General features: G+C 37.8%; 1 protein-coding gene across 1 annotated transcript; it reads right to left on the bottom strand.

The window, feature by feature from the left end:
- Positions 1 to 14,549: 14,549 nt before the first annotated feature.
- PGRMC2 (progesterone receptor membrane component 2) lies at positions 14,550 to 41,920 on the bottom strand. Its single transcript, XM_031943762.1, has 3 exons — positions 41,434 to 41,920; positions 17,449 to 17,604; positions 14,550 to 15,879 (listed from the first exon to the last, which is right to left on the bottom strand). Exons 1-3 carry the CDS (start codon positions 41,903 to 41,905, stop codon positions 15,782 to 15,784), a joined length of 726 nt encoding a protein of 241 aa, XP_031799622.1. The 5' UTR covers positions 41,906 to 41,920; the 3' UTR covers positions 14,550 to 15,781.
- Positions 41,921 to 72,089: the final 30,169 nt, after the last annotated feature.

Below are 72,089 nucleotides of genomic sequence, written 5' to 3'. Positions count from 1 at the left end.
GTTTTCTTTAATCCTGTGAGAAGCTAACAGTGTGAATTGGATGTATAAATCCCAAATCTGAAATGCAAAGGCAAAAGGAATTATGGCTGTAAACATGAATTTTTTTTCTCTTTTTTAAATTGATTCTTTAGTGATTTCAATTGTGGCATTTGGTACTTGAACATTTTCTGGATGTCCATAGCATTTTTCTTGGACCTCAAAGTTGTAGATTTTGGCAGTGATATTTCTAGGACTTTTCCTTTTGGGATTTCTTTTAGGTGGTGATCAATCGAATTCTTTCTATTTTTATTTGTTCTTGTTCTAAAAGATCTGGATAATTTTCACGATTTCTTGAAATAAAGTATATAGGCTTAAAAAGAAAGCAATCCATGATTTTCAGGGATTCCAATGATCTTTATTATCTCTCCTTGATCTATTTTCCAGGCCAGTAGTATTTGCTAGTAGATACTGTTAAATTTTCTTCTGATTTTATTGTATTAATTTTTGCTGTTTTGTGGAATCACTGATTTCTGTTTGATTTAGTCTCATTTTCAGGGAGTTTATAATTTGCATAAGGTTTACAGTTTTGAGTTCTAAGCTATTTATTCTCCTTGTAATTAATTCTTTCTGCCAGAGCTCTTACTTTACTTTTATCTCATGCTTCATTTCTCCTGAGGATTCATATAATCCTTGTAGAAAACCCATTTTTTTCTCTTTGAGTCTCTATTTGTTATGGAGTTAGACTCTCCTAGCTTGTATTTTTTTCATAATTTCTGAGTCTATTATAATTCTTTAAAAGGCTTTGTATCTAATTGAGCTTACTCATCTCATCATTAATTCTTGAATTGGGTTTTTGGGCCAAGTCCAGGCTCTGTCCCCAGCTGCACTTTTCATTGGTGCCATACATGCCCTGGTCATCTGGGTTTCCTGTGCTGACCTTTCTTTACCTTCTTGGGTTAGTTTGAGGATCTTTGAGGTTTGGAGTGCTGAATCTTCAGGGCTCTCTATGGCATCTCTGGACTGATTGCTAGGATGCTACTCACAGTTGCTTCCAGTGTGCCCTCATTTATTTATTTATTCTCTAGAAGCTGGGAAAATTTACTTTTTTATCCTGCAAGGATTTTGCCTTTTGATTTCTTGAAATATATCTCTGAAAAAACTTTTTTAAAGCCAGTATTGTTTAAATGGAGCTACTTGACTTCACCTTAAAACCCAAATGGCTTTTGGCTTTCATGGAATGGCCAACAACAGTCCCAGCTCAAGCCTCTCTGGCTCAATAGTTAGGTTTTAATGGTTTAGAATGAGTGTAAATAGCAATTGTTCCATTCTGGCCAGAAACTCAGAGGGTCTTTTCCACACAGATTGATATAATGATAAATTCAGCCATTTTTTGGTTTCGATTATTCCCTAGCACTTAGGCACTGAATGGACATAACCTCGGACAAAGTGAGACCTGGGAAAGATCTTAATTTAGGAAGGGCAAAGTCACCCAATGTTATCTGGGACTGAGTCAGATTTTTGTTTTGCCATTGGACTTTGATGACTCTGGAGGAGGCTGATGACTGAGCAGCTCTACACACAGATCCAATTTACTTGCAAGTCAAGACATCACCCTTATGAGGTTATTGATCCTGTTCTAGAACAAAGGATCATCAACAACAGTATCTGTTCTGTAGGCTTCCACCCACCCTGGAATGTTCGCGTCCCACTCTTGCTATCTCTAGCTACAAAACTTTAGGCTTTGTAGGATGCAAGTGAATTTGTCCCTTCTCTCTGGTCTTATGTGAAGGTTTCTACTTTCTTTGCTCTGATTCTCATGCAACATTTACCTTAAATTATTGAGTTATTCCTCAATAATGGGAGTCGTACTTTACTTCCAAATTTTTGCTACTACAACAGGCATCTGATAAGTACCTCTTTGACATCTTTGAAGTTTAAATTGTTGGTTTTCCTGCATACTTCCCCAGTGGTTGTCCAGAATGGTTGGATCACTTTATAGCTCTATTAACAGTATGTTGATCCCTTTTCCCTGTTATTGATGGGACTCTGACTTTTTTTGTACAGTTTTGGGTAAACAAAACCACTTTCTATCCTTTTTCAGCTTTCTTGATTGTTATTGGATCTGGTTCTATTTCTAGAGTAGATTGGTAGGAATTGGTATGTCTCCCTCAGTTCAGGCAATCACCTTGACTTTAAGTCTGTAAACATGGCTTCTCAATCACTTTACCAATTATCTGTCTCTTTTTTGGCATAAGGTGCAAGGGACCAATATCTGATGTAGATTCAAATTCACTTAACCATTGATTCCCATGTAATTACTTGTTGTTGAGTTGTGTCCCTTATGCCTAACTCTTCGTGATCCCATTCTTTTTTTTTTTTTTTTTAATTTTTATTTTTTAAGCAAAGCTATAGCAGTGGTTTGCCATTTCCATCTTTAGCTCATTTTACAGGTGAGGAAACTGAAGCAAAGTTAGGGGACTTGCCCAGGGTCATACAACTAATAAGTTGTCTAAGGCTGGATTTGACCTTGGATCCTCCTGATCCCAGGGAGGATTCTACTGTCTACTAATCCATCTTCTAAAATTACTATTCTTTAGTAAATAAAGATGAGAATTCTCTCAATGTTAATACATGTTTTCAATGATGTAGCTAAAGCCATACACTTCTTTTCATTTTTCTTCATTTTGGAGTCAAAATAACTTGACCGCTTATTTCAGTACACTTGAGAATTTTGCATTTAATTACTAAAATATACTTTTTCACCTGAATTTCAGATGGAACTTTGTGCCACAAATAATAGGGGGTAAAGGGAATAGGGAAAGTTTGTGATTAGGAATTGGTGATGTTTTCTCTCTATCACATGACCAGTAATGAAATAGCAATTTAGAGGTTATGAATGAAAAGTTCTTTTAGACTTGATCCAGACCAGGTGTACTCATGTTGATAAGAGTGTTACATTCAGGGCTCAAGTGTCTATCAGAAATGGCTAAAGTAATTTAAGCACCTAGAGATTATATCTTATCAAGCGGAGAAGTCATTCAGGAAAGGATTTACTATGTAAATAAGACAATAAAACCAACCTTTTCTAGCTTAATCTCAAATAGACTTTTTAAACATAAATCAGCCAGTAGTTATTGGTTCAAGGGCCACTTAAGAATATGTGGCTATTAACACTATGTGTGTATCAGTGAAATGGTTTCTTAATTGTAGTCAGTAGTATTTTAACATTTCAAGAGGCTGTTCAACATTTTGGTGTAAGCATTTCAGGAAAATACAATTCTTAGCACATTGCATGTTTGCAAAAGAAGGACTCTTTGTCGTGAAACTACTAATTTTATTTAAAGTGGAGGAAGACAAAACAGCTGTTAAGATTTCTTTTTTCTTTCTTTCTTCCTTTCTCTTTCCTTCCTTCCTTCCTTTCTTTGTTTCTTTCTTCCTTCTTTCCTTTCTTTGTTCCTTCCTTCTCTCTCTCTCTTTCTATTCCATGATTAGTTTTAGAAGAATAACATGGTAAAGAGAAGGCAAGCTTTGGAATCAGGATGGACAAAGATGTGTGACCATGGACAGATTGCTTAGGCTCTCAGTGCCCCAGATTATCATCAACTCCTTAGAATTGCAGATCATTGCAGAACATTTCCATGACAAACACCCCCAAAATAATTTTCTGGGTCACCTGAAAGTATGGATAAATAAGGAGGTCCAAACAGCCGCACTGGTAGCCAGAAGATTTTTTAAAAGATCCAGAAGATGACCTCTAGTTGTTGTCCTGGAGACCCCCATGGAAGACTCAAGGAAAGGCATCAAGAATCCCATAAAATGAGAAAATGTGTTTGAGCCAAGATCTTCATGGTTGGAGGAGGTGTCCACACCAAGGAGTTGAGTGTTGAAAGAATTCCAACTAGAGGTAGTGCAGACCAAAGGAGCACCATCACTGAACCACAGACATTGATCAACTAAAGCAAACCTCAAGTTATCTCAAGCTCTTAGTTTTTCTGTTAAAATACTGTTGATAGAACTATAAAACTCAAGAAGATCAAATAGGCATTTATTAAGCACCTACTATGTTCCAGGTCCTGTGTTAAGTGCTATAGTAGCAAAAAGGAAGGAAAGTATGTCCCCCTCTCCAATTATTGGGGAAAAACTCAGCATTTTCAGGGTATGTGGATATATTGGAATAGTATACAATATAAGGAAACAAATATGAGGAAGCCAGAGAAGTATGGAAAGACTTGTATGACTTTATGCAGAGAAAAGAAACCAGAACAAGAAGAAACCGTATATATGTGACCATAATAAATGGGGTTCTCAAAGAATCCAAGTCCAGTTCCACAAAGTTGGCTATATATGCCTTAGGCTAACCACACTCAGTATCCTAGATTTAAATCTAGAAGGGTCCTTAGAGGTGTTCAAATTTTGTCCTTTACAGATGAAAAAACTGAAGCCTCTCTTTTTTAAAGTAAAAATTTGATCTTTTGTATTTTTAAATGTTGCTTAAATTTCTCATTGTACCTTTTTTTTCTATCAAAAACAAAAAAATTTACTTTTCTCAATGAATGGGAGGGCAAGGGAAGAGGATATGGAATTTTAAAAAAAAGTCTGTACTTTAAAAAACCCCACAACTATGATTCACCTAATGATCAGTTATAAGAACGCAAAGTCACATGCGCCACCAGTCGCAAACACTCCATTAGACAGTTTTGCCCATTATTCCGAGGGTTTGAGTGGATTCTGACGGAAGGAGCCCGACTCGCTCTGTGAGAGGGATGGATGGTGGCTCCCTTTCTTTGCGGGGCGTTAGTCCATAAGATAAACAGAGACACGGAGGGGAGCATGGGGCCATTCACTGGAGGGCTCTGGGAGCACTTCCGGGCGTGACCAGCCCGCCTAACCTCCCCGGCTAAAACGGCCCCCGCAGCTCCCACCCCGCGGGGCTGTCTTGCCCAGACTCCCGTAGCCTCGAGGGCCTTTCAGCGTTTGGTTTGGGAGAGAGAATTAAACTCTATGTTGATGTGTTCTCCCAGGGAGGAGAATCTAAATGGCATCTTTCTCAATACCACCCGGCGCTCCAGGCTTGCCGGAAAAAAGCAGTGTTTTTAAAGGGCCAAAGACCTTTTCCTAAATCTCTAATCAAACAAATAAGGAGCCAGCATTTTTTTTAGTTTATCAGACACACGGACAGCTCCCGGTTTCACTGACAGTGCTCATTCTAGGAGGTTCCAGAAAAGGAACGAATAATCCTGGTCAGAACCCAGACTCGGCCCCCTCCTCCCCCACCCCCTCGGCAGCACCTCGGGCTTCTCATTCTAGAAGGCTCCAGAAAAGGAACGAATAATCCTGGTCAGAACGGGGACTCGGCCTCCTCCCCCCCCCCCCCCCCCCCCGTCCTTCTCGGCAGCACCTCGGGCTTCTCATTCTAGAAGGCTCCAGAAAAGGAACGAATAATCCTGGTCAGAACCGGGACTCGGCCTCCTCCCCCCTCCCCCCGTCCTTCTCGGCAGCACCTCGGGCTTCTCATTCTAGAAGGCTCCAGAAAAGGAACGAATAATCCTGGTCAGAACCCGGACTCGGCCCTCTCCACGGCAGCTTGAACTCCGCCGGGAAGCGAGACTCTTTGGCGCCCAAACACCGCCTGTTACCTTTTCTTTTTTTCCTGCCAAGTTAAATCTTGCTGCGGGCGGGGAATCCTTGGCGCATGCGCGGGGACTCGCCGACGGACAAGGTGACCTAACCGTTTACTGCTTCGAGGCTGGGGATTAGAGTGATCTGGAAGGGCGCTTGCCTGAGCCCCCGGGGCGTGTCACCGATAGACCCATCCAGTTCTATCAGTTATTTCAAGGCCCAGCCCTCCCTCCCCTCCCCAACCCTACTGGTCTCCAAAGGGGCCCGGCCTCGGATTAATCAGGGTCTGGGCCGCGGGAACTTTAATAAGTGTGGAAAATGGTGGCCCTTGGCCTTGGTGTTGGACTGGGCCACTAGGAGCCGTCGTGTCTCATCAGGATGATAGAAATCACACGGGATGCTTGGGAATTTATAAAGTGACCCGAGGACACGGTCTCATGTGATCTTCAGCCTTATGAGGCAAGAAGTGAAAATATCACCGAAGCCGTCTAAAAATAAGTGAAATTAAAAACAACAACAACAGTAAAAGAACAGCGCGCACTTATAGGGGCCTAGCTGGTGCGGCGGGGAGAGCGCTGGACCCGGAGTGGGGAAGACCCATTTCATGAGTTTGAATATAATCTGACACTTAATTAATGTTGACCCTTCATTCCGCCTCAGTTTCCACATTTCTGGAAGGAGTTGAAGAAAATGGCCACCCCCTCCAGTATCTTTGCCAAGAAGCGTTCCGCGGGGCCTTTAAGGACCAGGTGCCCCTTCTCCAGCCCACAGACCTTCCCCGTCTCCTTGCCCCTCCCCCGGACTTGCATCTCCTGTGTGTGGGTTTTCTGTCCCCCGTGCCCGGGCGCGTTCCCCCTGCGAGGTTCAGCTCCCGCCTCGTTTTGGCTTTGCTGAGCCTTCCCTCACCGAGTTCTCGCGTCCCCTCCCCTCAGCGCTTGGTGTATTGTCCATCACACCATTCGTTGTCCGGGCGCGTGCACGAATCACATGGAGATGTGTCTCCGGGCCCCTAAGTGTATGATTCACGAGAGGCTCTTGTGCAGGAGGAGACTCGGGTTAATAACATGTACATGTGTGCTATGTATATAACATAGTCACAGAAAGCTTCCTGTAGAGATGAGGCTCTTTTCTCACAGAACACTGATCGTGTTCCCCTTCCTGTGTTAATCCTTTCTGGCCGCAAAGCAGTAAATGGGATTCTGCGCTTGTGGGGAAGAGGAGAGAACCCCCTCCCCGCAGGCTGGTCCCGAGCTCTCTGAGGCCGGGGCTTGGAGAGGGGACACAGCGCCAGCAGCATTAAACGTCACCCGATGGGCTCTCCAGCTTCGCCCTTTGTGAAGCCCGGGTCAGGACGCCCCTTCCCCTCCCCCAGGTTCTCGGGCCTCCAGTGCACTGCTGCCTTCGCTGCCAGACTGACCCTTTAGGACTCTGTGCAGGCAGAGTGTGGAAGGCTGGCTCGGGGCCCACCCGCAGAGGGGAAGGCCTGTCCCTGGCACCGTTGGCTGGCTGAGTCCAGAGTCCACCCCTTGCACAGGTGGCTACAGCTCACACAAAGGGCAAAGGTAGCCCAGGCTTTTATGGCTGGGACTTATGAGCTGCCTGCCTCTCCTGAGCGGTCCCAAGGTCAGCCGTTAATCACGAGGCGGGACTGATGCTCCCGAAGGCCGAGTTCAGTGCCTCCTTTGTGGGGATCATGTGGTTCGGGCACGCTCTAGTGAGAAGTTCCCGAAGGTCTGAAACAGGCCCTAACACACCTGGCGGAATACTGCTCCTAATGGATTCTGACTCTTACTGCCCAATTGCTTTTTTTTACACTGCCGTCATTTCTAATGACCCCAGCATCCCAAAGGGCCTTTTTTCTTGCAGTGGCCTGGAAATGGGGTAGGTGGGCCACAGCACATCTAAGGATCTGCTGGACAGTGATGGCTAACATGCTAAGAGACCTCCAACAGGCTTTCACTGGTATGTCGGGAGGCTAACTTAAGAAGGAAAGGTTATCTTTGCTCCAGTGGATGTACATACAGCCCTTTCCAGGTTGCACTTGTGGGGGTCGGCCAGGATGAGGGTTATGGGAACGGACATCACGAGCTCTTGGAAGTCAGTACCTCCACAGTGACTTCTACACCGGCTACTGTGGACAGGACTAAATGGAAAACTTTGGAATCACCAGAGGCCCATACATACTTAACATCAGATAATACCAAATCCAAGGAGGGGCAAAAGGTACTTGTGATTTTTGACACTGCTAGTACTTCCTAATGATATTCCAAAATATAATGAAGGTAGAATATTTCACTAAGCCAACTTACTGTGTGGCCAGTAAGATGACAACTGGTATAGGCAGGGCAAACTTTTTGGATTTAAATTTAAAATTTTGGCAACATCAGCAGAATCCAGATAATTTAAAGTCCATTCTGAAACAAGCTATTAAACTTTGTACTCTAAAAGAGAACAGCAGCTCATTGGACTCCAGATTTTGGAGAACCCAGATTCCTCTTAGTATACTGAAGATATACTGACGATTGACTCATCTCCAAAACCATGTATCTTCTTTTTTTTTTTTTTTAATTAAAGCTTTTTATTTACAAAATATGCATGGATAATTTTTCAATACTGACCCTTGCAAGATGATTATACCCCCTCACTCAGGGCTATTAAGTTTCTTTATTTAAAGGCCCACAAAACAAAGTTTTTGTTTTTACTATAGTCCGACCCTCCAACAATCTGAGGGACAGTGAACTGGCCCCCTATTTAAAAAGTTTGAGAACCCCTGAAGATAGTAGGTAGTCCAATACATGTTAAATGTGTTAAAATATAAGCAAAATCATTTATCTTTCAAAATGGGAGGAGAGACAAAGAGACAATTAGTTAGGGAATCATGCTTTGGCTTGTAGGCAGCAGCATGGGCCACAATACAGATAGTAGGGATGAGCAGATAAGGACTTTGAACTTCAAGATCACATCCCTCAATTACCAAGACTGGGCCATCTCACTCCTCAGACCCACATCAGAGGAATTAGCACCTTGCTAAGAACCATGCAGCCTCTTCTCTCCTCTCATTCAGAATGTCTTGGATTTCACCCCATGAGGACACACTTCCAAGTTGTCCTTATTCCCTTATTCTATTTCCCCTTTTTCTTGCCATGTGAGGCTGCAGACTCTATGCAACTCTGCTCACTTAAGTATATAATTCATGTGCAGTTCTCATTGGTTTGTTTCAACAACAAAGTTTTGTGCTTTTAGTTTTCCTGATCTTTTGGGGTTTCTGACCCTTTGAGGAATACCATACACTACAGAGAAATGATCATGCTCCATCTCTTAAGCAGGCATCCTTTGCCTGGGGTGCCTGGTTTGGCCAACTCCTTCCCAGGGAGGGTTTGGGACTCCGAGGGGTAATACTGCTGGAAAGTGCCTTGAGATTTAGAAGACAATAACAACGAAGCTTTCTGCATTACTATGAGGAGTATGAACTTACCTGGAAAGAAACAGATCTGTTAGCTGACTCAGTGGCAGTCCCTGACAGTAAGGGAAAGTCCCTACTCCGACTTCTGCAGAAAGGGCAGCTTCTTAGGAGAGCCCTCCGAAGACAGAATTTGGTGCCTTTTTTTCCTTCCCTGTTGGTTACTCTGTGACAGGCTGTGCTTTCAATGGGTGCTAGGACCTCTTAACCACCTTATTACAGACGACTATAAGAATCAGTTACTGTGCTGGATGTTCCAGGTCCTTCTCCTCTTCAAAGCCTCATTATGATTAAACTTTGAGACTTGTTGTAAACTGCCTCTAATCTCCCTTGTATCATAGCCCAGTGCATTCAGGGCAGGGAAATGGTCATTCTGAGGCAGAGAGAGGACGTCTGGAATTTATCTTCATTCTTTTAGGAGGTTATACTGTCTCCTCCAGTTCTATCTTGTATCCCAGCATGACCCACTGCTGATGATTAATGTCCCCAAGACCATTTAAGAGGAAGAAAGTTCCCTAGATAATGGTTAAAATCTTGTCACTAAGGGGTGGAATGTTAGGAACAACATCTATCACATGTCCAGTCAGGAGCTCTGGCAGTCGGTTTTATTGTGCAGCTAGAAACTGACCTGGCATGGCAAAGAATAGGAAGTTTCCTGCTAGACAAACCAGTTATCCCTTAAATAGGCATGGAACCGACCTTCAGACTTAATTGATCCGTGGGTCTCAGATGTAAGTATTTGACATAATTTCACAGTTGAATGAGGCATGAAACACCCAGGGCATGAGTAGTCGGGTCATCTCAGGCATGTTGGACTGCCTCACGGTCACATGGCTGCTAAAGGATGGGGCTATAATCTGAACTCTTAGTCCAGTGGTTTATCCTTTATAATTGCCTTTGAAAACACAGAAACCTGGACAACCAAGCCAAGATAGCAGAGAATTGAGCTCTTCACGACTCCTCCTTTAAACAGATTTAGAAAATGCACCAGACCAAGTCTGTGTGGGAAATCTTAAGATTTGGCAAGTTATTCTTTCTACTCAGAGTAGCCTAGTAGGTAAGAGAAGGAAATAAGTTATCTGCTATGGACCAATCACTGTGCTAAGGGCCACTGGATGCTGACAATCCTGCAAGGCAGGCGCTATGCTCTCTATTTTACAGTACTTCACAAGGAGCAAGTTCAGAAGTAAAAAGCAACTGCATGGCTCTGACCCCAGGAATAGAGCGGGGTCTCTTTTCCAGCCTCTAGTCCAGTATAAAGCCTGCAGTTAAATAACCAGGTTAGGAATCCCAGACCAAAGGGAAGCCTAGAGTTGTCACTCTGAACTAGTAGAGGTTTTCTAGTTGGCTAATAATGGCTGGATCCAGCAGCAGCCTACTAAAATTGAAACAAGGAGCAAATCCATAGATGCATTGCTTATACCCAAATGTAAGTCAGGAACTTGCAGTATTCAGGCAGAAAGGAAAAATTTGGCTTTAGATCAGACAACTTTGGGAACAGTGAGAGATTGCAGGTCCTCAGTTTGAGTTGTCCTTGATATCCTGGAATCATGCAATAATATATCCCGAGGAAGCAGCAATAGGATCAACTCAGACATTCTTTCCAGAAGTATTTAGATCCCAGTACTAATATAAAGTCTGAAGTCAGGAAGTGGACTGAAATAAGCAAACAAACAAAAAAAAAAAAATTCCAAAATAAAAAGCTATCATGGTGGCCCTGTGGACACCAAGATATAAACTCAGGAAAGAATGATATCAAAACACCTACAAAGCCTTAAAAACATAGCTTGAATGTAAGTTCAACAAAAATTCCTGGACATCTAAATTTTTTTTTTTAAGTAAATGAAGAGACTGTTTGAGGGGGAAAAATGGAAAAGAAATGAGAGCTATGAAAAAAAGAATTGGAAAGGGAATTGATGCTGTGGCACAAGTAAAAAACCTTGTCTCTCCCCCCCCCCCCAAAAAAAAAAAAACATCTAGAAAACAAGTTCAACCAGAATTTGAATGAAGAGTTTAAAAAAAAATTAGAAAAAGAGAATGGCCCAAATAGAATGATTCCATGACAAATCAAGAACATGAAAACTAGAAAAAAAAAAAAAAAAAAAAAGGCAATACAAAAACAGAAGAAAATCTAGATGCCTCATAGTAAAAACAGCTGACTTGAAAAACATTGAGAGAATTTTGAGAATCATCAAACTATTTGCCTGAAAGCCAGGACCTTTAAAGAGTCCAGACATATTTCAAAAATCCATAAAGTCACCCATATTTCTTAGCAGAGGAAAAAGTAGAAATACAAAAAATCTACCAGCCATCTTTTAAAATAAAATTCAAAATGAAAATTCAGGAATATTAGAGTTAAAATCCAGAGTTTCCAGGCAAAGAAAAATACCACAAGGAGCCAGAAAAAATTCAAGTACCAAAGAGCCACAGTCAGAATCACACTATTTAGGAGCCTCTAACTATAAAGGAACGGAGGATTTGGAGTATGATATTCTAGAGACAAAGGATGCAAGTTTAAAACAAAGAATAACATATAGTAAAAATGAACAAAATACTATGGGGCAAATGGACCTTATGAAATAAAGGACTTCTAGGAAAACTTGATGAAAATACTAGAGGTACACACACTTTTAAATGTAAATAAAGGAGCCAAGAGAAACAAGAAAAAGTATAGGAAAAACAGCTGACAAACCTTACTCTTATATGTAGTCAAAAAGATGGAAAAACTCAGAGTTGATATAGGGACATCTCATTTAACAAGGAAATGGGAGGAGAAAAGAAAAAGAAGAGATGGAGGGAGGGGGAGGAAGGAGGAATAAGAGAAAGGACAGATTAAAGGGGGTTTTAGTTGAAAGCAAGTACAGAATGTACAAAAACATTTAGAACAGTTCTTTTGTGTGGTGGCAAAGAATGGAAGCGTATCCCATGAACCGGGGAATGGTTGATTAAGTTGTTATATACAATTCATGTCCTCAAAGAAATGATGGAGGAGATGGTTCCAGAGAACTCTTGAGATGATTTATATAAACCGAAGCAGAGTGAGGCTAAAAGAATCAGGATTTTTTTTTAATACAGTGACAGTACAGTAAAGACAAACAACTTTGAAAAGACTCACAACTTGGATCAATCATGGACATGATGCTAAGGAAAGAATATGTCACCCACATCCTTAAAGAGAGATGAAGAATTCAGAATATAAACTGATGTGGCTAATGCAGGAAGTTGTTTCTCTGACAATAAATTTTATAAGAGATGTTTTTTCTGTTTTTTCTTCCACTGCACAAGAAGGGAAGTCTGTGGGAGAGATAGAAGAGGTATATTTTTATTGAGAAAATATAACAAAAAAAAAAAGTTGCTTAACATAAATCAAACATTTACCTTTCACTTCATTTTTGTCTTTTGAGATCAGACCAAGCTTCTTAATAGCTGAAAATCCCATTTGAAAGCTAGAACTTTGTCAACCTTTTAACCTTAAAAATAATCATCAAATATAGGCTTTTTTTTTTTTTTGGGGGGGGGGGGAGGAGTACATCAAGCTTTAATACTATACAGAGCAGAAGGAAAACAAACTCACACTGAATCAAGCCTTAAGAAATCTTCCCTTGAATGTAGAAATCCCAACATTTATCAGAATACAATCTTGGCACCTTTGTGGCAGGTCACTGAAATTTAACCAAAGGTGGGCTTGTAGGGTCTTCTGGTACCAGTTCTAAGTTTTATTAACAATCTTCACAAAGACACTGTATAAAACACATTGGTCTTGTTCCAGTTCCACTATGGACAGATCCTAATCTCTGACAATAGCATTAATGCTATTTGGATATGAAGGAAACAAGCAATTGACAGGAAGGAAGTGTATATTAGAAACGAACTCTTGGCTTTAACCATGGGAAACCCAGTAGGAAACAGACACAACTAGGGTTGTAGATGTAACTTGACACTTTGTAGTAATACTGCAAGGTGGATCTAATTTGCAAAAATACAAAGAAAGATTGGGAAAGTAATTTACCAATTCACTTCATGAACTATTAATCCAGCATTCAAAGTCACAGTATGCTTAGAGGAAATATGAATCAATACCCAGAGTCGTCTAGGGTTATTTTCCTATAGCAAGAATTTCATGTCTTAGAAAGGATTAGAACCCTTCATGTTTCAGGGGAAAGAGAATCAGGATTTATTGGGGGGATGGCTAAAACTTAATTTGGCCAAGCAGCATTTTATCATGCCCAACAGACTATTATGACTTCTTTCTGAGGGATGGCCAGATGCAGAGGAGTCATGATTGGGTATCTCAAACACACTTTTAAATATAATCTACCAAATGACCATAAGGGTCAAGAAATTGTCCACAGATATGGTACAGTTCATTTTCACTGAGAAAATAAGCTCAAAGTCACTGAATGCCCAGATGTTGGACCGCACATAAGAACTCCTTCTCTGCTGCTACTCACATTTCCCAACTTTCCTAGGATGTTAGTAGTCCTCATCTTCCAAACTACCAAAGAGTATCCCAACCACAGCCATCCTTGCCCAAGACTACTGGAATCAAATGAACACTCTAAGACACTCAAGAAGGTGTTCCTGGAGAGCCATTTGTTCCCTTCAACATCCTAGTGATGATTTTTCTGAGCCACAACCCTTTCCATGACCACTATACAGCTGGTAGTACATTACCTTGTGGTTGACTACTTAAACAACAGACTTATAAGGAAACAAACTAATCCTTAATATAAAGCCCTAGAGAACTTACCAGAGCCAGTACGAGGAAAGACTAAGCAGTCTCCCTCCCAACCTCCTTGCTGGGTTCCATATTAGCCCAACTATATTTTGAATACAGACCTATGCATGTAGACAAGTATATGTAGAATACATCTACACATTTACATCAATACATCTTTGACCACAATATAGATAACAAAGAATTCACCAAAAGTGAATTTGGCCCCCCGACTTTTTATCTTTACTCCTGGTTTTAGTGTTTTCCTCTTTGAGCCTGCTTTGCAATATACCAAAAGTCTATAAAACAGAAAGAAGTCATCTTGTTAACTGGTGACTTTTTAAAAATGTTTGCTTTTCTGGGGCAGCTTGTCACCTAGATGAGAAACCAAGTGGTCATAATGAAGTCCAATGATTGACAGATGTTTTTTCAAATTGCATATGAGAGAATTTCATCAATAACTGGGGATTATTTCCTTTTTATTACATTTTCAATTTTTGCTGCCCGGAATGCTTTCACTCTTGTGTATTAACCATGACATCATCAAAGCATAGAAATAGGTAGGTATATTTTAATAATCCATTTCTTACCTGGATCATCTCGGATTTTTCTTGAGAATTCATGAAGTTCCAGTAGATGTGGTACCATCAGCTAATAATGCCAACTTTCCATGACTAAGATTTTTCCTTATTCTCATAGCAGATATCACAAAACCTGGCCAACAAAAGCCTAATTCAGACTTATACTTTGTATATAAAGTCCAACTCAAACTTATTTTGGTTTATTGTACATGCTTTATTAAAATGACATTTGTATTTACAACATCTGCAGAAGCAGCCCCTTCTGAGGCCCTCTCCATGCATGCGCACGTGCGCGCACACACACACACATATACACACACGCACACTTGCACTCTCACTGAGACAGACATACCTGCAGACATCCAGCCACACAACCCCCCTGCACACTCACATCATCAGGAGACGCAAGGGTTGGCCTCCCATGGTTAGGCAGCTGCTTGGGGGATAGGGAGGTTCCTTTTTGTTTTTTTGTTTTTTTTTTTAAAAAGAGATCATGGATGGTGTATTTGGCCATTGCAATGCTAATTAATTAAGTTCATGTACATTAACAGATATGGCAGTAACACTGAATATCCCTTTATACATTCTATGCACACAGAATGACATCAAGGTTTCCAGTCAACACAACATTCTCAACTTCTGTCTCAACGCTGCTTGTAGTGACTTCTGACATCACAAATGGGGTCCTCCTTATAACAATCCAAGTCTACCTAAATGAAATAAGGCACAATTCATATTGATTTGAAGAAAGGGGTAAAGACTGGCTTCGGGATTCTTGATGCTGGGAAATTAGTTTTGACATAAATCCACCTAGGAAAGGGATAACCTTGATCTCCCCTTTCTAATCTGCCAGGGTTTCTTAGGACTGAAGTGTTGTTCTCTTTTATTTGTTTATTTATTTATTTATTTTTGCCAGAGCTAGTAACACCTCTATGACAAAAGTTTGGAAATTCACATTTTAATGTTTCAGTAGGCCAACTACTCAAACGGATGGATGTACACAAAAGTTTTCCCTCAAGGCTGAAACAAAAATACAGCACATAAAAAAACATATCCATGCTGTTTTTCAGAGAGACCGGCACACTTCCAGAGTAGCAAATGCTACTGGGTGTCTGTGATTCACCAAAGAGGAACAGCTGTGTGATTTTGTTACACCTTCTAGAATCCCTGCCCCCTTCTCTTCAGTGACGCAGCCACACTGGATGCCACAGACGATTCCAACAAATGTTTGGCAGCACAAATGATGTCTAGCAGTCAAAGCTCCATAGCAAGACTACACATTTTCTTGTACAAAATCTGTTGAATGTTTTGTTTTGTTTTTTCTCGCAGCAGATGAACCAAACCCAAAGATGCAGGACATTCTGTGAAAGGGAATTAAAAGAGGTTGCAGTTCTGAAGGCCCCTGACTTTGGTTGTTTACAAAGTTCAATCCTGTTTATTATGATCCTTGGTATCTTCTTCATCTGTATATTCTGATGGTTCCTCCCCTGGTTTTAGGAGTCTGCCAACATAATCATATTTTTCTGGAAGAGATATGAAAAGACCATCATCAGCAGCCTAAGCCATCAGTTTGTTTTCAATGTCACTACAGAAGAAGGAAGTTATATGTCCCCTCCAGAGTAAGTAACTAACTTCCTTATCATTCACTGAGGTTGCTAATTATTTAAATGAACAACTTGCTACTCAAAACAAAATGTGAACGCTGATAAAGGCTTGGCAAGCTCCTTTTAGGAGGCAGCTTTATATTTTACTGAGTAGGAACATCTCATAATTCTTTAATTAATGCCTCTAATCTAGAAGAACTATTTAAATCATGTGAAAGATAAAGCTTTGGGTGACTCCATGGCTCATTGGAGGAGGCAGTCCGTCTCTCTCATGTGTGCCTCCACACAACTGAGCTACTTTATGGCTTTAGAAACTATCATTCCTCCTCACTACTAAGGTACTCTGAATTAACAGGTTTTGCTTTATATATACATTAGAGTATAATGGTTGGATATAAGACAGGGGGAGACTGTCTAAAGCAGTTAAGAAGCCTAACCAATAAGCTGTTCCAAAAGCCGTACCTACCCAATACATGCTAGAGAGCATATTTTTTTTTAATGAATTTCAATTATGATTAAATTATGTCAATATTTGTAATCAAGCAATTTAAATAACAAAGCAATTTCTTGGTTTTTAGATAAGGAAGTATATAACCAGATTCTTTCATATTCCCTGTATGATACCACTTCCATTTAGAAATCAGTTTAATACCTTTGAATACCCTAAATGGCAAAAATATTTTATCTGACTTCCTTACAAAATATTAAAAATAATATATAGAATCAGAATCATACTGAAAGAAAAAACACCTATGGTTTTTTTAAAAGTAAAATTTCCTAATGGAGAATTATTAAGAATAAGTATCTTGAGCTGGAAACTTGAGTGGATGTCCATCAATTGGAGAATGGTTGGGTAAATTGTGGTATATGAATGTTATGGAATATTATTGTTCTGTAAGAAATGACCAGCAAGATGAATACAGAGAAGCATGGAGAGAATTACATGAACTGATGCTAAGTGAAATGAGCAGAACCAAGAGATCATTATATACGTCAACAACGATACTGTATGAAGATATAATCTGATGGAAGTGGATTTCTTTAACAAAGAGACCTAATTCAGTTTCAATTGATCAATGATGGACAGAAGCAGCTACACCCAAAGAAAAAAACACTAGGAAACGAATGTAAACTGTTTGCATTTTTGTTTTTCTTCCCAGGTTATTTCTACCTTCTGAATCCAATTCTCCCTGTGCAACAAGAAAACTGTTTGGATCTGCACACATACATTGTATCTAGGATATACTAGGACATATTCAACATATATAGGACTGCTTGCCATCTAGGGGAGGGGGTGGAGGGTGGGAGGGAAAACTCGGAACAGAAGTGAGTGCAAGGGATAATGTTGTAAAAAAAAAATAATAATAAAACAACAACAACAACAACAACAACAACAACAAAAAAAACCACACACACAAAAAAAGAATAAGTATCTTGGGTATATATCCTGCATTCTTCTATGTTCTCATGCCCACCCACCACCAGTACCTTTAAACTGCATTTCCCATTCTCTAACACTTTCCATCTGTACAGCATTCAAGTCGGAGAGATCATCGTATTCATCTTTGAGTGCCTCTTTATCTAGGCAGAATGTTGCTAGTCCTCTGGAGGCATCTCTACCAGCAAATATTCCATATGGTCCCACTGAAAAGGAAAAAAAAAGATTTTTTTAAAAGTTTGTTTTATTAGGTTGATCTATATTTTAAAAGATTTAGCAAGAAAAGACACCAATATATATGACTTATGCTTTGCTGTATAGCCTTTACTTCCAAAAGCCTCTAATGGAGAAATATGAAATAATACTGTTTACTAATTGTTCTTGTTAAAGTCAGTAGGTTCAGAATAGTAAAATGACTGTCATTGAGCGATATAAAATCTTCTTGTAGGCCATATACTGATAAGTTTGTTTCATGACAGAAATTCCAGATTTGCTTGTCCATTTCCACAATATTTCATTGCACAATTACTAGCAATAAAAAAGGTGCTATCTTAAATAAAATACAGACAAGAACCTATTGTTTTTCCTCATCCAGAGCCAAACTCTCAATCTATTCTGCTTCTTGACTACTCAGTTTATTTCACATTCATACCATTCTCTTTAGGCACCATTTCCTTATATCCAAATCAGTTTTCAAAATTTGTTCCAGTAATCGTAAATTTGAAAAGGGACCTGATCATCTTATCTAACCCCTCTCTCCATTTATCTTTAACAAGTGGTCATCATATTACTGTTCTGTAAGAAATGACCAGCAGGATGATTTCAGAAAGGCCTGGAGAGACTTACACGAACTGATGCTGAAATGAGCAGGATCAGGAGATCATTATATACTTTAACAACAATACTATATGATGACCAGTTCTGATGGACCTGGCCATCCTCAGCAACGAGATCAACCAAATCATTTCCAATGGAGCAGTAATGAACTGAACCAGCTACGCCCAGAGAAAGAACTCTGGGAGATGACTAAAAACCATTACATTGAATTCCCAATCCCTATATATTTATGCCACCTGCATTTTTGATTTCCTTCACAAGCTAATTGTACAATATTTCAGAGTCTGATTCTTTTTGTACAGCAAAATAACGGTTTGGTCATGTATACTTATTGTGTATCTAATTTATATTTTAATGTATTTTAACACCTACTGGTCATCCTGCCATCTGGGGGAGGGAATGGGGGGTAAGAGGTGAAAAATTGGAACAAGAGGTTTGGCAATTGTTAATGCTGTAAAGTTACCCATGCATATAACCTGTAAATAAAAGGCTATTAAATAAAAATTAAAACAAAACAAAACAAAAAACAAGTGATCATCAAACTTCTTTCTGGAATGCTCCTGAGGGTTAGGGTTCACTGTTTCAGGAAGAAATCATATTCCTTTTTTAGACTAATATGTAGGTTATTAGAAAAAAAAAAAATTCTCACAAATAAGCTGAAGTTGGCCTCTTGGTAATTTTTGTCCTATTGATTCTAGTTCTTTTTCTCTTGTAACACACACACACACACACACACACACACACACACACACACACACACAATCACCTCCCCCTTTCCATATGACATGGTTTCAAATACTGAAAAATTCCAAGCTAAGTGCTCTTCTGATGATTAAATATTCCAAATTCCTTCAAACAATTCTGACATGACAGTTTTCAGTTTTTTCTTCATCTGAGTTGCTATCTTCTGGACTTATTTATCAACAATCTATCTAAAATATGATGAGCAGAATAGTCTGATCAACCCCAAATAAAGTGGCACTATCATTTTTGTTTTAGATTTATATTAAACATTTTAGCAGTCACATGATAGCACTAACCCCTAAGTATTAGGAAGTTGCCATATGTTAGTCACATCTCCCATGGTTTAACATGATTTTGACATGGTTAAATTTATTTAACCAACTGCTAAATTTTCAGTCATCACTATTCTTTTGGAATCTTGATTTGCTATTTATAATATCAAGAAAGCTTTGAATATTTTGTACATTGATGCACTAAACCCAAGCTATCTAAAGTTCCATATGTTCATCTGGTCTATAACATGATTTGACATGGATAGGAATGTACTTACTTAACAAAGCTCAAAATGGTCAGTCTATCACTATTTTTTGAATTCTTAGACTTTCTTCCTTATATATCAAGCTTTGAATATTCTATGTAATGTGAGCCTAATTAACAGACTAGCATCTATTGTCTACCATATATTTGTCTATAAATATCAGGAATTAGGACATATTCTTTAGAAAAGCAATGGATACTCCACTTTGATCTAAACTCTCATTATGGTCTTAGCTCTAGATCTAATAGACTAGTATTATATTACTGTATTTTTGGTCTTTTATCAATGGAGGAAACTTCTTCTAAGACACCATATACACATTAGATCAAGACTCTATTAATGTTTGTATAGACTTTAACGATTGTAGATTAATGCAACAATATTATTGCTCTTTAGCACGATAACTCTCCTAATAAGGTACACTAGATCGAAAATCTGCATTTAATGTTGAATAGTTCTAGGTTTACATTGGTAGCTATTAACTCACATATTTCTGCACTAGCACCATACCTCCCATAGGGTGGCACTAGAATCTTTTAATGTGAAAGTCTCTGAATATTGGTCTGTTTTAATTGCTCGCAACCTCTGCCAGGTGGATCTTCAGTAAGCTTGAATTGGGCTTACTCTCAAACTCTGTCGTTGGCCTCCAATCTACCCACCCTCTTCCTCTCCTTCTCTTGCTGGGACTTTCTTCTCACACCTTTCTGCTGGAATCTTTCACATATCTCCATCTTCTTTATCTCCTTCCCTGATTCTTCTTAGCCAAAACTCGCATCTGGGAACTCTCCTAGGATTCTGCACCCTTTTCATGTTCTGCCTGTATTCACATCTTTTCTCAAATTAGATGGCAAACCCCCTTGATGGAAGTAAACTATCATATTTTAAAAATAAATACTTTAAATTCTACCACAAGCAAATAAACTTACTTTGTAACTACATTTAAGCACGAGTTTTAATAAATATAAAACAATTCATTTTTAGTTCCCTGGAATCTTTTTTGTTTATTCCTATTCAATGGTTGTAATTAGTATGTACTCTGTTCCTTACTTTTTCTTTCTTCAAAAAGGTCTTTCCATATTTCTTTGTATTACTCATATGTGGATATCATTTGCATTTGAAGTACTTTATTATGTTGATGTGCTGGAATTTATTCAACCATTCACATACAATTAGGAATTTAGGTCACTTTTAGTTTTTTTGCAATGACAAAAGAAAAAAGGTTGAAAAATCACATATATAAAAACAACCCTAAGGTTATACTTTACACCCACTCAATTGAAAAAAGCACTGAAATGATGAATTTTGCAACCAATTTGGAAAATAATTTGTAACTATAATTAAAAAGCTAATAAATACACATCCTTTGATCAAGAAATGTCATTGTCACAGACCTCAAAGCAGCTGGTGAGTCAGCTTTGAAGCCTTGGCCCCACACCTACTAAACTGTATGACCCTGGGGAAGTCACTTAGCCTCCCTTCACCGTAATCCATTAGAGAAGAAAATGACAAATCACTCTAGTGTTTCTGCCAAAGAAAACCCCATAAGGGTAATAAAGAATCAGATATGATAGGACGTGAATAATACCCTAAAGAGGTTTAAAAAAGAGAGGTTGAGGTGTGGGGAATGAGGACCACACATCTAATTTTTTGTTGTAACAGAGAACTGGAAAGAGCCTAGGTACCCATCATTTGGGAAAGGGATCACCAAAATGTGGTATGTGGATATATAAAAAGACTATTATTGGGCTGTAATAAACTATAAATAATTTAGAAAAAAGCAGCTGCACTTGTATGAACTGAGTGGACTAGACTAACACAGAACATAATAATTAATGGTGAACATGTTATATCAATTTAAGTTTGCAAAACACAGTATAAATATATTTGATCTTCACAACAGCCTCGGGAGTTTGTTGCTGTTAATATTCCCATTTAACAGATGGTGTGATCATATCAGATGATAGTGGTTCAGTGGACTTGCCCAGGGTTACCCAGCTGGTAAATGTCTTGAGGCAGGATTTAAATTAATGCTTTCCTTACTTTAGGCCTGAAGCTCTGTGTATTTGGTTTGGATGCCAAAGGATGTGTTTATTTTTCTAATATTTGTTGTACACACTACCAGACCATTTTTCAAAAACACTAGTCGTTTGCACCTGTTAGCAATGGGAAAAATTTTTTCTACACTAAAACAAACTCCTTTCACCAAACATTTAAGGATTTTTAGGTGTGCTGGTATTCTGAAAACCAAACAGAAAATCAGCCATCTTGGTCCTCAAGGTGCTTATAATCAATACCCCTGCTAGAATTTGTTGGTATTATTACTATTATTAGCATAATAATACTATACATGTAAGAATGCTGCCTCAAAAATTTTAATTTTCATATGATTGTGAGTTTAAGCATTAAAAGTGATAAACATTTTCTTTTTGGAAATTATCTGTGCATATACTAGGAAATAGGTGATATTATAACTCTTTACACAGTTTATTATAAAACACAGATGTCAAGATTTTATATCAGTTATAATTTTCTCAGTCCAAATATTTTTTCAGTCATTTTTATTGAAGCCTGTTTTTTAATAAAATTAGGCACTCACCCAACTTATCTATAACTTTCTTTGTACACTGCTAGTCAATTTTCCCCAAGTACATTTATCTGAGAAATCGTGAAGCTTTCTCTAACTGTGCTTGTATCAAATTCAAGTCTTTTTATATCTATCTGGTTGGACAACCAGCATTTCAATGCTATTTCACCACCTATTCCTTCTGCCTAATATGAAATTACTTTAATCCCTGGCTCAGGACATATAATGAAGTCTGTGAGATCATATGTATGTTCATCAGCTTCATGGTGTTCTGTAGGGCTCTATGAGGATTACTGAATGGGAAGTACAAAAAAATTAGAAGAATGCTGAATTTGGAAATTTGGGCTTGGCTCTTACCACCTGGGTGAGAAACCACATCTCCCCTCCTGAGGGTCTCCTCATTTTTAAAAATGAGGAAGTCAAACTAAATTCCTATGTTATCTTCCAGCTTTAGATCTCAACTTATGAATCTAAAAAGCCTTTATATTTATTCCTCTGGCTGACAAGTGTTGAGAACACACCAGATATGCTTGTTTGTTAAAGCAGAAGATTGCTTACTTAAAAGATTCTCTCCCAAGGTCTCTTACATGCATAAAAGATTCCTCAAAAGACTAAACAACAGAGATAACTTTTGTCTGCTTTATATAAATCAAGGATGACATACAAAAGGGAGATGGATGCTCACAAAACACTTGTCTATTACTATCATGGAAAATGTCTATACCCGATTCCAAAAGAAAGGAAATTGCAACAGATGATTTCTTCAGATGCTTTTTAAATATCTTTACTCTGTAGATTCAATCTATATATAAACATTCAAATAATCAATCATTCCAATTATTCAGTCTTCCTTTATTTCAATCAATATGCAGTTATCCTTTCCATATCATGACTTTGCCCACAGTGATTTTGCTATATCACAGACTGGCACAAGAAATTAAATTGGAGTCTTTTGGAGCTTTGTAGAAGCCAGATGACCCATATTAAGTTTAGAAACTGCATATCATAAAAGATATATAGTATGTTACAATACCCCAATTTTACAACAAAATACTATAAACATCCCATTAAAAAAAAAAAAAAAGCTCTGACAGTTCTAACATTCACTATTTGTTAAGAACTTGAGCAATTCACTTCTCACCTTGCTAAATTTCAATTTTTTCTTTTTTAAAATGGGAAAAAGAATGCATACAATTCTTATACATAACAGGGATGCAAATAAAACTTTAAAATTATATACAAGATCAATAGTAGTATATTATATTTTACTAGCTAATAATTTAGTGCTTTGCATTCAATTATGAAGGCAATTCCACTATAATTTCCTTAAAGAATATCATCACAGAAATGTATAGTGGAAAAAGAAGATGAACTGGCCACATGGGTAAATGCAAGAGATAAACTTCTGGCCAGCCAGTGTGCTGTACTGGCAGCATTCTCATTGCCAGGAAAGTCCCTGGCAGATTGGGTAGATCTACTGCCACAAACTGTAGAGAGAAGCACAGACAAGGGTGAATCTGCATTATTAAAGAGAAAATTCATGTAAATGTATTCATAGTTCTCTGTGAATATCTGAGTATCTTTTCCAAGTTTTAAAATCAAAGCTATTTTCCTCATAAAAGAGTAATGAAAAAAATAATAATATGAACAATCTGTGTAATCTACAAAAAGTGTGACTTATGAATTTATTTTTTAAAAAAACTCAAGATAAAACCTAGGGATCTCCTTCAGGAGGTGATAAGTAGATTCTTTCAATTTGTATTTTATCCTCTTGTTCTAGAATATCAAGACAGTTTTTCTTTATAATTTCTAAAACCATGTATCCAGGATCTTGTTTGGACTATAGCTTTTAGTTAATCCAATAATTTTTAAATTATTGGATTATTATATTATAATGTAATATAATAATATATATTATTAAATTAAATCTCTTCTGGATTTAATTTCCATTGTTTTATTTTTTCATTTTTTGGTCTTGTTTTATTGTTTCTTGATTTCTCATAAAGTCATTAGCTTCCATTTACTCAATTCTAATTTAAGGAATATTTTCTTCAATGAATATTTGTATTTCCTGTTCCATTTGGCCAAATCTACATAAAAAATTTTTTTGTCAAGGCAAGTGGGGTTAAATGACTTGCCCAGGGTCTTGCAGCTAGTGAGACTGTATTTTAATTTACTTAAGTCCTCCTGACTCCAGGGCTGGGTGCCCCATCCACTGGGCTACCTAGCTGCTCCCAAATCTACTTTTTAAGGAGTTTTTTTTCTTTGGTGAATCTTTGTGCCTCTTTTTTCACTTGGCCAATTCTGCTTTTTAAAGCATTCTTCTCATTGGCTTTTCGTACCTCCTTTACGATTTACCATTTGTTCTACTCTATTTTTTAAGGTGCTATTTTCTTCATATTTGTGTTTCTTCTTCGAAGTTTGCTCCAGTCTCACCCAGGTAAGACAGACCTTTTTCTTGCTGATTTTTAAAGTTGACTTTGGCCATAAAATTATTTCATCCTGTACTTGTATGAGTTCTACTGCTCTAGAATTTGTTTTATGGCGTTATTTAAAGGTGTTCAGAGGGTTCTGGAGTAGAGTTCAGGCAAGTCATTTTTATCTTGACTCTACCTCCTGGAGTATGCTTTTTTCTTCTTATGTCTTTCTATTCTAGTTAGTACCCAGCAGATATTAAGTTCTTGATAAATGTTCACTGATTGATATCACTTTATGATTCACTCACTACTTATTTCCAGAAAAACATTAATTTTATCATTGTAGGTACCAAAACACCAAAATGGATCACAAACCGCCCCGCCCCTTCCCTCCCCCCATTCCTTGTTAAGTGGTCATCTTTGGTTATCAAAATAGTATTTAACTGCTGTGAAACTGATTGGTCTTCAAATTTGGATTTTTGTTTGTTTGGGGGGAGGTGGTGGCAGGAATCAATAGTATTTTATTTTTCCATATATCTATGCAAGTATAGTTTTCAACAATCACTTTTACAAAACCTTGTGTTCCAAATTTTTCTTCCTCTTTCCAAGACAACAAGCAGTCTGATATAGGTTAAACACGTGCAATTCAGTCTCCATAGTTCTCTTCCTGGATACAAAAGAGTCCTTTATATTCTGAGTCTATTGGCAATTGCCTTGAACCTCAATATTGAAAAGAGCCAAGTTCACCACAGTTGATCATCACATAATCTTATTGTTACTGTGTACAATGTTCTCTTGGGTTCTGTTCATTTCACTCAGCATCAGTTCATATTAGTTTTTGCAAGCTTTTCTGGTCTTCATATTTGTGAAGGCCATAAATCTAAGCCTTTCTTTCCAAGTTTGTTAGGACCTGCCAAAACTTTTATGTCTTACTGATAGCAAAGCCATCAAAAATTCTCCACAACAAGTAAGTCATCAGAGTAGATGTGTTACTGTCTATAAAGTGTGGGATTATGAATATTTGTCAGTGTCATTTCCCCCTATGTCCAAATCAGTTGGTTCTCTGAAAGGGTAGCAATAGCAACTAATCAGAGTGGGACCATTCCTCCGGGCAGGTGAGGTAACAGAATTTGAAGAAGTGCCTTACAAGCCACTGAAATTCAGCTTACAGGAATGACTAGTTGGATGGATAAAATCTATTTAAGAAATTATTTATAAAAAGCAGTTTAATATAAAGAGGTAAGGAAAAGACTAGAGATCCTAAAGGGTTCATTTTCCTTCTATTAAATCAGTCAGATTTTGATTATTTGTGGTATTGGGGGAAAAAAGCTATGGTAGATTACTACTTAAATTACTTTAATTAAATTACTAGTTAAATGGTTAAAGGGAGGTAAAAGTGATTTGGGGGGGGGCATTAACAATCCAATGGGATAGATTTTAAATATCTTAAGGATTCTGAACATTAATACTTGAAAAGGATTTTTGTTAATACAACCACAACCAGCTATCTAAAAAAGTTCATGTTAATTTACTATCTAAAATAATAAAATGTTAATATCTAAAAGCTCATTTGCTAACAGAAAAAAAATCATGTATTTCCCCACCTCAAAAAAAATCTTCCAAGGAGCTCATGATTCTAAACTTTTTTTTTTTTTCAGAGACAATTGGGGTTAAGTGACTTGCCCAGGGACACATAGCTAGGAAGTGTTAAGTGTCTGAGACCACATTTGAACTCAGGTCCTCCTGACTTCAGGGCTGGTGCTCTATCTACTACTGTGCCACCTAGCTGCCCTCTAAACTTTAATCTTAAATCTGTACTTAATCCACAAAAGCTATCTCAAAAATTAATCCCAAATGAACTCCCAAAAGGGTTCATTAAGTATAAAATAATGCAATTACTAAATCTAAATTATTAGAATTTATGCCAATAGATATTTAAATTAAGTTACCGAATATAAAATACATATAAATTTAAAGAGCTGCTAGCCTCCCTAAGGGGATCTCTTCATAAAAATTAACAATCACTACCAGCAGAATTAATACACTATATCACTTTAGGCTTTGTGAAGATTTTTAACAGTATCATCTCAATAACCCTGAAATTAGGTACTATTATTATCACCTCCAGATAAGGAAACCGGGAAAAGTTGAGCCTAAGTGGCTTGCTCAGGGTCATAGAGCTAGAAATGTCTGAGAATTTGAACTGAAGTCTTCCTGATTTCAGGCCCAGTGTTTTATGCACTGAACCATCATGTTTCCACTAACGGTTTAGTTCCTCGATTTTTCTTGGCTATCTATTCCTGTATATGTTTTTACAACAACACTAAATCCTGAGTCATTAAAAAATGAATTATATGAATTCTTGTTTTTAAGGAGAGTGCCTTTCTATTCTCTGTGTGATTCAGCTGATACTTTCATTGCACTCATATCATTTAGCAAAGTCAATCATGTGGTGGAACAATCATCTGAGCATTTATAAGCAAGAATTATAGCAGAGCCCTCTTCTGTTCTCACCTGTTTCAAAGAAATCTTTATACTCTGAAGTGAGGGGGACAAGGCGAACACTTTCTTAATGATTACTTGAGAAACTCAGATCTTCTTGTCCCCAGAATTGTTTACAAGTTCTTGGGCTCATCAGCCCATAAATCAAATGAACAGGTATGAGCACAACATTTTAATTATGACATATTTTCAACCTAACGTGATAGAATAAGAAAAAAAAAAAAAAAGAGGGGGGAGGGCATAATATCTCTAGACACTTTCTAATTTGTCTTCCAAAGCAAAAGGGGTATGTGCTTATTATTAATTAATATCTGTATCATTAAAAGATTTCAATTAGTGTTTCAAAAGTATTATTAAAAAAATTTTTAAACAGCAAAACATTCAAAAGTAAAAATGAATTATGGTCTAACAAAGATATTATTAAATTAAGATTCTAGTTTGCCTGATTGGTTTTAATAACTTTTTTTTTTTTGGTTGAGGCAATTGGAATTAAGTGATTTGCCCAGAGTCACACAGCTAAGAAATATTAAATGCCTGAGGCCAGATTTGAACTCAGGTCCTCCTGACTCCAGGGCTGGTGCTCTAACCACTGTATCACCTAGCTGCCCTTTTTAGTGAGTTATTAGCCTCTGAAATAAAAGCTATATAGCACAAGCTAAAGTAATCTCAAGTGGTCTCTAATCTTTTTGGATCATGCATCTGTAACAAAGAAAATCTTTTTTGGGAACAAACCCTAATATATGCATTCATAAATTATTCAATATGCTAGTTATATTAACATATTATGTGTACATTAGAAAATATACAAGACAAACTTTAAAAGGCTCACATAAAGGTGAAATAAATAGTATGTTTTTAAAAAGGGAAGGTTTTTTTTTTTTTTTAGTGAGAGCAATGTGACTGAATGGTGTTTTTTAAAATCTTGTTTTAACAGTTTATAATTCAGTTACTTCAAAGGCCTGTTTCTAAAGCTGTTTATTTAAGCACTCTGATTTCACGGCTGTTTACAGCTGAAAAGACACTTCCCAAGGAAAGGATCCAAAGATTTCAATGGAATAAATGTACCACTGGCCATATACTTTTTGACCAATCAGGGAAAGGTTTTTGGCGAAATTCAGCTTATAAATATCCCTCTTATTCATGTCAGTCATCCTTGCAAACTAATTAAATGTGTTGCATTTTTTTTTAAACAAATGGGTTCAAAATTTAGACTTTAGAAGATTTTTTTAAAACTGGGGATGTTTTCGAGCTATTAAAATGTTAATTTAGGAGAAAAGTGATATATATGTATATGATTTTTGTCGATAAAAGTTTATGTATTTTTCAATGTCTTATTAATTCTGATGGCTTCATGGTAGCATTAACTAATATTTTTCAAGATACCATATAATTTAGGACAAGATTCATTGTTAAAAACCAGCGACCACAAGATCTAGCTTTCCAATAATTTTCTTGCTAATTATTTTAGTTGACTCCTCACTAAGTACCCTGAGATACATTCATCCACTTTGTTGCTGAACCTCATTAGTATTTCTCTTTCAGGAGAGCCAAGTTTGTCTATTCTGGTCACTTTGAGGTAATGAGAATTATGTCATACTGTTAGCTAATATAATTTCCTTCCTACTTCCCAGAAGAACTTTAAAAAATCCAATAAAAACTCCACAGCTCCTTAATCATCAGCTATTAATTATATCTGTATTATTCTAAGTTCTAAAGGGATGGTTCCCAAAGACATCCACATCGAAATCTCACTGGCACATCCAAGATCCAACTTACCCTTGCTGTCTATACTCCATCTGGGAGTAGGTGGAAGCAGGTTTTGCCAGCCAGAAAGGCTTTCCTCCAGCCCAGCTAGGTTAGGTCAGGTCAGGTCAGGTCATGACCAGTGTTAACTCTCTATTTTATCGCCTCTTGCCCAGACACTGTCTTCTCCCCATACTGCTCCCCCAATACTAGCTCAAGTAAGACTCCCAGGGACAACTCCTTTTTCCAATGATGGAAGGCAGATCTCTTGCTAGTACCACTCAAATGAGCAAGGAATCACTACCCACAGCCCTTATGAAAAGATGGAAGATAGATCATGGGGTCTAGATACCTGTTCTGCCACTGCAACTGCAGAGGATCTACCTGCTACTATCTCCTCCAGATCCTGGGGACATGGACACCTTCCTGCATCCTTAGATGTCTGAGCCTTTCCATTCACTCTTTAATTAACAAATAAGGACAGAGACAAAACAACTTTGCTAAAGTCATAGTGCTGGTTAATGACACAGTTGGGGTAAATATAGATTCTACGGCTCCTCACTTCTGATACTCACTTTCCCCATGAGAAAAAATTCCCATGCAGTACAATTCTTAATTGAAATTGGAAAGTAGAAGGTACTTTAGAAATCACTTCATTTAACAGAAGAGAAGATAACACCTAGAGAAGTAACTTGCCAGTAAGGGATGGAAATGCTAGCTGAATCTAGGAGGTTGTTCCAAAGGCAGATTTATATGGTATCTCATTTGAAGGGCATAAAGACGGGAAGGAGAGGATGGCTATTGTCTCTGACAGCTGTTGAATTAAATTGAACTTGTGTAAACAGTTAAACTTCAAGACTAAAACCAAAACAAAAGTATGTTTTTCCTCCTGAAGAGAAATGGTTCAATGGTAAACACATCTGCTTCCCCACCCAACTTTTCAGCCCATCTTCTTTAAAAATTGCAGCATATGTGAAAGATTGAGCTCTCTAAAGTTTCTGTGGCAATTTATTTCTTCATTTCACCAAAAAGTTATGCAAGACCGTAACATGCTTTTGGATGTGGGATCAATCAGTCAGTTTGAGTGTGTCTAAATCTATTCTAATAAAAGGAGCTTCTTCTAGTATTAGAAATATGGAACTATGAAAAAGAGAGACCATCTCAGAAACCAATAATTTAACAGATTTGTTCATGTTTTACTAGCTATATCTGACTTTCAATAATGTTGAATATGTAAAGATTCACCCAACCAACAATAATGTTATAATGCAATATTAGATCTGGAAATGAGGCAATGTTCACTAATTACACATTCCTAGTTCATTAAAATAAATTCAGGAATTAGCAATCATCATTTGGAATCTAAAGAGCAGGGATAAGGCAAAACAAAACAAAACAAAAAAACTAAATCCAGATCCACAAATTCAAGTGAAAATTCCAACAGGGGAAAAATAGTGTGACTCATAAAACAGAGCCTTTAAAAACCAATCTAATTCTATAATAAGGATGCCATTTTTAAACATCTTGTTAATCATATATCAGAGATATGACCAAATATATCTAAGATTGACTTAATTTAATTCTAATTCAAATAACTAGCATTCTTGCCCATCCACACAAGTCACTGTCAAGATTTTTTAAGTATAGGAGTAAGTTTAGAATTAGTCACTGCATTCAAAGTTGTTCTTCTATTCTTGTCAATAAAACTAAGGATGAGATACCTAAGAAAGATCAACAAGAACTCTTAAGTATCTTATTAGGGATAATTTAATGAATTAAAAATCAATCCCAAGTAAGGGTACATAATTCCAGTACAGCGTGGCTGTGACTCAGTGCAGTATCAGGTGAAGAGGACTGGATCTGGTTATCAGAGGAGGTGAGGCTCGCTCAAACTCAAAAGCTGGCTGGCTCTTGTGTTGTTAGTCCTAAGTCACTTAACCTCTTGGCCTTAGATTTCTTCATCTGTAAACTAAGGGGGTTGGCCTACAAGACCTTTGAGCCCCTTTCTAGTTGTCAATCTTTGATCCTGTGAATGTGCCCCAGGGATCCAAAGGTCAGAACACCCTAAGGATTCATGTCTCCCTTACCCTAATGAAGAGCTGTACTCCTAAATCCCACATTAGGCAGCTATTGGTTATGTCACTCTGGACAAATCACTAACTTTCCGCATCCTGATTTTTGTGAGATGGTGATGAGAACACTATCAACCTCCAAGATAATGAGGATCACAAGAAATGAAGGTAACTTTCTACTATTACTTATCTCCATTAATGCACATTGCAATCTTCTGAAGACTAGTGTATTTTATGAGCAGTAACTTTTTCAAGTGTGTAAATTTTCTCCCTGGATGCTATTTAATCACCGATTATTTTGAGGGGAGAAAAGGACAGAATGAAATGGGACATGAGGGAGAAAAAAACGACCTTAAAACTTTAAAAAAAAAAAAAAAAGAAGAAAAATAATTATGACCATAATGTAAGTTGAGGGGGAAAAATATCCTTAGCAAAAATAAACACAAAGAATTCTACCACCTAAGTGACAGAGTTTTGATATTGTAACTAGATTAGGTAGCAAACAAATACAGACTCTTTAATGCAGTACCCAAACATAACAAGAAAAGAATCCTTAATGGGCAGATCTTATGGTTAGCTCACACTCCCTGTTACCAAGCGGCAGGAAGAGCTGCAGGCTAGGTTGATACAGGAACAGTAAGAGAACTCTGTTGCAGGAACAAGTAAAGAAAGGTGTCGACAAGTTATCCACACGGCCACATGTGTGGCTGGTAGGCTAGGCCTACCAGGCATGCAAAGCAGCGATTGCTGGAGAATTCAAGTATGACTAGCATGTCCCATAATTGGGAGACTCATTCAGCAACCATTGAGGAGACATATCCACTGGCCTTAGCAAGTATGGCTCTCAGGACTCTTTGAAGAAGCAGAGTGCTTGCCACCAGAGACCCTGGTCCAGCCTCAGAAATGGATGGAGTCTGAACTGAAGATAAAGGATTAATCTGGGCCTTGCTAAAGATTAGTGGGCTTGTCTGACCTGTAGCTGCAAACGCCTATGTTATGTTGCGAGTTTCTTAAAAGCAAGGACTGATTTCTTTTTTCCAATGTTTAACATGATCTTTAATAAAAGCATCTCTTAATAAATTCAATGCTTAGCATGACCCTTATATTTCATTTGTAAATTCATTCAGAATCAAGAATCCTTTAATCCAGACTTGCTGTCATTGTAAAAAAAAACAAATCAACAAAACATTTCCATCTCAGTTTTTTGATCTACAAAACATAACACCTATAACTTTGTTCACATGATATCATACTATATTAATATGAATTATTAGTATAACAGAATAGTGTTAAATGGTAAATTTCATTAAATATTTCTTGAATTAAATACTAGTCAGTTCTAGGATTTTAAAATCAATGGTACTCATGAATGTTACTCTAAAGGCTATAAATAAAATGACTTGCCAAGAGAGTTAGATATATCCTCTGGAATCTCATATCATATATGATATAGTATATAAATTAGAACTCTAATCTGTTTTAGTTTTATTATTATATGAGACAATTACACAGATTTCCAAGCACAGTTTCATCACACTGCTTTCCTCTAAAATACCTTTCCTTAGGTCACAAAAAAGGAGAGCATGAGATTGGGGAAAGGACAGGGGAAGAGTCAGGGTTCAGGGGATATTCTGCAATTCACATGTGCACAGGGCTAATAGGGGCCAGGGAGAAATGGGTTCAGAAAGTAAAGTGAAAAGTTCCTACAGTCAAAAGCAAACTACACTAATCATTTAGAGCAGAATATTTAATAAGTGCATGAAAAAAAGCACTTAAGTTTTTCTATAGATGGATTTCTTCTCCCTTTAGTTGTCAGGGGAGGACTCATGAAGGCCATGGTAAGCCTTCATAAAGAATAGGAAGCATTTTGTTGCCTTCTAAGCAAGTGAACCGTCAATACAAAATTGCAAAAGCAACACAAAAAAGCAAATAGGTCTGGAATAAAGTCATATCTAGAGAGACTAAGGATCTGAGTTAGAGAACTATCTAAGAATATAGAAAAAGAAGAGAGGGAAAGAGTCAATGAGACCCAGAGGAAGATAGTTTTAAGAAGGAATAGTTAATGTCATTGACTGCCACACAGAAATTAAGAAAAATGAAATCTGAAAACTTCAATGAATTTAGCAATCTTTAAGTCACTGGTGATTTTTGAGCAGTTTCGGAGGAATGGTATGAATTACAGGGGTGCCTGGGAAGATTAAATCCATAAGGAACTTGATCAGATTGGAGTTAGAACCCAAAATTATGGGCCACAATAATGCTTTACACTACAAAACGTATTTGTAATTTAAATCATCCTTCTAGTGAACAATCATTTAAATTAGTAGTTATCCTTTCTATATAGCGGGGTTTAGGGGCATGGTCTGTGATCTGGAAAATTCCCAGAATTTTTTGGCCCTCTCTTTGAGAAAAAGTCTGAATTATTATGGTTTAAAAGATAAAATATGCTGATATATTACACAACACATGTATTTTATGCAATTCTGAGTTTCTAGACTTGTTCTGTGTTGTCTACTGGAATTCTTATGCTGTCTGTGGCTTCTGCAAAGCTCCCCAAAAATTTTCATTTAGTTTCTTATGCTAACCTATGATATATTGTAATCTAAACAGTGCAAGTCATGGTGTTGAGGGGACAACTATGATTCACATAAACAAGAAAAATATTTTGCTCCTAAAAAAGGATATACTGGAGAAAATATACTTTTTACTACCAGGTTTAAAGAAATAACTAGTTACATAAAATCAATCAAAAAACTGTAATAATACCATAAGGGTTGAAATTGCCCAGATTAAAGCAGCCTGGTTTAGGGGTCAGAATGCTGGATTTAAACTTGCTTGGGATGATGGAATAAGCACCAAAGTTGTGCTTCATCCCCATTTGATCTGAACTGATAATACTTGATACTATGGAACAGGAACTTGGGAAGAGCAACTCATTCAGATGACAGGCAACTTTTTCAAGTAATTCTACATATGATCATGTGAGAAGAAACCCACTTGAATTTGCTCTTCTTCATCCCTCTTGGCCTTGGTCCTATGGGCATATGAAGGAATAATCCATAAGATAAAGTAATCTAAGTTAACCAAGAAAAATCTAGGCTAAATATTGAAAAAGACTTCCAAGGCTTGAGATCCTGGCATAAGATGGTGCACTACATAAGAGAGCTAGGCCTGGAATCAAGAAGACAACCCGAGTTCAAATTGAGACACAGATACTAACTAGCTGTGTGACCCTGGGCAAGTCACTTAGCCCTTTTGCCTTAGTTGTCTCATCTGTATAATGGAGATAATAGCACCTAATTCCCAGAGTTTATTGTGAGAATCAAAATAACTGCAAAGCACATGGTACAATACAGGACACATGTTAGCTATTATTATATATTTCTGCTATTTTGAATAAAAAGAATACTAAAAATAGTAAGACAATCTTGAATGATTATGAAATCATAATTGCCAAGTTATATAGTATTTTACTCTTTAAAACACTTCATATAACTTCATTTGATCTTCACAGCAGCTTCCCAAAGTAGGCAACTTGTCTGGGTGAGAACTTGGACTATGGCTGGTTCAGGATCCTGTTGGAGATTGGCAAGTGGAAAAGCCCAGACTCAATCATGTTTCCTGATGTGAAGCTTCTTGGGAGCCAAGACCTGATCCTTCTCTGTATTTGTATCCCCAGTGCTTGAGGAACTAACTGGCTTTCAAGTGCCATCTGATGACTGAAGTTCTATATTCTTAAATTCATTTAGGTCTATAAGTCATGGAAATCTTTGAGGTAGAGCCATCTAGCCCAGCCCATATATGTAAACAGTATCAGTAATGAGCATTTATAGAGAGCTTTAAAGGTTTGCAAAAATTCAACAACTAGCCCTACTAGCTTTGCTTGAAGCCCTTCCATTTAAGGGGAACCCATAACTTTATGAAGCAATCAATAAACATTTATTAACTGCCTACTAAGTTTCCAGGCATTGTGCTACATACTTCACTGGGAGAAGCCCCAAAGGTTTTCAGTCTGCCTTACACCAAGCCTAACTTTGTAATCCAGATGAACTGGGACAGGCCATTCCATGAACTCAGTGTTTACTCCATCACCCACCTCCACCTGTAAGGTACTAGACTATATTTTGAATCCACTGCTTAATTAAGTGGGCTTTTCAGAAGCCCTACCAGTTTTCTAGATCCATCCTGGTACCTCTTTTTTACTTGATTTCTCAAGTTGTTTGTTGGTACTTCTTGCTCTCCCACTTCAATAGTCCTTGAACTACACTTTTTGTGAACCTCTTTTAGCTGCCTGAAGGGCAAGTACTACTTTTCAGTACACTCAATAAAGGTGCTCAGTGAATTGAGGTCTAGATTTTAGTTTTGGCTCTGCCACTAACCCATGTACATCCCTAGATAAGTCAACTTGGTCTTCTGGAGGCCTCAGCTTCCTCATCTGTCAAATGAGGGTTGACCAGATTATTTCTGAGGCTCTTCCAAGTCTAGTATTTCTATGCCTGTTTAATTAGCAGCCTTACGAATTTATTCTCAATGGAACCTCAGGACCTCCCAAATCTTTCTACAGCATTCACAACAAGAAGCTTGGTTAGCCCAGGCCTCCAGACCTTCCTTGCCCATGTTGGCACTTTATATTAAGGCTTGTCTCTAGTTCCTGCCTCTGAAGGCCTCCCCAAGGCAAGGAATTTCTTGGGCAGGCTCCTCAGACACCCTCTGGATGACAGTGTCATTCCTAAAAGGTATCAGTACTAATAACTGCCCTCTCTACTTGTGATCTGACCCAACCAAGTACAATAGGACTATCACCTCCTTACTTCCCTAATCTGAAACATTGTTCCTCCCTAAATAACAGCCTCGGAACAGTCTGGCCTTTGGGCTATCACATTACATGGTATTCCATGCTTCTATGAACAGAAGGGAGGGCAGTACCTTTCACATTTATCACTGCTGTTCTTAACATTATCAAGAACCAAATCTTAATTGTTTCATCATTTTTAAGAGAAGGCAATTTGGCTTTCAATGTATGACTGTATTCTTTTCAGTTCATTTCTATCTGGTCAATCTAGGGCTACAATCCCTACACAGAATTACTTCTCTTTAAATTCTTGCAGATACTGAATATAGCAGTAGAAAACCAATTCTATTACAATATTTTAGCTGAGCCATAGTCCATAATTCCTTTGTGCCCAGCAGGGGGTCAAAATGTCAAATTAAATTGCTTTACATTACCTACAATACAAGCAGCATTTGGAAATGTTAACTCTCCTTTCCATAGTTATTTTAATCAACCTAAGTGAGGAGGCTGTGTGTCAGAAGAGAAGGAAGATCAAAATCTCTTGAGTCAGGCAGTAACAGGTGATAGGAAGGGCCTTGTGCACCAATCCTGATCCTAACACTGCTATCCTTATGACTTGGGCAGATCCCCTCATCTGTAGGAGCCTGTTTGGACTACAAGATCTCTAAGGTACTTAAATCTATGATTCTATGAATTGCCTTCGCTCCTACTTACTCTTATTAAAACAATCAACAATCTAGTTTTATTTTTGTATTAACTTTGATAGTGTGGTAAGACTGAAAGATCACTGGACACACAGAAGCCCTGGATTCAAATTTTAGCATTGCTATTACCAAACAATGAACAAGTCATTTAACTTCTTAGGACCTGTTTCTTCATCTGCAAAATGGGACAAGGGGTCTCTTCTGGCATGAAATTTATGATCTTATGATTATATCTATCACCAAGTTTAGATATAAGAAAACTTAATGAAGCCAACAAAACTCTAGAAGCAACTTTCTGGGCATTAGAATGAGCATAATTTTATTTTTAAAATCCCAGTGAACATAAAGTGCTTATGAGGCCAATAAACACTAGTTGAGCAACTAAATTCTTAGGTGATATGTATGAAGGGCTAACCTTATAATTTATTATGGGAAAAATGGTTTACAGACTTACTAAATGATATATACCCTCAGGCAACTTCTTCACAATGGTTTCTACTACTGGGTTTAACTTTAGTTACTGAAGAATGCTTCTACCTGAAAGTATGAGCATTCTAGAAGGGATAAGGGGCTGCATTCAACTTTGGCTTTAGAAAATTCTTCCTTTTCTGACAATTAAAATGCATTTTTTCAGTTCGCTTAAAAGTTAAATCCCCCATTACTGGAATTCTCCAAACAGTAGCTGGATGACCACTTTTGTCAAAGATTCATTAAAGGCTGGACCACAGTACTTCTGCAATTCCTTCTAACAATGATTTTTTTCTCATTTTTTTTTAGCATGACATATTTCATGTTTTAAGTTAATTATAATTTAATGATTACTTTCCCGTTTTATTCACCAATCCATATATTGTAGCAATTATTCTAAAGTGAAATATTGAAGAAAAAAACTTAGGAATAGAAATATTAATTTTTTAAATTATGCAACTGTTCTAGTCAAGCCATTTGCTTAATGGGCACTTAAAAACATAAGCATTAGAATAATAAGATTTAGAAATCATCTCATCTGATCTGGTAAATTTAGTTGAGAAAACTGAAGACCAGAGAGATAAAAGAATTTCTCCACCTACAAACAATTCCAGCATGTATAATAACTCCCCTTATAATAGATGAATATATTTGCTCAGTTTATAGAGAATTAGAATGGAAGGTCATTGAAGGAACTTTTCCTTTTGTCTTTCTACCATCAAGACCCAGCACATTCCTGTGAAGACCGAGTTAGCACCCTGGATGCTGTGAATCAGCCCGAGTCAGGATAAGCAAAAGTCCTTGGTCTTTATGGGTAGAAGTGAACAGGATGGATGAAGGATCTCCAGGACCTCCTTCTCTTCATTTACCGCCAAAGTGACTCTGGTTTGTCTTACTCTACCCCCTAATCCTTCCCACAATTCTCTGTATACACCAAAAAATTGAACCAGCACAGAATAGTGGGAAGGGCCATTTTCCAAGCATATGCTATTGTGCAATGGGTAATTAGCCTTAAGTGCTCGGTTGTCTTCAGTGCATCAACTCAAGAGTTTCAGCCTTTTACACATCCTTTGTACAAAATGTGTAATTAATGTATGTTTGCCGAATTGAAATAATACATTTATAAAGCAAATTCATTTTTACCAGAACAAATCTCAACTGAAAATCAGATCTTGATTAAAATAATTTCTCCCACTATTAGGACGTCAAGTTTCATAAAATGTCAAAATCATCACTTCTGCCATTCTTAATCTTAATAAAGGCTGAAATTAGCTGAACCTAATAGTTTAAAGTAAACTGAAACAAAAGACAATTGACACTTCTGCTTGTATCTAACAGCTACTATACATCTTCAAATGTCTGTATTGCTATTTCTCTAAAGAATCTGAATTTTATATTAGGCTAAGTCAACAACTTCAGAAAGCACAATAACCTGGAGGCCTGCCAGTGGGCCTTTTTACAAGTTTCTCTCAGATAAGCAGAGAAGCCAAGAACAGCTTGCGGCATGTGAAGGAACTAGAAGTAACTATTGTCTCTTGTTTTCCTGGTTCCTTGTACTGATCATACATGTTTCTCCCATATGGCAATGAGGATCTTGTATCTGCATTATCCAATCCCAGATTTAGAGATCAGTAGCTAGGGGGTTGGCTCCTATCCGTTTTGGTTTGTCTAGGGATGATTCAGACAGGTTTTAAATTCACTAAACAAATCCATAGGGTAACAAAGGTAACTAAGTATATGGAAAGTTTTAAAAGAGTTCCAGGTTCCCAGGCTTAAAAGCCCTGAGGTAGCAAAACCCTTTCACTTTTTACAAAAGCAAACTGAGGCCCAAAGTTGGTGGACATGTCAAGTCATGTGGGTAATAAATGGCAGAATTCAAATTTGAATCCAGTGTATGAATCTGAAGTTCCTTCTCCTATATATTAATACTCCTATACATTAATACTAATCAAATGACTTAGTTTTATAAATTGGGCACTCTTGTTATTAGTGTAGAAAACTCCTACAAGGCATCTTGATGAAGTGAGCTACTCATCTTCCCTTCCAAGAAGGCACAAAAAAAGTTAAAACAGTCCAATTTTGGGTTTGGCTGGAAAGTTTCCCAATTTCTGTGATCTTTAGAGTCAGCTTCCCAGATAAGATTAATACTTGTTAGCAAATTATTTAAATGAAAACTGACTTTACCTGGAAATTACTTAAAGTAAAACACTAAATACTACGAATTTTCCTAGCAATAGTAAGCAGTAGAGCAGTTAGCCCTAAGTCCTTATTCTGTGGCACAGACTGTTATCCTGGCAAACCTCAAAGGGTTCCAGGCAAGGCTCGAATCGCTAAATGCCAATTTCCAGTGGTAGACTGAAGATGACCCTTCTAAATCAATGATATCACAGATCCTTTAAAATACCAAGTGGCACAGCTAGAAAATTTTGCCCTCTGCTTTTCCCTGCTAAATTTAAAATAAATAAATAAATAAAGACTTTCTTATCCTGTACTAATCAAAAATAAAGGAAACCCCAAGCCCAGGCAATTATGTGGGCAGCATTTCTCATATTCATCTATAAATATCTCTTGCTGAATTAACAGAAAGCAGGATTAGGCAAGGAAGGAGCAGGAAAGTTTATGACACTTCTGGGTTGGTGTCTTAATAGCCCCTTCTGTATGGCTTCAGTCTTTAGGTGTAAGTGGATTTCTGTGACTTTGATTTTAAAAAATGTGTGTGCATTTAAATGTATGATCACATATATCACAGTACTTTAACTGCAGTGAGCTGCCAAACAAAATGTCTGTGTCCCTCTCTTTTGTAGCTATTTTAAGACACTGTAACAGCTATCCATAGTGTGACTTCTGTTCTCTCCTATAAGAACTTGGATTGAGCTCTTGCTTTACAATTCAGATAAATTTAGTATTAATAGTAGCTAGGTAAGCTTGGTGCTCAAATTGGAAATGTATATAAATAAAAAAATTTAAACATATCTCACACTATAAACAATTCACTTCATACTCATGTGGTAGTCATAATACTTTTAAAAATGTAAGCACTCTAAAAGCTGCATTGCTTAATCAAGTGAATTGTATTGGTTAAAAATTGTAAAAAGTTTGTGAATTCTCTAGTCAACACAAATTTTATGATAATGTTTTTCTATAAAGTTTTTATTTTATTTAATTAGGCTCTTCAAATCCTGAACCTTCGTTCCATTCTCCAGTTATCTCCAGTACAGGGCAGCAAGGTTTTACAAGCATTAACCAGAAGAGCTGACATAAGCAGGTAAACGTACTAATATTTATGTAACCAGCAATAAATACTTTGCAAGTTATCAAAAAAGACCCGGTCTCATTTGGTTGGACTAAAGGAGTTTAAAGTTCTAAGTAATTTAGCCTTCAGAGACAGAAGGTATTAACAAAAGTCGGGAGTTCCATTGAAATCAGCCCTCAGGAGCTTAGAGTTCTTGAGTCTGCAGTTAGAGCACAAAGGCATTTCACCACAAGTACACATAAATCATGCCATGAAACTAACCGTCACTTCACTCTCCCACACCTGGGAAATAGCTCATCACTCAAACTTCCAGACACTAGAGTTCTTTTGCTGTAAGATGAAACTCACTAAAATATTTATTTTAATCTTTCAAGTCCTCTAAGAGGCATCTTTAAGCAGCAACCTTGACATGCAGAATTATCACTTCTTCGCTCTTCCACATCTGTAAGGCCAGCTGCCAAAAACAAAGTTCTCAAAAAATTTGTAGCCTGCACACCAGGTGTTTATGCCATAAGCACATATCTCACACCAATTTTTATTCCTCCTTGGCTCTTAATTAAGATTGCATCTGGAGACTTGTCTCCCTAATCTCTAAAGATAATGGATGACATTTCTATAGCGCTTCAAGGTTTACAAAGGACTTTACATGTTAACTTGATGAAAAGTGCTGGTTAAAAAAACAAAACAAAACCAAAAACCCATTCCCTCCAAAAGAGAACAACAAGCTGGCCAAATGCCCCACTCCCTTCCTCCAACAGGCAGGGAAAATATCAATTCCCGGTATCTGCCTGAATTCTGGCCTATCTGGCAACAATCCGTGATTAAAAAGTAGCTTAAAGAGACCAGGGGAAGGGAGATGTTGCTGAGCGCCTAGACCAAGAGCCGCCCCACTCGGGAGGGCTGCACCAGCTCCTAAACTCGACAGGATGGAAGGGAAGGGAAGAGGGATAAGAGAAGGGATGCCAGGAGGAAGGGGAAGGGACGCACGGAAGGAAGGGGGAAAGGTGAAAAAGGGGGAGAGGAAAGGGGATTAAGAGGGAAATTAGAAGGCTAAGAGAGGGAGGGCACGGAGGGAGGGAGAGAGAACAGACACGAGGAGGGCAAGGCTGGGGCGCGGGGCGGAGGGAGAATAGGCAGACGGGATCCAGGAGTGCAGGGAGGCCCCCTGGAAACCGCGGATGGCAAAGGCTCATATTCAGGCGCCCGCGAGCCCGGAGGACAAAGGGCGGCCCAGGCTTTGCGTGGGCCCCAGAGGCCGGGCCTCGGACGCTGGGCTCGCAGGCCAGGCCGGCGAGGGTGGGGAGGCCCGCTAACCCCCGCACTGCCCATCTTCCCGCCCGTTTCCCCTTCCACCACCCCGCCCGCGCGCCCCCGCCCTCACCGGGCCCGTAGAACTTGCTGCCTTTGGTCACGTCGAACACTTTGCCGTTGACGGCGAGCAGGATGCGCGGCGTGCGCGTGCCGTCGTACTGGCGCAGCTGCTCCAGGGTGAAGTCGCGCTTCTTCATGCGCGGCAGCGAGGCGGCTGGGCTGTCCTGACTAGCCCCGGCGCCCGCGCCCAGCCCGCGCCGGACCCAGCGCACCCACAGCCGGTAGGCCCCGAGCAGCACGAGCAGCACGAGCAGCACGTTCAGCAGCATCTCGCCGCCGCTGCTGCCGTCGCTGCTGCCGCCGCCCGCGGGCCACAGCGTCCAGCCACCGCCGCTGCCGCCGCCGCCCTCCTCCGCGCCGCCCGCCGGCGCCTCGCCGCCGGCCTCGCCGCCGCCGCCGCCCCCGCCGCCGCTGCCGCTGCTACTACTATCACTGCCGCCGCCCAGGGTGCCGAGCTTCAAGTCCCCATCGCCTGCCGCCATCACTGTCCGCCCGCCCCGCCCTCTGACCCGCCCCCGACCCCGCCCCTCAGGGGGTCTCTCGACCAATGGCAATGTGCTGGGGGCGGGACCGTGGCCGGGTCACGATAGCACGGGAGGGGGCGGGGCGGAGACGTTGGGCCGGCCCGCCCACCTCGAGCCCGCTCCTCCTCCGCGGCGCTCGCGCACGCCACGCTGCCCCACCCACATCGTCCCACACTTCCCTCCTCTCCTTCCTTTCTCCTTGGGGTAGGGAGGAGGGGGGGGTGTGCAAGCTCTAGGTGCGTAGCGCCACGCGTCCCTCCTCTCTCCATCTCCGGCCCCACCCAGCACCTCCCACCCAAGGGAACCTCCGCCCTTTGCGCACGCGCAGTTTCTGCTGCTCCCTTCCCACCCCCTCGCTCTCGTACTGGTTTGGCGCTTGCGCGAGTTGGAAACCCGGACTCTAGTGGCGCTTCCCGCGGTCGCTGAACGTTTCTGGGCTTGCTCGGAGGAGGTGGGCGGAGCTGGGGAAGCGCAACTCCAACGAGGTCGTCGGGAATCAAGTTCAGCCTGTCCCTCCTCGTTTTACCGATGGGGAAGCCTTGGCCCAGGGAGGCCGAATGACTAGGGCTAGACTCGTACGTGAACCCCCGCCCCGGACTCGAGATGACGTGCGTTAGTCCGCCGAATGTGCCAGCCCTGTGGCCTTGGTCCTAGGGTCGGCTCCCCCCGCCCTCCTGGCCACTCTCCGCTTCTGCGCCTCTCCCACGCTTGCGGTGCGTTCTTGCTCACTGCCCCCTCCCCCCCGAATCCCGGGGGAGCTGAGTGATGATACCTGGTAAAGTCTACCCGTCCCTGGGCTATTTGTTAGAATGGAAGCGGTTTGAGGGCCGGCCTTGACTTGGCTGGTGTTTGTATTCTCAGTCTGCCCATCCCAAGGACTTAATAAATGCTTGCGCTCCGCTCTGTGCCACGTCACCCAGTTCTCTGGTGTCTATTTCGGATAAAGAGCCCCAAAATAAGGGCCTCGAGGGCATGAGCTGCTCGTCTTCGCGCCCTACAGGGACCACTTCCGGCTCCTGGGAAGTTAAGAAGTCTCGCCTCCAGGGGGAGGCAGGAGAGGGAGAAGAGGGGGTGGGGACTCGGGGTTGGGTGGGATCCCCGGGGGGAGGGGATGTCAGCCTGGACGAGGTTAGGGCCCCCTGGGAGGCTGCCTCTGCCCCTCAATCCTCCTCTACTGATGCTCTGTGAAAAATGTGGGACTAGTTAAAAACTCCAAACTCTATAGTTTTGCTAAAAGAAACTGTGCATATAAACTTGAAGGAAATGTTATTCGCTATATCCTTTTTGTCCAATTCATGGTATTGCAGGGCTGGAAGCGACCCTAGAGATCACTTAAGTCCCCCTTTTGGTGTTGTGACACAAATCCCCCCACGTACAATTTGGCAAAACCTAGAGGACTCCCCTCTTAGAATCCTGATTTTAAAATTCTTAAACGAAGAAATTTTAGAAGGCGATGAAAATAATCTCCCCTCCTCTCCCTCCCTCCTCCCCACCGGTCAAGTTCACAGCCCTCCTCCCTACAAAATTCTGGGGTTCTGTAAATTGCAGGTTAAGAACCTTTGCTCTAGACCAAACCCCCTTATTTTGTAAAGGGACCAAGGTTCCAATCTATCAGAGAAACGCTTTTGTTCAAGATTCCAGTCTATCAGAGAAAGGCTTTTCCCAAAGTCGTTTTGCCCAAACCCCCAGGATATGCTGGTAAATGTTAACAACTTGCTCTCAAAAAAGGGTGTGTGTATGAGACACTTTAAAATTTTAATCTGCATTATTACGATTCACTTTTTTCTTTTGCTTTTTTGTTGATTTATATTTTGTAAAGGTGGAGTTATATGGTCACTGGTAAAAAACAAAACAAACTTACAAGTATTTGCGTTGGACATTGAGCATTAGCAGCTTTAGCTTTCTAAAATTTGTTCAAGATGGATAGGCTTTCATGTTCCAAGAATAGACCGTTAAACAATACACCCAATTTGAAACTCTTGCTGTATATACACACACCAACTTACTGTATATATAGACAGGATTGGCAACATTTCATAGACACTTTGGGGTTTTGAAATCCTGTTCTCACTATAATAGAAATCCTCATTAGCCTGCAAGACTGATCAAAGGCAAAAAGTGAAATTGCTGGAAAAGATCGGAAGACAATTTACAGATATCCTTCCACCACCCTCTTTTAAAAGTTAAAATCGTATGACGTGAAGACCTTAAGATTTTTTTTTTCTTATAGGAATAACCATGAGTATAATCAAATCACTATAAAGACTTGAGGAGAGGTTATAGTGTTTTATTATGTGTCTGTCCTTTTTTTGTTTTACTATGGGTGTATGTCTTTTGGTAGTGAGGGATTTCCATAAAGACTGGAAGTAATATATCTATATATCCCCATCACTTAAGTCTAGACCAAAAAACAAAACAAACAAACCGATTAAGGCTGATTCAGTCATTTCCTCGAGTTAGAATTATTTAAACTGAAATTTTAGCAGTTGGTTTTCTGTTTGAGCTGGCTCCAGTGTGCTCTATACTCATTCATTCTACTGTATCACCTTGTCCTTTTGTTCTAAGTTGTTCATACTATTTCTGTGTTTGTTTTCCATTTGTGACTAACAAGATTTCCTTTGGCAAAAGTTCCTGTGGCACATTCATCATCCTCTATTTACAACAGGTAAATAGGAAGGGAAGGCTCGTTCATAAAAGATATTAGGTGACCTAGAGGACTTTTGTTTGTACCTCAACTCTGGCTAGGAGATGGGAGATTTACCTTAGTTGCCTGAGTCAAAAGTGGAGTGTTTTACATTACTACACCTACTACACCTAGGGGCAAAAAATAACTCCTGCTTCAAGGGTCAAGGAGACCCTAATTTCAAACTGGCAATCTCTTTCTCTCTCTGTGTCTGTGTCTCTTTCCTCTATTCTCTTTTTCTCTCTTCTTTCTCTCTGTTTTTTCTTTCTTTTTTCTCTCCCTCTCCTCCTTTCTCTCTTTTTTTCTTTCCTCCTCCTCCTTTTTCTTCTTCTCCTCTTTCTCCTCCTCCTTCTCTCTCTTTCTCTCTTCCCCTTCATCTCCTTTTTACCTTTCCCTTTCTCCTCTTTTTAGACCCCTTTCCTTCTATGAACCTCGCCCCCTCCAGCCCAATTATTATTCTCTGTCACTGTCAATGTTTTCCACAGTTCCTTCCCGAGAACTCTTATTTTAAAATTTAGATGACTTATCCAGTCAGTCAGAAAATAAGTAGAGTAAGAACATGAGCTCTTCAGATGCCAAATACAAGGCTCTTTTTTCTACCATAAAACAAATACCAGAGCCTTCCCTCACCTCCATACCTAATTTAGCCAATACAATTTGCATTTTGATTGTTTTCCATTGGAGGTAGTATTTGTTGGCCATGGTACACCCACCTCTCTTATAGTTTGATATGAACAATTTAAAAAATCAATTGGTGGCAAGGGTGTAATACTCAGAAAATAACTAGGAAAGGCAGGACTGTGAGGTTCCTCAGTAATAATTTGTTCCTGCTTCTCTGCCCCTCTGCCCTTTTTCCCTTCAACCCAGAACCATTTTTCTAATTCTTGGACTTTTTTTTTTTTTTTTTTTTTAATTTTCACTTTATGATTAGTCTTCCAAGATTGGAGTTTGTTTTGCTTGTGATTGTTACTTTCCCATAGACTTTGTCATCTTCTTTCCTCAAATTTTTTCTGTTGATTTTAATGTATTCCTTTATCTGGTTCAGAGAAGATCAAGGTTATGAGATGTCTGCTCCTACCTCTCCTTCCTGCATGTTTGTGTAAGGAGTATGTTGCCCATGTAAGCTGTGTATGTCCACATCGGTTACCTAAATTTGATTTGTGGAAAGGCACTGATATTTAGGAATCTTTTCTGTCTCCATATGAAACTTTGATTCCTGCATGGAGAAGAGGCTATGAAGCTGCCTTTTTTGTTTTTCTCTGAGAAAGATAGGGAACCAAATTAGAATTATATCTGTTTGCCTTCCCTAAATCTTAGTGGTCTAGGGCTGGAGACCTTAGGAATTATCTCTCTAAAAGGCATGATTGTTTTCAGGCTCAAAATCAACTAGCTAGCTTCTCTAATCATTGTTTTTTCAAGAAGGGTCATAGGCTTGGCTCCTCCTGATCTAGTTACCCAAAATCTCAAATAATGAATCATGAGTAAACCCATTTGTTCAAGTGAATAGTGAACAGAAATTGGAGAAAAGAGACAGATAAAAACTTAGGACATTTTGTTGTTTGTGTCCGATTCTTTGTGACCCCTAGACCATAGCATGCAAGGTCTTTTTGTCCTATACTATCTCTCAAAGTCCACCAAGTTCATGTTCATTGTTTCCATCATGCTATCTCTCCATCTCTAACTCTGTTGAGAAAATACACAGAATGGATGAGCTCCTCCAAAGGCAGTGGGATGTCTCAGCTTACCCAAGGAAAAGGCCTTGATTTCACCCAAGGGGAAATTCTCCATCTTTAGGGAGACAAGCAAGAAGTCAGGGGACAGTTTTCTTCAATATGTTTGCTTTCTTAAGTCTTTTATCTTCAAAGGTCCACCTTCAAGTCTGGAACTACTTGTTTCTTTCTTAAAAGAGTAATGTAGAAGAATAATTCTGTCCATATGATATCTTCACGTACCCACATTTATAGCAGTTTTTTTCCTAGTTAAAAATGGAAGCTAAGGATATGCCCATTTATTGGGGGGGGGGCTAAATAAATGATAGAATATAGTATATGTGTACCATAAAAAGCAATGAACTGGACACTATAAAAAGAAATTGTGAAGATTTCCATGATCTAATGCAGACAATTTATATGATGGCAATATTACAAAGAAAATCAACTTTGAAAGACTTTGCAAAATGCAAAATAAAAAAGACATTCTTGGACATAGTCAATATGGGAATTTGTTTTGTTGATGTATGTATATTATGAGTTTTTTTTTCCTTTGTTCAATTGGAGGGTAGACGAGAGGGACAGAGAATAAATTAGTATAAAAATAAAGGAAAAAAAAAAGTAACAGGAGAGACTTCAGGAGGAAACACAAAGAAGCAGGACAGCTTTGAAAGTAATTACATGTTTGTTGCAATTCTTCCAAATTTTAATGTTGCTTTCACTCTTCCTGCAGGTTTGAACTGCTGACTAATCACTTTCTACCAAGTTACAATCAGGTTGGAGTACACCAAATGCCTTAAGGTTTGAAACCTGGGTTACTCTTATCACTTAAACTATTTGTGTGATTTTAAGTTCCTTCCCTCGTTTTTTCTCCATTTCTTGTCTCATATGGTTTTTTCCTTCCCCCTCTTCATCTCTTCTTTCTTACAACCAATAAAACATAGCAAATGCATACCCAAACCATCTATCTGTCTTAATACTTGTCTTTCTTATCCTTAGACTTTAGGTTTCTATAGGTATGCTTATCTTTTTGTTTGATGAAGGTCCTTCATTTAGTTCCTTCTAAGTGCTCAAAATTACCTTTCCAGATTTCTGTTGCCTCCAGAGTTTTGATTTTGCCAAAGTTTCTATTTTGCCCTGGTCTTTTCATTAGGAATGCTTGAAAATCTTTTATTACTAATCTATTCTCTCCCTCCCCTACCTTGTATGATTAAATACAGTTTTGCAGACAAAGTTATTTTTGGTTGAAAGCATCTTTTGCCTTTTGCAATATCATGTTTTAAGATTTGGAGATGATTGGAGGTGATTCTTTTTATTTTCAATTTTCTTTCTCGTTCTAATAGCTATAAGGCAGTTTTCTCTTATGATTTTTAAAAATAATTTTGTTTAATCATGTTTTTTAGGGAACCTGATTTTAAAAATTTTAAGTAATTTCAAGTTTTAAAATTTAAATTTAAAAAATTTTAAAATTATTTCTCCTTAACTTGTTTTTGAATGATTCCCACAATTGGTTCTTTTCTAAGATGTAGTCCTGATTGGTCCCTAGTGGCAGGTTTAAAATCGAATTGTTCCCAGACCTCCTGCAGGTCCTTCTAGCATTGGTACCCAGTCTCTGGGATTTTTCTGAGACTCATAGTGCTTGAAAAAGTTCGTATTCATGCACATTGTCTTCCTGTGCAGTCACCCTTAGGTACTGCAAGTTTACCCATTTCTGTTTTGCAGATTGGACCTGGGATCTGTCATCGGACAGAGTCACTTTGGTTTGTGAATTCATTGTTCTAAGCTCTGGCTACTTCGTGTTAATTTGTAAGGCATCTGTCCCATCTCCCTACCTCTGCCAGCTTCCACTTGGGTAGCTGCAGTTCACGAGGGACCCCTCCTTTGACTTCTATTACTTCTGAGTTGTGCTGAGCCAACATTGGCTTCTTTGGTTCAACTTCTCTGTCAGTTTCCAGCTTTTCCAAGTTTTTTTTTGTGTAATTCCAGACTGGATGGAGGAACTTACCTCTATGTCTTTGTAATTTTACTTATTACTGCTCTTCCTTATACTGGATCTCTTTTTTATGTCTACTTATGGTATTTCTCCTATAACTTAGAAGTTCTGGATTTTGGCTTTGATATTAGTGGGTATTTTCAATTTGCACTTTCAAGAGATGCCATTTGAGCTTTTCTGTTTTCACTTTGCATTTTGTTTCCAATATATCTGGGCAATTTTATTTTAAGATTTCTGGTTTATGTTTCATGATTTCCAGAATGTCTGATGATTCTTCAATTATTCCTTCTCAACTTTTTTTTCCCCAAATCAGTTGTTTTTTGATAGTACGTACCTTTTACCTTCTTTGTAATTTTTTACTTTTTTTGACTTTATTCTCATATTTCTTTTTGTCTCATGGAATCAGGGAGTTCAGTGTAACTCATTGTTTTTCTCTGTTCTAAGCTATTTAATCCCTAGCCTCAATAGTTCTAATTCATTTTTATTTCTCGTTTAATTTCTTCTCTACCTTTTTGAAGTCCTTGTGGCAGATTTTATATGGTTCTCCTTATTCTCATGATGAGGTTCCTTTCTTCTGTGTTTACTTAGGCCCTCTTAATCCATAGTGTTTCTCCATAATAGTTGGCATCTTCTTTACTTTATTCTTATCTCCAGCCTCAGTTCCCGCTTCAGGGCCCTCCTTTCCCTTTTGGGGCAGGCCGGCCATCTTTGGCCAAGTTCATGCTTTTTTTTCTGGATACTACTCCCATTACCATTTTGGATAGACCCATTCCCTGACTTTTTTCTCTGCCTGGTGATGGCCCCATGCCAGTGCTGGCTTCAGCTCTCCTTCTTGACTAATCCCCACCCAAGAACTGTCTCCACCCTTTTGACATGGCCCTGGCAGGCCCTAACTCGATTTTGAAGATCAAGCTGGTCTTGTGCCTCCTGGAGATGCCCTCACGCCCAATCCCTGCCTCAGCCCTGCTGTGCATCCCTGGACTGTCTCTGGCTCTTGCTGAGATTCCTTTAGCAGCTAGCTTCAGGGCTCTTGGGGGAACTTCCATCCTGTGGCTTGTCAGAAAACTGGGTGGTCCCTCTGTCTTTAGTTTTGATGCCCACTGGTCCCCATTGGGGAGCCATAGTGAATATTTTTTTTTGCCTAGCTGGGTTTCCCCATGCAGTAATTTAGTGGGAGCTGACTCTGTTCCCTACAGCTCTGACAAGACCTTACTGGCTTCAAGCCCCATTTACCAGAGCTTTTCCTGGCTTCTGGCTTCAGATTTGAGCTTCCATGGATATCTGGCCATTTTGTGCATTTCTGGACTAAATGGAGATGCATGCTAGTGTTTCTCCTTCATCTTCTTGGTCATTTCATCTCTTTTAGGACCTTGAATATTGTTGTCTTAACCAAGTCCACCTTAGTGTCTGTTTAAACTTCGACAATTCTGGATTTCAGATATTTAGAATAAAGTTCTGTAATCTGGGATTAAGATTTCAAGGGGTCCATGAACAGAATTAAGGTAACAGATCAAATAAACTGTATGTGAATATTTTATGTGTTTCTTGACTAGTATATATATAACTGATACCCACAAAAACTATATATGAAGGCCATTGATCCTAAATTCTGTTTCTCTATCTCTGTCTTTCTCTCTCTCTCTTTTATACACACAGACTTTTATGGAGAGCTAGCCGGTACAAAATCATCTTAACTCCTTTATTATCTAGATTAGGAAGCTGAGGTTTAGAGCAATGAAGTGTCTTGCTGAGAATGACATCAATAGGAAGTCACACTGAGCTAGAATTTGAATCCAGCTCCTCAAGCTCCATTACTCAGAAGTTATGGGATTGAGTTAATATATTGTGTTTCTAAAAGGTCAAGAATTTCAAGGGAATTAATGAAAAAAAAATCAAATGATGGTGGCTTAGCTGTACCAGATCTAAAATTATATTATAGAGCAGCAGTTACCAAAACTATTTGGTATTGGCTAAGGAATAGATTAGTTGATCAGTGGAATAGATTAGGTTCAAGGGACAAAACAGTCAACAAATATAGCAACCTAGTCTTTGACAAACCCAAAGATCCCAGCTTTTGGGATAAGAACTTACTGTTTGATAAAAATTGCTGGGAAAATTGGAAACTAATATGGCAGAAACTAGGCATTGATCCATATTAGCATGAACCAAGATAAGGTCAAAATGGGTTCATGACCTAGGCATAAAGAATGAAATTATTAATAAATTAGAGGAACATAGGATAGTTTACCTCTCAGACCTGTGGAAGGGGAAGGTCTTTATGACCAAAGCAGAACTAGAGATCATTACTGATCACAAAATAGAAAATTTCGATTATGCCAAACTGAAAAGTTTTTGTATAAACAAAACTAATGCAGACAAGATTATAAGGGAAGCAATAAACTGGGAAAATATTTTTACAGTCAAAGGTTCTGATAAAGGCCTCATTTCCAAAATATATAGAGAATTAACTCTAATTTATAAAAAATCAAGCCATTCTCCAATTGAAAAATGGTCAAGGATATGAACAGACAATTCTCAGATGAAGAAATTGAAACTATTTCTAGTCATATGAAAAGATGCTCCAAGTCATTATTAATCAGAGAAATGCAAATTAAGACAACTCTAAGATACCACTACACACCTGTCAGATTGGCTAAGATGACAGGAAAAATAATGATGATTGTTGGAGGGATGCGGGAAAACTGGGACATTGATGCATTGTTGGTGGAGTTGTGAACGAATCCAACCATTTTGGAGAGTAGTTTGGAACTATGCTCAAAAAGTTGTCAAACTGTGCATACCCTTTGATCCAGCAGTGTTACTACTGGGATTATATCCCAAAGAGATTATAAAGAAGGGAAAGGGACCTGTATGTGCACGAATGTTTGTGGCAGCCCTTTTAGTAGTGGCTAAAAACTGGAAACTGAATGGATGTCCATCAGTTGGAGAATGGTTGAATAAATTGTGGTATATGAAAATTATGGAATATTACTGTTCTGTAAGAAATGACCAACAGGATAATTTCAGAAAGGCCTGGAGAGACTTACATGAACTGATGCTGAGTGAAATGAGCAAGACCAGGAGATCATTATATACTTCAACAACAATACTAGATGATGACCAGTTCTGATGGATCAGGCCATCCTCAGCAACGAGATCAACCAAATCATTTCTAATGGAGCAGTAATGAACTGAACTAGCTATGCCCAGAAAAAGAACTCTGGGAGATGACTAAAAACCATTACATTGAATTCCCAATCCCTATATTTATGCACACATGCATTTTTGATTTCTTTCACAAGCTAATTGTACAATATTTCAGAGTCTGATTCTTTTTGTACAGCAAAATAACGTTTTGGTCATGTATACTTATTGTGTATCTAAGTTATATTTTAATATATTTAACATCTACTGGTCATCCTGCCATCTAGGGAAGGGAGTGGGGGGGGTAAGAGGTGAAAAATTGGAACAAGAGGTTTGGCAATTGTTAATGCTGTAAAGTTACCCATGTATATATCCTGTAAATAAAAGGCTATTAAATAATAATAAAAATATATATATATATAGTGTTTATATTTGAAACCATTTTAAAAATTATTTATGGAGAAAAAATTAAATAATTCTGCTCTCTGGCTACAAACAATTTAATGAGTCTTTAAAATAGGATTTGAAAGTGAGGACATTAATCCCTTACATTGTACAATGAGCTAGATTACTTCAGTCAGATTGGTGTTTCTGATTTTCACAGATTTTCCTCTAAGGCAGCTGGTCCCAGGAGCAGGTGGGGGGAGTTCTGTGGAGTGTGTGTGTGTGTGTGTGTGTGTGTGTGTGTGTGAACCTGATGTTTTGGAACTGCATTTGGATAATGTAGGGAAGGCACCTAACTGTGAATTTTGATGTTTTCCCACTTTCTTGTCACACTTCAGGGTTATTTTAAATGAGATTTTCCCCTCTTTTGTGAAATTATAAACAGCTTCACAAAGGGACAAGCCTCAAAGTTTCTTTCTGTCTCTATCTCTCTGTCTCTCCTTTTTCATTTGTAACTACCTTTTATCTTGTAGTATCATTGACCTCTCTGCTGTTCTTTGCACAAGATGTTCCATTTCCTAACTCGGGGCATTTATTCTCTCCCTCCTCATCTCTGTTTTTTGGCTTTCCTGGCTTCCTACAAGTGCCATCTAAGACACCACCTTCTACAGGAGATCTTTCCTGATTCCCTCAATGCTATTGCTTTCCCTTGGTGGTATTCTCCAGTTTGCAGCTTCTTTGCACATTATGGTTTGCAGGTAGACTTCCCAATTAAATTGTGAGCTTCATGAGGGCAGGGACTGTTGTTTGCTTTCTTTATATTTGTAGTATTAGCACAGTGTCAGTCACATAGGGCTTAATGTGTAGTCAACATACCTATAGAGAAGAGGCACATTTAACCCTTAATAGGAATTACTGAATGGGTAGCCAGATGGTACAGTGATGGGCCTAGAGTCAGGAAGACTCATCTTCCTAAGTTCAAATCCATCTTAGAGGTTATACTAGCTATATGGACTTAGAGCCACTCACCCCTGTTTGCCTCAGTTTCCTCATCTCTAAAATGAGCTGGAGAAGGAAATGACAAATCACTTCAAAATCTTTGCCAAGAAAAGACTAAATGAGGCCATGAAGAGTTGGACATGACTGAAAACCACCAACTTACAACCATAACAAACTTTACTGAAACTATAGTATACCTTCCAAATAGAACCATGTGACACTAGTTGGGAAATGGGTGAAGTTATATAGTAAAGAATGGAAACATCTGATGTCTTTCAAAACATGTTGGAAGGGTTCATTTTGAATCTTTGGTTATGGAATGAAACAATTAGAAGTTATCTTTAACAGATTGTTTTTATATTGTATTAGAGGATCATAGATTTAGATCGAAAGAGACCTTAGACAGCATTTATTCTAACCTTGTCCTGTTACAGAGGGGGAAACTGGATTCCAGAAGCATTAAGTAACTTACCTGAGATCGCTCAGGTACTAAGGGGCATCTAGTATACTACCAACTCTAGTGTTCTTTCCACAGTTCCATGACTTCAAAGACTGCTCAATTAATATTTATTGAGTTGAATGAACAGTCTAGTTTTCAACTTTTAAGTAGGTGAATGCTCAAACCAACAATTATTTAATGGTACAATTGGAAGATGTTCTACCCCACCCCTTAATATTTCTCCCCCTTGTCTACTGATTTTGGGACAAAGTTGATTGAATTGATTGTAGAATGACTGGAACTCAAGACATGGATGAGGATTAGGGGATTACAAGTCAGAAAGGTTCTTAGACAAGGCTTCAGCTAGAAATTTCTGAAGCCAGAGAGGAGGCACAAAATATGTAGGTAGTGTATGTATGGAAAAGACTCTGGGATACTGCAAGAATACTATTGGGAAGAATGAGTTCACCTAGAGTATGGTGAGTGGAGTGGAGAGAGGGAGGAGGAGAGGAAATTACTGCTAGGAACTTCTTTTTTCATTAATTATTCATACCAACTAGAAATGATTAGGGATTTTTTTGCAAACAAGGAAGATTATAAAACCAAGATTAAATACAATAATATATCTTGTTTCCAACGAAAGAAGAAGGAACATAATTTTCATTCTCTGAAGAGGTGAGGAAGAGAGGTGGTAAACAAATGAGTATGGAAGGCTACATCCCATATCAGATTAAATCTTTGTGTGAACTAGTTTTGCCTAGAAGTTTTTCTTTATTATAGATGATGATTCAATAAGTGGGGATGATTTACTGAGAAGTGACTGTGGTGTAAAAATACAAAGTGAATCAATGGACAAAATACAAATGTGAAAGATGATTGCTCTTATTAGATGTGTTGTGAGACTAGTGATTTTCAAGAATTTTACTTGTGAGCATTCTGATTTATTTTTTATTCATTATATCCCTATAACTAACCCATTGTGTGTTATTTGAGTATCCCTAATCACCATCTTACTGAGAGTCAATTCCCTAACCTCCACTTCCCATTCTGTCATTCTCATCAACTTGCATTGTACCTCATTCATGTCCTATTTCTCCCACTCTACCCTATGGAATTCTCTTTCTATAATAAAACAACCTCCATTCATTCTGGATCCCTTCTTCTTCTCATACTCCCTCCATCTTGTTGCATATTCCGAAACCTGGCTTCTTCCAGATGACACTGTATCTCTGGATAGCTCGTCTATGTCCTCCATTCTACTGGTCCTAGAGTGAGAGTAAAAATCCTTCTTGCTCTCTGGGGCCACTTTCCGACTCTCCATTTCAAGCAAGGATTCAGTGGTCTCTCCTGCTTGCATCTTCCACAATTTTTGCCTTCATATTAGGTGACTTCAGCATTTGAATTGGATGCTCATTTAATTCTCTAATCTCTACTCCTCACTCCTACAATTCCTTACTCTACTCATCCTGTGATCTATTCTTTTACTGCACCTATACTTCAGGTTTTCTTTTTTAAAAAAGCCAACTTTTACTATATTCTATCAACTTCTATAGCTGTCATCTTATCTCTCTTCCTTTTTTCAGCCAAACTTTTAGGAGGAAACTATCAATACATAATTATCAACAGTTGTGCCTTCCATTTTCCTTTCCATTTCGCTTTGCAATCAGTTTTCATCTTCATCTCTAAACTAAAATGCCTTTACTTAACTCACCAGCCACCTCTTAATTGCACATCCAATTGCCTTTTTTCGATTCTAGTTCTTCTGAATCTTTCTGCTTTATTTTACACTGTTGATCACCTGCTTTTCTTGCAGAGTTTCTTCTCTATGAGTTTTCATGATAGTCATATATTGTGGTTCTTTTGCAATCTGTCTACCAATCCTCTTTAGTCATCTTTGCTGTTTTCTCATAATTATGTTATTATCTAAGTAGGTGTTTTTATTTTTTTTATGAAGTTAGTTTCAAAACACATGCATATAATTTTCAACATTCACTCTTGCAAAATCTTGTGTTTAAAAATTTTTTGTCCCTCACTTTCCCTTACCCTCTCCTCTAGATGGCAGGTAATCAAATATATATTAAATGTGTAATTCTTCTTATATACATTTCCACAGTTGTTATGCTGCACAAGAAAAATCAGATCAAAAAGAAGAAAAATAAGAAAGAAAAAAAATGCAAGCCAACAACAACGAAAAAGGTGAAAATTCTATGTTGTGATCCACACTCAGTCCCCACAGTCCTCTCTCTGGGTGCAGATGGATGTCTCCATCACAAAACCATTGGAACTGGTCTGAATCACTTTGTTGATTGCGTCCATCAGAGTTGATCATTGTACAATCTTCTTGTTGCCGTGTACAATGATCTCCTGGTTCTGCTCATTTTACTCAGTATTAGTTCATGTAAGTCTCTCTAGGCCTCTCTGAAATCATCCTGCTAGTTGTTTCTTACAGAACAATAACATTCTATAGTATTCACATACCATAACTTATTCAGCCATTTTCCAACTGATGGACATTCACTCAGTTTCTATCTAACTAGGTGTTCATCAAAGTTATGTTCTGGGACTTTTTCCTCCTCTTAAATACTTGGTGACTTCCATAAATTTAAAGCAGAAAAAGAAAGACTTTAAATGGTATGTGGCAAGCCTCCAAACATGAACACTCATGGAGCCAAACTCAAACCCCCACCCCCACCCCCATCCCCTTTGGCAATTGGGGTTAAGTGGCTTGCCTAGGATCACACAGTGAGATTGTGTTAAGTGTCTGAGGCCAGACTAATGTCCCCCTGACTTAAAAGCTGGTGCTCTATCCACTATACCAACTAGCTGCTCCCAAATTCAAAACTTTTTTAAAATTCAAATTTTGTTAAATTTTTAAATCAATAAGAATGTATTTTCCCCCTTTTTCCTTATCTTCCCATTGGAGAAGAAAAGAAAACCAAAATTTTAAATATACATACACATACACACATATACACACATCATAATCATTACATCATCATCATCATCAAACAAAACTAATTTTATCATCCCTTAGTTGGGAGATGGGTAGTATGCATCATTATTGTACTGGAATCATGGCTACCCACTGTATTAATTAGAGTTCTTAAGGCTTTAAATTTTTTTTCTTTACAATGTTATTATTGTATAATTTGTTCTGATTTCATTCACTTTACTCATGAGTCTTCCCAGATTTCTTAAAAACTTTTTCTTTTATAACTTCTTAAGTCACAATAGTATTCCATTATGTTCCCATTCAGTAGGTTGTTCAGACATTCCCCACTTGATGGGACTTCATTAGTTTGCAGTTCTTTGCTACTACAAAAAGAGCTGCTTTAAACAGTTTTATACATATGGAATTTTCCTCTCAAATAATAATTCACTGAATTCTGATATCTTTGCTAACAAAAGACTTTAAAATGAATAGTGTGACTAGCTGAAAGTAAAGTATATTCCCTTCTCCTAGGTAATTTAATTTTATGGAAATAGATTATTACAGTAAGACTTTCAGGTAGCTAAGGTGGTTGGGGAAGGAAATAGTCTATATTTGGGAAGGGCACCTTCCTGGGACTTCTTCAGTATTTCCTCTTCCTTTGGAAAGGCTAGCCTTATCTGTCCTGTTTGGTGATTTTTAGAAGAATGTTGGTCTTAGATAAAAAGACTAAAGCTAGCCCCTGCTTAATGTTCTCCCCAACCCTCTTTCTCTGTAATGCCAATGGAGAGAGTAGCTAGATTAGACAGTCAGAGAAGGGTTCTGACTTTGCCACTGGTTTTATCAATGACTTTGAGCAAGTAAGTGCCTTTTTTGCTCTGGGTTCCGGTTTCCTTCTCTTGTAAAACAAGGGAATTAACCTTAAAGGATCTCTAAAGTTCATTCAGAGTCTCTGTGATTCTTATTTCCTGGAGAGTAAACCAGGGTGAGTTGGAAGGTGGCAGAGCTGGTAGGGCACAGCCAGCCTAGCAGGGGAAGGGCACATAGATATAAGCTCCCCAGATCAGGTGATAGGGGTAGGAGTTAGGCTCAGGAAGCTTTCATCATCTCATACTATTGACATGTCTTCTCAATGACTATCAGTCATGGCCATTTCAGGAACTTTGGCCCTTTGTGTTATCATGGAGTGTAAAGGTAAGCATTCAGCTGGCTTTATCAGGGATCAAGGGGCCAAAAAACAGACAAGTTTTTCATTTGTCATGTTATTTGAGGATTGGAGAGTTAATTCTTAGTGGTTTCCTTTGCCACTGAGAAATAAAAATCGCTGACAAGGCCAATATTGACATGCTTTATGGTATAGTGGGAATTGGAATAGGAATCAAAAAGCCCTATATTGGAATTCTGCCTAGCACTTACAAGCTGTATGTTGTCGGCTAAGTCACTAGCCTTAGTTTTCTCATATGTAGACTGGGAATAGTAATAGCATCTACTTCACAAGTTGCTATGAGGATTAAACCTTAGGGGTTATGTTTATTTAAGCTTTTATTATAAAGAGCCTTAAAAGTTTGCAAAGCATTTTACACGTCGATGTAAAATTTACTTTTGATTCTCAGAATTACAAGCATTATCATTCTTAATTTGCAGATTATAGATCAAGAACTAGAAAAGGCCCCAGAGACCCTCTAGTCTGGCTCCTCCATTTTATTTTATTGTAACTCTTGGCTCAAAACTCAATTGCCTAAGACTCTTCTTATTGATGGAGAATAATTACTCAGTCCTCTATATCTGTGTGAGGAACTGTATGGTAGAGAGCTTGAGAAAAGAAAAAGCTTGATCTTCTGGCTTCCAGCTTTGAGAGAAAAGGCACATGTTCTGACTTCTCTTTGGCAAAGTCTCTAAAGGGAGAAACTCAGGAAAGAAGCCAACACATAGAGTAGTTGGTACTTGATCATGTCCATGTTTTTAGACTAGAGGTTTTGGGACTTTCCCTTTAAGGTGAGATCTTGGATTCTTTCTTTTGGTTACTTGGAGTAAGAGAATTCATACACTCCATGTATATTCTCATTTGTTCATCTTTTCTGATTTTGTTTGCTGTAACATGAATTTAGCCTGAACCTAAAAATTATTTCTTCTAGCATAACAATATTTAGGGATCAGGTATAATTCTAGCTAGGTACTCCACCTCTCTTGAGGAGAGAAGAGTGAGTGATCAGCTTCTGGTCCCAATTTCCTGCTTCCTTTCCATCCTGGCAAGAGTCAGTCTCCCTTGAGAAAGACTCTTATCTATTCTATGTGTATATAAGATTGTCTATTCACTCCTCCCTGTGAGCCACATCTAGACATAACTCATGTGGACACATGTAACCATAGAAGCTACAAAACACACACGTATGCCATCCCCCAATATACATCTACTTTCCTATCCTTTTATTTTAAAAATGTTCTGAACTTAATGAATATCAAATAAAATGAGCATTTCCATTTACAAAGTAGAGAAGAAAGGGAAGATTATATTAAGAAACTGCAAAGTATGTCAGAAGGTGGGTTCTCTGGAATTATTGTTGGTCACTGCTTGTGAAGACCACGTATTTTAAAATCAGCCAGAGTCAGGAATTCAGGTTAGGGGAAAATCTTCAATCTTTATTTTCAGTAGAGATGAAGAAGGGTCAGAGGTAGAAGAGGATCAGAGGTAAAAGGGAACTAACTGAGTTAAGAAGCCAGCCAGACCAGAAGCCATGAGACTAGCAGCCAACAGAGCAGAACCCAGCCAGCCGTCTCCTTCCACTTCTCTTCCTGCCCCTCTGCCTCCACCTACCAAAATCGTCATTTCCTATACAACACATCAGGACTTGCAAAGAGAATGGGCGGGGGCCATTCTTTCTCTAAGCATGTATATTAATAGAGTATAGTCCAATTACTCTTTTGCCTCATGTGCTTGGGACCTCAGTGCATCAACTCAAGCCTCAGCCCATTACAACTGCTCTGATCAAAATTTTTAAGTTTTTCAAAGTTATTTTTCTTCACAGTCTAAATTGTTAATTGTATGGCTTATTCTCTTTCTGCTTACTTCACTCTATATAAATTCACTGAAGTCTGCATGGTTTCCCTGCAAACCATTCCTTTTGATTATTTCTTATGGCAGAGCAATATTTCATTATATTCATATATCTTGATTCAGTCATTTCTCAATTGATAAATACCTCCTTTGCTTCTAGTTCTTTATTACCGCAAAAAGAGCTGTTTTAAATATTTTTATACCTACCATTTTTTTCATCTTTCTTTGATTGCCTTGGGACATAGGCCTAGTAGTTGGTATCATTGGGTCAAAGGATTAGTAATTTTGGAGACAAAATCTAAAATTGCTTTCTAGAATGGTTATGCCAATTTACAACTCTACCATTAATGTACTTTTCTACTGGAAGCCCTTCAAGAACTGTTATTTTTCTTTTTTGTTGATCTGATGGGTGTAAAGTATGACTTCAGAGTTGGGTTGATTTGTGTTTCATTATTTTTTTGGATCATATTTTCCTTTGACTGCTGATTGTTTGGATTTCATCTTTTGAGAACCATTTGCTCATATTCTTTGACCATTTATAAATGAAGGAATAGCTCTTGTTATTTGATTGTCTCCACATAGATCTTGGACATGAAAATTTTGACTAAAAAACTTTTTATATATATTTTCCCAATTTTCTGGTTTCCCAAGTATTTTGTATATTCTTTAATTATTTTAAATGTTTAAATGGGGTAGCCAGATGGCAAAGTAGGGCACTAACCCTGAATTTAGGAGGACCTTTCTTCAAAGCTGGCTTCAGATACTTTAAACTTATAGCTGCGTGACCTTGGGCACGTCACTTAACCTCCAGTTGCTTCAAAAGAAAACAAAATTTTTAAAAAAATTATTTTAAACAGTTTCTCTGTCTCTTTTCTGGTTGGATTTTGTTAATGATAGTCTAATGATTTATGTGAATTTATTTCAAATCCTGTGACTTTGCTGGTTATAAGTGATTTCATTTTTTTTAGTGGGCACTTTAAGATAATACTAACATGGTCAGATGGGAAAGATAATCTTTAATATGGTTAAGTAACATAGACCTGAAATCAAGAGCATATTTGTAGGGGAGAAAGGCTGAACTTTATATTAAGGAAATGCACAGTTATTCCTATGTATTTAAATTTTTTTGATTCAATTATTTTTACTTCTGAATTATCTACTTCTTCCACTTCACCCATCCATTGAGAATGCAAGAAAAACAAAACTAATTACAAATATGTATAGTCATGCAAAACGAATTTCCATATTAACTATATCCAAAAAAGAAAGAAAAAAAGTAACACTTTTTTGAATCCATCAGTTGTCTATCTAGAGGAAGATGCTATATTTCTTTTTTTTTTTTTAATTATTTTAATAGTGGATTACTTTTCAGTTACATGTAAAGATGGTTTCCAACTTTCATTTTTGTAAGATTTTTGAGTTCTGACTTTTTTTCTTCCTCTCTTTCTTATCTCTGTTCTCCCCCACATTAACAAGCAATCTGAGATAGGTTATATGTCTACATTCACTTTTAAGCATTTTCATATGAGTCATGTTGGGAAAGAAAAATCAGAATAAAAGGAAAAAAAAAACATGAGAAAGAAAAACAAAACAAAACCCAAAGTTTATTGAAATTACCTTGGATCACTGAATTGCTGAGAAAGCCTAAGTTCAGTAGATGATACCATTTTATGACTCATTCTTTAGAATTGTGGTTGGTCAGTGTCAATCAGAGCTACTAAGTCTTTCAAAGTTTATTATTTTTACAATATTAATATTGGATAAGTTATTCTCTGGGTTCTGTTCAATTCAATTTGTTTCAGTTCATATAAGTCTCCCTAGGTTTCTAAACTATCCCCTTTAGCCTTTCTTATAAGCATATAGTATTCCATTACATTCATAGTCCATAATTTGTTTAAACATTTCCCAATTGATGAACATCTCTTTAATTTCTAATTTTTGTTTGCTACAAACAGAGCTGCTATAAATATTTTTGTATATATAAATCCCTCCTCTCTTTATTTGATCTTTTTAGGGTATAGACCTAGTAGCAGTATTGCTGATTCAAAGGATATGAACAGTTAAGTATCCTTTTTAGTATAGTTCCAAATTTCTTTTCAGAATGGTTGGATTACTTCAGTCCCCTCAACAGTATGTTAGTATACCTGTTTTCCCTTAACAATACCAGTACTTATTCTTTTCCTTATGTTAATGAATCTGATGGGTATAGGGTAGTATCTCAGAGTTGTTTTAAGTTTTATTTCTCTCTTTTTAATTGAAGTTTTTTTATTTTCAAAACATATGCAAAGATAATTTTTCAACATTGATCCTTGAAAAACCTTGTGTTCCCATTTTCTCTCACTTCCCCCCACCCCCTCCTCTATTGAACCAATATATGTTAAACATGGTAAAAATATATGTTACATCCAATATAGGCATACAAATTTATACAGTTATTTTTCTGGACAAGAAAATTCAGATCAAAAAATAAAATAATGAGAAAGAAAATAAAATCCAAGCAAACCATAACAAAAAGAAAATGTTATGTTGTGTTCCACCCTCGTTTTCCATAATCCTTTCTCTGGGTACAGATGGCTCTCTCCACAGGTCTATTGGAATTGTCCTGAATCATCTTATTGTTGAAAAGAGCCACATCTATTAGAATTGGTCATTGTATAATCTTGTTGTTGCTGTGTACAATGATCTACTGGTTCACTTAACATCAGTTCATGTAGGTCTCTCCAGGCCTCTTTAAAATCATCCTGCTAATCATTTCTTATAAAACAATAATATTCCATAACAATCATATAATATAACTTATTCAGCCTTCTCCAATTAATGGGCATACAATCAGTTTCCAATTTCTTGCCATTACAAAGAGGGCTGCCACAGATATTTTTGCACATGTGAGTCCCTTTCCCTCCTTTTAAAATCTCTTTGGGATATAAGCCCAGTAGTAACATTGCTGGATCAAAGGATATGCACAGTTTGATAACTTTTTGAACATAGTTCCAAATTGCTCTTGAGAATGGTTGGATCCGTTCACAACTCAACCAACAATGTATCAGTGTCCCAGTTTTCCCACATCCCCTCCAACATTGCGCATTATCTTTTCCTGTCATCTTAGCCAATCTGACAGATGTGTAGTGGTATCTCAGAGTTGTCTTGATTTGCATTTCTCTGATCAATAGTGATTTGGATCACCTTTTCATATGACTAGAAATATTTTCAGTTTCTTCATCAGAAAATTGTTCATATCCTTTGACCACTTATCAACTGGAGAATTGCTTGAATTCTTATAAATTTGAGTCAATTCTCTATATATTTTAGAAATGAGGCCTTTGTCGCCTGGAGAGACTTACACGAACTGATGCTGAGTGAAATGAGCAGGACCAGGAGATCATTATATACTTCAACAACAATACTATATGATGACCAGTTCTGATGGACCTGGCCATCCTCAGCAATGAGATCAACCAAATCATTTCCAATGGAGCAGTAATGAACTGAACCAGCTACACCCAGAGAAAGAACTCTGGGAGATGACTAAAAACCATTACGTTGAATTCCCAATCCCTATATTTATGCCCACCTGCATTTTTTTATTTCCTTCACAAGCTAATTGTACAACACAACTAATGTAAATAAGATTAGAAGGGATTCAACAAATTGGGAAAACATCTTCACAGTTAAAGGTTCTGATAAAGACCTCATTTCCAAAATATATAGAGAACTGACTCTAATTTACAAGAAACCAAGCCATTCTCCAATTGATAAATGGTCAAAGGATATGAACAATTTTCAGATAATGAAATTGAAATCATTACCACTCATATGAAAGAGTATTCCAAATCATTATTAATCAGAGAAATGCAAATTAAGACAACTCTGAGATACCACTACACACCTGTCAGATTGGCTAAGATGACAGGAAAAAATAATGATGATTGTTGGAGGGGATGTGGGAAAACAGGGACACTGATACATTGTTGGTGAGCTGTGAACGAATCCAACCATTCCGGAGAGCAATCTGGAATTATGCCCAAAAAGTTATCAAACTGTGCATACCCTTTGATCCCGCAGTGTTTCTACTGGGCTTATACCCCAAGGAGATACTAAAGAAGGGAAAAGGACCAGTATGTGCCAAAATGTTTGTGGCAGCCCTGTTTGTAGTGGCTAGAAGCTGGAAACTGAGTGGATGCCCATCATTTGGAGAATGGTTGGGTAAATTGTGGTATATGAATGTTATGGAATCTTATTGTTCTGTAAGAAATGACCAGCAAGATGAATACAGAGAAGCTTGGAGAGAATTACAGGAACTGATGCTAAGTGAAATGAGCAGAACCAAGAGATCATTATATACGTCAACAACGATACTGTATGAAGATGTAATCTGATGGAAGTGGATTTCTTTGACAAAGAGACCTAATTCAGTTTCAATTGATCAATGATGGACAGAAGCAGCTACACCCAAAGAAAAAACACTGGGAAATGAATGTAAACTGTTTGCATTTTTGTTTTTCTTCCCGCGTTATTTCTACCTTCTGAATCCAATTCTCCCTGTGCAACAAGAAAACTATTTGGATTTGCACACATACATTGTATCTAGGATATACTAGGACATATTCAACATATATAGGACTGCTTGCCATCTAGGGGAGTGGGTGGAGGGTGGGAGGGAAAACTCGGAACAGAAGTGAGTACAAGGGATAATGTTGTAAAAAAATTACCCTGGCATGGATTCTGTCAATAAAAAGTTACTATTAAAAAAAAAAAAAAAACAAGGTAATTGTACAATATTTCAGAGTCTGATTCTTTTTGTACAGCAAAATAACAGTTTGGTCATGTATACTTATTGTGTATCTAATTTATATTTTAACATATTTAACATCTACTGGTCATCCTGCCATCTGGGGGAGGGGGTGGGGGGGTAAGAGGTGAAAAATTGGAACAAGAGGTTTGGCAATTGTCAATGCTGTAAAGTTACCCATACATATAACCTGTAAATAAAAGACTATTAAATTAAAAAAACAAAAAGAAATGAGGCCTTTATCAGAACCCTTGAATATAAAAATATTTTCCCAGTTTATAACTTCCTTTCTAATCTTGTATGCATTGGTTTTGTTTGTACAAACACTTTTTAACTTAATACAATCAAAATTACCTACTTTGTGTTCAGTAATGAGCTCCAATTCTTTGGTCACAAATTCTTTCTTCCTCCAAAGGTCTGAGAGGTAAACTATCCTATCTATGTTCTTCTCATTTGCTTATAATATCACTCTTTATGTCTAAATCATGAACCCATTTCGACCTGATCTTGGTATATGGTGTTAGGTGTGGGTCAGTGCCTAGTTTCTGCTATACTAGTTTTCAATTTTCCCAGCAGTTTTTGTCAAACAGTGAGTTCTTATCCAAAAAGCTGGGATCTTTGGGTTTGTCAAACACTAGATTGCTATAGTCATTGACTGTTTTGTCCTGTGAACCTAATCCATTCCACTGATTGACTATTTCTTTGCCAATATCGAATGGTTTTGGTAACCTCTGCTTTATAATACAATTTTAGGTCTGGTACAGCTAGGCCATCTTCATTTGCATTTTTTTTTCATTAATTCCCTTGAATTTTTTGAACTTTTGTTCTTCCAGATGAACTTTGTTATTTTTTCTAGATCAGTAAAATAATTTCTTGGGAGTTTGATTGGTGTGGCACTAAATAAATAGATTAATTTAGATACTGTTATCATTTTTATTATATTCACTCTGGCTACCCATGAACACTTGATACTTTTCCAATTGATTAGATCTGACTTTATTTGTGTGGAAAGGGTTTTATAGTTGTATTCATATAGTCCCTGACTTTGCCTTGGCAGATAGAGTCCCAAATATTTTGTTACTGACAGTTATTTTAAATGAACTTGCTCTTACTATGTTTTGCTGCTGGACTTTATTGGTAATATGTAAAAATGCTGATAATTTATGTGGATTCATTTTGTAAACTGCAACTTTGCTGAAGTTGTGAAATGTTTCTAGTTTTTTAGTTGATTCGCTAGGGTTCTCTAAGCATTTCTCTAATTATTAATGATTTAGAGAATGTTTTCATATGACTCTTGGAAGTTTGGATTTCTTCCTCTGAATGCTGCTTATTCATATCTCTTGATTGGTTGGGAAATACTTTATATTCTTGTAAACTTGATTCAGATTCTAATGTATCTTAGAAATGAGACTTTGATCAGAGAAGCCTACTTTAAAAATTCCTCCTTTCCAGTTTCTTGATTTTCTTTTCACTTTAGCTTCATTGATTTTGTTTCTACAGAAAATTTTAAATTATGCAATTCAAATTAATCTATTTTATGTCCTGTGAATTTATCTCTTGTTTGATGATGAACTTTCCCCCTATTCATTTTATAACACCCGATTTCTCCTGTGTTCCATTAATTGGCTTCTGATATCACCCTTTATGTAAAAATCATGACCCATTTTGAGTTTATCTTGGTAACAGTGTGAGATGTTGGTTTGTACTTAGTTTCTGTCAGACTATTTTCTGGTTTTCCCAAAAGTTTTGTTAAATAATAATTTATCTTCCTTAGATATAACATCGTTGGGTTTATCAAACACTAGGTTACTATGATTACCTGGTTAGCTGATATTCTTGACTTTTTTGTTTCTTTTAATGAATTTTGTTGTTATTTTTTGCAGCTCTTTAAAATAATTCTTTAGTGGTTTAATTGATGTCACTGAATAAGTACATTAATTTAGGTAGTGTTATCATTTTTATTATGTTGGTTCAGCCTTCCCATGAACAATTCATATTTCTCTAATTATTTAGAGAATAATGTGTCTGTATTTGTGTAAAGTGTGTTTCTTAATGTGTATTTTGGCAGGTGGTCTTCAAAGTATTTTATGTTGTCTGAAGTTATTTTCTTTTTTCCCCCCACTTAACAGTATTTTTTTTCAATTACATGTAAATGTGGTTTTCAGCATTTACTTTTATAAGATTTTGATTTCCATTCTTTTCTTTCTCCCTCCCTCCTCCTCTTGCCTCCCCAAGATGGGAAGCAATCTGATCTAGATTATACATGTACAGTCATATCAAACATATTACCATATTAGCCATGTTATGAAAAAATAATCTGAACAAAAGGGGAATACCACAAGAAAGAAAAGACAATAAAAGTTAATAGTATGAATCTATCTGTTATACTCTATAATTCTTTTTCTGGATGTGGATAGCATTTTCCATCATGAGGCTTTTGGAATTGTCTTTGATAATTGAAAGTCTATTAAAGTTGATCATCAAACAATGTTGCTGTTACTGTAAACAATGTTTTCTTCACTTTGCTCGGAATCAGTTCATTTAAGTCCAAGTTTTTCTGAAATCTGCCCTGCAGCTATTTTAGTTTTTGGGAAGTCTGATTGGTATAACGCTAAATAAATATGTTGAGATAAAAGCTTTGTTTTATTTATTTATTTATTTTTTGCTGAGGCAATTGGGGTTAAGTGACTTGTCCAGGATCACACAACTAGGAAGTGTTAAGTGTCTGAGACCAGATTTGAACTCAGGTCCTCCTGATATCAGGGCTGGTGCTTTATCCACTGCACCATCTAGCTACCCCATTAAAGCAATTACTAAGAACATTTTCATACAACTATATGCCAATAAAACTATCTAAATGGAAAGGATGAATATTTACAAAAATACACATTGTTACATTTGACAGAACATGAAAAATTGTTTTTTTCCATGGAACCTAGTTTTTAGTTGACCTATGTTAATTTTCAGTTCAATTCTTGGGTCAGGTTTACCACTTTCTTTTCTGAGATATGTTCTCTTTTCCATTTTGTTGTTGCTGTGTTTCATTTCACTTCATGATTCATAGTCTTATAGCCTTTTTACTTAGATCATTTTTCCTTGAGTCTCTACTTGGACTTCCTGTGAAATTATTCTTCTGGGTTTAATTTTTGACTTTTATAGTATTTTAAAAATCATGTTCAGTGTTTTCACCTGTTTATTCACAGTTTCATGCTCATTTTCTAGATTGAAGCTTTGTGCTTGGATCATACTCTCATTTCTCCTGTAATCTTGGATATTGTTGGCAGATCTGACTTGCTCCTGATTGCAGTAATTAAGATAGGATTACCTATAGAAATTCTTGGGTTTTGGCTGAGTTTTAATGATTCAACTAGGGTTTTAAACCTTGGCTCTTTCTGGTACAATTCTGAACTCAAAAATGGCTGTTTCTTGCTGTGACCAGGACACACTCCAGCCAGATACTGTTGATTACATTGATAGCAGGTCCTTTGTTTCCCATGTGCTACCTTTACCCTTTCTCCTATTATTCACCTTCATATCCTATTTATGTATCTTTGCACTGGCTGTCTTCCATGTTTAGAATGTACTGTTCCCTTACTTCTCCCTTCAAGAGTCCCTTATTTCATTCAGGACGCAGCCGAAGGGACACGTTTGGCATGAGGCCTTTCCCAATCCCTTCAGCTACTTGCATTTCCTCCTCCTAGATGCCTTGTAATATAGTTTGTATATACTGTATGTCTATGGGCTAGTTATTATTAGCTTTTAATATCATTATTAATTATAATAAACTATTTCTTTTTGTAATTTAAGCTACATAAGGACAAGTATGGTTTTGTTTTTGTATCTCCTGTGTTTTGTACAATCTTTAGAACTAGCAGGTACACTATAAATTCTGGCTGATTGTTTAGTTTATCTATAAAATTTAAAACCATGTCTTTGAAAACAGCCCCGAAAAAATATAGCTCAACTGCAACTGGTTGACTTGATCTTTCAGTTCCAGGTAACTAAGTCTTAGACTTTGATAGTGATTGACCTAGTTTCAAGAAAGATAAATCAAAAGCTTACCTATTAAAGCCTAGTATTCAAAAGCAGAGTATGCATTCTGATGGGAGAGGAATGAGAAAAATGGCCGAAGTACAGGCTTCACAGTTGGGATATGGCCAAGAAGAGGCCATGTCGTGGCTATATTTTTCTAGTCAAAAATCATTCTCCTTGCCAGCATCCCCTTTCCCCAATAAATCAAACTACCCAGCAATAACTAAAGCAAAGGACGAGACAAAGAGCAGTTTTGTCTTCTTTTTGCCATCTGCAATCTTTGTCCCATTCACCTTGAGCACTACAAGGAATGTTTGGAAATTATAGAGAAACATATTTAGGCTAGAGATCTGGAGATGCATCACTGGAAAAGGAAGTGAGTTAGTCAAAAACAGAGAGTGAGTGATACCCTAAAAACAGTCTTGAGTGATGTCGTGATATCCATGTAATGTTTTGGGTGCTTTTTATAAAGCTTTTTAAAAGATCTTTTATTTAATTTTTAAATGTCTCATTATGCCCATTATATATGAAATCATACAAAATATATTTATTTCTGCATTAGTCATGTTACACATTCACATATACACACCCCTCAAGAAAAAAAAATATGCTTCAATCTGCAGTCTGAGTCTATCAACTCTATATCTGAAAGTGGATGGCATTTTTCATCATGAGTTCTTTGGAATTGTAGTGGATCATTGTTTTGATTAGAATTACTCAGTCTTTTCCAGTTGATAATCTTTTTTTTTTTTTTTTTTTTTTAAAGAAACTAGCCCTAACCTACAGGCCCAGAATTCCTTGTTTATTCTTCACTTAGAAAAAAATGAAGACATTTTTAACAAATAATACAAAATTATGTGTCATAAAACAATGGACAAGAAGTTGTCTCATATGTATTTTATATAGTAATATTGTAGTGGACTAGTCATGAAGTATTCAGAAACATACATACCTTTCCAGTTGTAGCCCTTCCCCAAAATGTAATCCATTATTTTTATTCCCTACTAAATTTTCATACTTCAGTTAGGAAATAAGGGACTATACCTGACACCAATACATCCACAAAGGAAAAAAGAAAGGAGACAGTACAGGTTGGACATATCAACTGATGTACAGTCCTTTTCAGTTGCTATAGTCTTAATATTTTGCAACTTGTTTGAATAAGGAGTCTTTCCCATTTAAAACAACACAACAAACAAAATTGTTTTAATCGGGTAGTCGCATACAGTATACAGACTTTTCTGCCTAAAGAGAAAGCATATACTTCATATAAGAATAGATGGATATCCAGTAAACATGTAATTCATTCTCTCAGAGCAGATTAAATTCTGCTTTTATAAGTCTGCCTTGAGTTGATACAGTAAAAAGTAGAAAATATCCTTAAGAGTTTATGATTAAACTTACCTAATAAGGTTCACTTTCTGAGTGATTCATAACAGTACCATTCTGTGAAGCAATAGGTAAATTGAGAATGAGACTTAAAAGGGAGAAGTTTTGGCCAATCCTTTCAGCCAAGATCTTCATAGATAAACTTAATACCATACTACCTCTAAAACTTTCTCAAAGTATGAAAACAGAAGAGCTGTTTTCATATTTATTTTTATTTTATTTTAAAAATAATTAGTGAGACTATTTAGTGATCTGTCCTTCAGGTGAAGCTAAGGATGATATCACCCAGTTGATTATCTTTACATTTTTGCTGTTAGCATGTAAATTATTTTCCTGGTTCTGCTCACTTCCTTTGCATTAGTTCATAAATATATCTGTAAAAGACCTAGAGTTGGGCCTTTGGGAAAGTAGCCTTCGTTTTGGGAGCAGATGTGACAGAAGAGAGAGAAGGATTAGAGAGGCTTGAAGCAATCAGAATTTCACAGTGCTGGTAAGGAAAAAACCAGTGCTCAAGGATAGGATTCAAGGTGTTAGACAAACCTGTTAAGTCTAGACTGTCCATGGTTAAATTATCAAATGACTGGCTCACTGGAATTGACCCAGTGATTCTAATATTTAGAAATTATAAAAAAGATTCCAGTGCCTAAAGTAATTTTTCCTGACTTATGAGCTCCTTGGGGATAGGACCTGTCTCTTCCCTCTTTTTTTGTGTATCTTGTGCTTAGCAGGCAGTAAATGCTTGATGAATTATTGACTAATTAACTGTTGGGAGATGCTGTTGCAGTACTGTTGCTTCCTAATGGCAACTGGCAGCCAGTTTACCTCTCCTAGGTCTTTGGATGTCTCTGGTCACAACCAGATACAATACTTAACAGAGCACCTGGACCACCTTGTTTGTTAATAGAAGTTTATTGTCAGGATTACATCTTGCCTCTCTCCCCAATTCCCTTGTACCTGTATATATTAGGGCAAATGTTAGTTAGCCCCTAGCAACAAGCACAAACCAATCATAAGGGGAGAGATATCTGTTGAGATGCATGCTCAGTACAAGCTTCCTTATCTCTAGGAACTCTGTGCCTGGAAAGGAGCTGCAGAATTCACAACGGAACACTTCTCTAGGGTGTGGGCCCTAGTTATCCTGTCTTGGTTTAGTGTTCCTTGCCTTGGCTCCAACAACTCCCTTTTCTTGTTTAGTGGGAACCACTTATAGATCTTTGATTGGGTGAGTCAGTACTGCAGCAAGCTGAATAATTTTTCAATGAACTTCAGTAAGCAAAGAAGACACATAAGAAAGAGGAGAAAGGGAGCAAAAAGGGTCAATATGTGAACCAACCAAGCGGGTAAAGAGAGGAAGTGTGAGGAGATCCAATCAATCAGAGAATCAGTGCTATTCTTTGGCAAGTGAAGTTATCAGCTAAATAAATTCTGTATACCCCAAACCAGACATTGTAATTCCTCAACTTGGCTAGATACATTGGCCACTGATAGGGCTCCTCTCAGGTGGTTTTTAACCACTTCCCAAGAGGAATTGCAGGAATTGTGCTCAAGGGGTAAGGATGTTACATACACAGGTTTATAACCATAATGACAAGAGTATCCATGACATGGCCTCATGGAGAGCCAATTCATCTCCTGCTATTATCAGAGTTTCACCCCATGCTTCAATTTCCAACTGAAGAGCCTCATCAGTATGAGCTTGTTTCACCCAGCAGCAGCACTTGCTTATATAAATGCTTTCAATTGAGAGGCTAGATACCTTACCTGTTCTTGCAATTGTTTAGTTTGAAATTCTTCCCAAAGTGAAATAGCCAGATTCACAATATTGAATATTATACCCACCACTTCCCTGGGTTTTTTACATAAGTACAAATCTACCTTTTTCCAGAGGAGGGTAGAAGGTGAATCTGTGAAGGAATAGCTGATTTTACAGATAACAAGAGATAGGCAGGTTGCGTGACCAAAAAGATGACTCGTTCCTTATATTCAATAGGAAGGACATTTGTAAGGGTGCAGTTCTATGTGTAGATCACCCAAGAGGGCAAAGAGCTGCAGGCTGGCCTTGGCTTGATATGGACTTGAGTTGTCCCACATACCAAAAAAGCTTATCTATGAGGGGGATATATATATATATATATATATATATATACTTGAAGTATATATATATATACTTGAAAGGAGTATTGATAATAGGAACAGTTGTTTTCATTATGCATTGTATGATTGAGTTCGTGGCCATCTCCAAATAACTGTAACCAAGTTTGGTAAGTGTAGTTATGGCAAAACAAACCTGAGCAAGCACAGGACTTAATGGTAACACTGGTGTGGTCGAGTGCCAGCCCTATCCGCCATAAATGAGGGTGTATATGCCTGCAGGTTCCACAATTGGAGCAGGGTCAGGGGCCCAAAGAAAGGAAGCGTTGGGAAGTTGTCCATCCCAAAAGTTAAGGCGCAGACCCCATGGGGCAACATATCCCTCTGGAAGCCCAGTAGAACAGGGTCTAAAGGAGCCCACATTCTCAGCAACCCAAATTGGCAAAGCACAGGCTGATATGTGTGGTTAAAAGCCTTACTGATGTCAGACATCTTTGCATAGCAGG

This window comes from Sarcophilus harrisii, chromosome 6, assembly GCF_902635505.1.
Source record: "Sarcophilus harrisii chromosome 6, mSarHar1.11, whole genome shotgun sequence".
Lineage (NCBI taxonomy): Eukaryota > Metazoa > Chordata > Mammalia > Dasyuromorphia > Dasyuridae > Sarcophilus > Sarcophilus harrisii.
Note: the sequence above shows the minus strand (reverse complement) of the source record. Positions and strands in the feature narration are given on the sequence as shown.

Bases quoted from the DNA above. Each gene is read 5' to 3' on its own strand.
- PGRMC2 (XM_031943762.1), bottom strand. From the start codon at position 41,905: ATGGCGGCAGGCGATGGGGACTTGAAGCTCGGCACCCTGGGCGGCGGC. The intron at 17,605-41,433 runs GTGAGGGCGGGG...TTTCCTTTTCAG, and splicing joins CAGCAAGTTCTACGGGCCCG to TGGGACCATATGGAATATTT. The intron at 15,880-17,448 runs GTACTGGTGGTG...TATCTCTTCCAG, and splicing joins ATGGGAAATGCAGTTTAAAG to AAAAATATGATTATGTTGGC.